The sequence below is a fragment of the Nothobranchius furzeri genome, chromosome 6 (assembly GCF_043380555.1).
Source record: "Nothobranchius furzeri strain GRZ-AD chromosome 6, NfurGRZ-RIMD1, whole genome shotgun sequence".
Taxonomy (NCBI): Eukaryota; Metazoa; Chordata; class Actinopteri; order Cyprinodontiformes; family Nothobranchiidae; genus Nothobranchius; species Nothobranchius furzeri.
Window position 1 is genome coordinate 80,758,286 of NC_091746.1, and position 72,089 is coordinate 80,830,374.

Here is a 72,089-nt window from a genome sequence, read left to right on the forward strand (position 1 = left end):
TCAAGCTGGCTTTTGTATGACCTTCTTCATCCACTCTCTCTTTATTCTGCTCTCCCCACCTATCCCACCTTCCTCAGGATCCTCTGATTTCCCTCTTTCCTATTCACTCTCTCTCTTTCTTAACTTTTTTAATCACAATTGTCTATTTTTTGCTCATTGCGCCTCGTGATTTTTATTTTGAGAGGCGCTATAGAAATGATTTCTTCTTCTTCTTCTTCTTCTTCTTCTTCTTCTTCTTCTTCTTCTTCAGTGATGTGCTTGCCGTTTTGCTGGAGGTTGCACTCCCAGGGATTCTTTACTCTAATGGTCATCTGTTAACGAGGTCTTATTCGAACACAAAAATACAGCTTGCTTGCAATGATTTAGATATGTACTGCCCCCTATTGAAAATACACAGTCACTTTAAATATGACAGAAAAAGCAAAAACAAAATAAATCCTTGAGTGGGCAAATACTTTTTACAGCTCCGTCTGATAAAATGTTTACTGTCTCATCACCTCAATCATGATTCCATTAATTTTTTTAAATAAAATATTCATTCATTCATTCATTCATTCATTCATTCATTCATTCATTCATTTCCTAATTAGGACACTATATGCTCAATTACCCTTCTGCTCTCTCACATGTGAAGGATCAGCTTGAGTCTAGATTTTTAACCACTGTCTGATCTTGGGGAATGCATCAACTATCCACTAGAGGGCACTGTGACCAATCCTTTGAGACTGATGTCACAGGTTTGATGAGGGTGACAATCCACACAAAGAGAAAAGATAAAGAGTCAGTTACGCCGTGTGCAGACTGACGGAGTAAAGTACCACCAGATCTGATTATTACCTTCACACTTGGCCAAAACAAGACAGACATTTTTTTATTTCCACCTGTTACCTGAAACAGACCTGTAGGTAGGATCTTTGTCACTTGTTTGTCATCTATTTTGCTACGTTTTCCAATTATCTTGAGCTACAAAAGCAAAAATCTAATTCAGCTCCACACTGTAAGCTACGTGGCAAATTAAATATTCACAAGGCTTCCACGTTAAGAGGTGATGCCATTAACAAGTACATTTTATTTCTTTTTCAACAAAGAAGAAGCTGTCTGCCTCCATGTAGGATGCTTTCCCCTTTTCTCTCCCTCTGTCCCTTTCATTCCCCCCCCCCTTCTGCTAGCCCCTACCCCCTCCATGGGGGATCATGGGAATTGTGCGAGTAGTGTGGCGTTCCATGCTCAGCCCGCGGCGCTCCAGGAGGAGGCGTGCAGTAATGACCTGCTCCTCAGCTTGCTCGCCACCATCGCCCTCACAATTAATTCCCGCCTCGGCGTTCCTCCTCGGTGGCGGGGGAGTGGGGGTGAGAGTGTGAGCTCCCTCATTAGAGCTCCTTGTAATGTGTCTGGCAGCAGTTCCCATCCTGCCACTTCTGCACTTCCACTGCTGCCGCCGTGTTTGTATTATGGATGCCTTCCTCCATGCCTTCCTGCCTCACAGAATGACTGACACGGAGCGTCAACGCATGCCTGGTCTGTGTTTTCATCTGTCAGGGGCTCCAGGAAATATGCACACTTCGCCCAACACACGCAGAACGTGGAGGTTTAGATCGGGTTCTTCATCTGGCTGAGATTAGACCCTTCTCCAAGACGTCGTCACATTAATGAGCCCAGAAACAGGCTCTGGCTTTTGGAATGACTGGTGACAACAAAGTAGGGCTGAAATTTTCATCAGTCTGACCTGGATTTCAACTATGACCATTGGGATATGTCACAGTCTCATCTTATCGAGCTCTGCTTCCCACGAGTGGTCAGAGACCCTTGAGATAAACCGTTTAAAATCACATCAGCAGAGTAAAAATAAGCCTATCATCCTAAACTACCTTCTGTATTGGAGATATTAACATGTAAAGATGAAATGTTCGGGTTTTTTTCAAGGAATCATGATTTTTCAAAGCCTGGCAAGCCACCCTTTCCATGTAGGTATATAATCTGTCCACGATCCATGGGTGCAATCTACGGTTGGCTTTCAAACTGTCTTCGCACGCAATTGGACAACGCTACGACCAATGGGAGCAACGAACATGATGTACTAATTTCTATCAAAATTCATCCTTTCTCAAAATAAAAGACTCAGCTACCTTGATCTGCCCATTTCTCAAAGAAAGGCCTGAGTCTAAACTTTATTTCACACTGGAAGCATCAAGCGGCGTGGATCGGTAGCAGAACACTTTACTCGCGAGCTTCAATGTGGTCCATTACACATCGGTAGCGTCTTGGCAGCAGAACGGCTTCTTCGCTGTGCTCCTCGCTTGACTTGCGAGATCACAAGATCCCTCGAGACTTCAAAGGTCACGGTTTGTTTAGGGAATCCGCCACTAATCCAAAAAGAAGGAAATCAAGGTTGACATCACTGTTTGATGTCATATGTGATGATGTTCCTCTCCACTGCCAGGATAGGAGCCATGAAAAGCACACCGCTGCACCTCTGGCACGGTACCTGGAGTAATTAAGCCATTGGGTCACACGTAAGCTTCATATATACTAAATTACATCCATAGCGGTGAGTACGTCACGTTGTTTGTTATCCCATAGCAACTGTAGATCCCGCCTCACGACCGAGAGCTGTGAATGGATTGTGGCCAGACTACATACTCACATAATAAGTAGGACGGCTTGCCAGGCTACTGTTTTGCAATTTTGAATCAAATCTTTATATTTGATCAAAAGGAACTAAATGTAAGTGACCAATGGACTTTAATTATGTAGAAATGAATCATCGAGTCCAACATGAACTCTGATTTGTTCGATTACATCATTACAGGAACGTTTGCTTGAACAGACGTGAATTAATCTCCACACACTTAAATCAAAACACCAAACTGACATCCAAAAATACCAGCCGATCCTTGTCCGGATGCAGAGCTGCAAAACTCGGTTTCTGTCTTTGTGCTAATAAACTTTAAAATAATAAAAATGGCAGCTTAAGACGTTTCAGGAAGTTACTATAAAAGATTGTTCCATCTGAAGTCAGGGGATTGGAGGAGTTTGGCAGAAAAGCTCCCGTCAAGCTGAAAAGTGGAGTTTCAGACACTTTTTAAAGTGTGCTTACTCAGAAATATTGTTTTTGCTTTCAGCTTCTATTTTGGCAGGTTTTCACATGAAAACTGTGTGCTTTAGATTGGGTGATACATATATTTCTTTGGGGTTAACCTTTAAAAAGCTTATGTGTTGAAAACAATCCTCATGTCCCCTTAAATGCATTCATTTGAGTATTTACAATGTCAGAAAGTGGAAGAACAGAACAAAACCAGCAGCAGTGGTATCCTTCTGCACGTATACGTACCAGCACTGGCGTTCCCTGATTATGTTCTGTTTTGCCGAGACTAGCCTAGCGATGTATAAAGGCTGGGAACTCGAACACAAATAAATGTGAGGTGATTGTTTTAAAATTCAGGAATTGTTTTTTTATTGGTTTTGCTAGAGGAAGTTTAATCATAGGAACACGTTAGTTTGTAGAGAAAGCTGAACATTTACCACTCGAGTGAGGCGGATCCCATACGTGTGCTGTGACAGGATGGACTTTAAAGGTAACACCAATACCCACCATATCATGGAAGGCTTTATAATATATATATATATATATATAAACTAAACAAATAAATACCTTCAACAAAGTCAAGAAAAGGGTCGCTTTGGATTTTTTCCTCTGCTAGATGATGTCTCAGTTTTTATTTCCGTTTTAAATAAATCCAATAAAAGACAAATGCCAGGAAATCTTAGAACCTTTTCTGCTATGAATCTTTTATGACTAATGTTTTTTTCTAATCCCTAAATTTAATGATGTTTACCCTGATAATGTTTCATTGAAATCAGGGGTCTCACTTATCAAACATTGCGTAATCCTTACTAAAACCGTACTTAAGCTCAGCAAAAATAATGTACTTACGCCAAGTAGGTTTGTGATCTATCAAACATGGAGTACGCACAGCTGCACGCAATCTATGCTTTATAAATCAGAGACTAACGAGAATGTTTCTCAGCTGCTTTTTAGTCACATCCCGCCCTCACCACGCCCACTTACTGCCATAAATAGTAATGCAGTGTGCCTTGTGGACCTCATGCAAATACATAAGCCGGCTGTTGCAGCGCTCCACCAATGACGATGGCGACCGTAGATCAATGCAGATCAAGGAAGCGCAATTTCACAGAAGCAGAAATTGAGGTACCTGTGGGTGAGGTGGAGAAATGAAAGGAAATACTTTTGCAAAACAAATAAGAGAAAATCCACGGAGTGGCACAGCGTTGCTGAAGCCGTCAATGTTGTGAATTCTTCAGAGAGATCTGTGGCGGATATAAAAAAAAAAAGGTCAGATCGGAATTCAATCCTAAGACTCTCAGGTGAATGTCACACGCGCTAATGAGTCAGCCAAACAAAGATCTCCCTTGTCCAAGCAGCATGATCAATCGGGTCACAGTGACAGGACACACACACTGTCACAGACGCATGACATTCTGTCTCAATCTGCCCCCCTGCCGATATTCTGCATTCCGTATTCTGTGCTTCAGGCTGTGTGTGTGTGAGTGTGCGCGTGTGTGTGTGTGCGCGCATGTGTGTGTGCGCGCGCGTGTGTGCGTGTGGGGGGTCTTGTTCTGTGTGAAAATGAAGCAGTACAAGTGATAATGCTGCAAGATTTCATAATTGTATCCTTCTCAGCAGCAGCACTGCAGGTGCTCTCCATGTCCAAAATGTGCGTAAGCCAGGTCCTTAGTCAGCTTAACGTTTTTCCGCCAAGTTTTCTTTCATGAATCTCAAAGTTTGCGTGGAAAGTTGCTTACACAGTTTTCCGACCTCGTTTTGTGCGTAAGCAAGCTTGATAACTGAGGCCCCAGGTCTTTAACTCAGGACTAAAAGACGGTTAAAGATGGACAATGATGAAGATATTTATGCCATTCTGTGTGTAAGCAAAAGCTGTAAATAGGTGTCACACTGTAATCCTTTACAGATACCTTACCTAAAGGCGTGGGAAACTTGTTTATTTAATACATTTTCAGTGGTCTATAGTAGGGATCAATGCCTCTGTTGTTTCCTGGATGTTAAAATAGCAACATCGTTCCCCGTCGTGAGTCAAGATGGCTGAGTCCATGAATGCTAATTCACAGTGATGTAGATCTGTGAGGATTTTCAAATCCTAGATTTTTATCTCCTATTTTCTCTAAAACGCCAATGCAGGAGATTGTTGTAGGAGACTATTTTCATGTTCAGCCTGCATGAAAAACCCAGTGACCAGTTATAATAAAACAAATGTTTCTTCAGAGTTCCACACGTTTAAAACAGAAATCTTGAGTTTTATAGTGTACGTACACACACACACACACACACACACACACACACACACACACACACACACACACACACACACACACGCGCACACACACACGCACACACAACAAGTTACTTGGTATCACACAAGCAAATGGCAACCTTGATGAAGCCGCAAGGAAAGGAGCCACAGCCAAATGCCTACAGCGAGTAAGGCAAGTCCTAAGCTAGCTAAGTTAGCTCAATGGCAACAACAAGCCACAATAAACAGCTATGCCCTGCTAGTAATCAGATATTCTGCAGGAATAATAAACTGGCAACAGGAAGATAACATAGCCCCCTACACCTTGGGTCTTGTCTGGAGTGGTAGATCTCGGCCTCTGTTGCTCTGGTGTTCAGGGCCTGTTCCTGTGCAGCCATGATAAGTGCCTCTGTGCTGTCCTTCAGACCAACTCTTTCTAACTACTTACTAACTTACTAGTCCATAATGAATGTCACCAGCTCTTCATCAGCCTATTGCAGACGTGATTGACATCTGATTGCAAGCGGATGTCTAACGGTATTACACGGGGCTCTACAGGACAGGGAGGCGGACTTGGAAAGAAATTATTCACATGTTGCTTGCATGATATCACAGTACAGGGTCAGGCTGTCACCTGCATGTAACAACATTTAATAATAATGTTTAATAATGTTTATGTGCTTAGCAGACACTTTTACCCAAAGCGACTTACAATTTATTTATTTATTTTTTTTTTTTAAACCTATAGGGCATGTTGTGATCTGTGGGGGAAACCGGAGTACCCGGAGAAAACCCACGCATGCATGGGGAGAACACGCAGCTCCACTCAGAAAGGCCGCAGCCAGGTTTCGAACCTGCGACATTAGTGTTGCGAGGCAACAGTGCTAACCACTGCACCACCATGCAGCCATACCAACATTTGTTGGTAAGTCAAGGATGCATATCGTATCTTCCCCCAGATTTGATGCATCTGAGGAACTTGCCATCCACCGATTAGTGTGTGAGATGATTAACCCTCCCACTGTCCTAATGGGTGTGACCCCGCGAGGAAAGTTGACCATTGAGCAGGGTTGGTGGTTTATCCCTTGAGGTCCACGTGGCAGGGGTGAGGAGTGAGCACCACCTCACCCCTGCCACGTGGACCTCAAGGGATAAACCATCAATCCTGCTCAATGGTCAACTTTCCTCGCGGGGTCACCCAGGCTCGTCACAGGTATAAAAAAAGTTAAGAAGAGTAATAAAAACATGCCAAAGACTGAAAATGGTCTCAGTCAGTGTTCTGTAAACCTGTTTGAAGCCTCACAGGTTGAATCCTGCATTTATAACAGACAAAGAGCCAAAAATAACTGCTGCCATGGCCCAGACAGAGGCAGGAAGAAGACAAGCGGCACCTGGGGACACCTAAAGACACTGGCCTGTTGGATGGGGCTGTCCACAGTCCATGCCTCAGCTGGGAATAAAAATAAATGGAAGAAAATTACATTATAGGGATAAAAAACGTTAAGAATATGTTCATATTCTGAACGCGGTTCTGTAAAACGGTCCAAGACAACGACTCGTTGTTCTTACATTACAGAGCTCTTTCACTATCATGGCCGTCCACCACTGGCTGGCTCTATCATACTGATTTTTGTGAACGACAGATTCATCATCTGCCTTTGAGGGGTTTGTCAAGTTTCACCTCAGAGGTCGAGTCAAAAAGCAGATAAATAGGGTCTATCTGTGTTTAATGTGGCTTTATATTAATTGCATAATGGCAATCATGAGTGGGGCTGTGCGCGCGTGTGTGTGTGTGTGTGTGTGTGTGTGTTTCTGACTGTGTAATTTTCCATGTGCGGGTCCAAAACCGCTGTAAGCACTCTAACGCCATAACGTACACGATGAATTCAAGAATTACAAAATCTTGTTCTTTCTTTTAGTTTTTTATTTTAATGCTAATAAACACTGTTTCTTGTTTCTTCTGGTAGCCGTATTAGTCTGTTAAATTCACATCAGTGACACAAATGCGAGCAAAGAGACGTGCAGACTGTCCTTCGTGAAGCTTGGACAACAAGCATCTCTGAACTTAAACAAAAGAAGACCAACAAGATGGGCACATCAATCTGAAGACGTTTTGAAAGCAGGAACAACTCGGAGTTTGACTTTTTTTTCCATCCACAGGTTACTTTAGGATTGGTGTGGAAGTCTCTGCATCTACATGCCGACAGACCGCGCCAGGGGTTGGCTGTCTCTTAGCAAAGTTACTAACATGATAATTAAGGGTGCCCTGTACACTCCAATTAGCAGGCAATGGGGGGGATCACTCAACGAATCCGAGGCTACCAGAGTAAAACTGGGTGATACACATCAAATCACAGCAAAAGGCTAATGCGTGCAAGGTGAAGGCGTCAGAGATTACAGGCAGCAAGAGGAAATTAGAACGTTTTTCAACGAAGCACTTCCATGGCTGCTTCTAGAAGGTGTTGCATCACTGCCAAACCCATAATCATGTGGTGTTTATTTTATCGAGCTCTCTCTCCCTGTCCCTCCTCACCCTTTATCGTGTGTTTTTATCCTCCAGCTTTAAAAGCTGCGTGTTCCACCGAAAATGTCTCCAGACAAGACAGTAAAGTGCCTCCCAAGTCCCGGTAAGAATTTCTTTTCTAAATGTCTCCAGCATCCTGAAAGTTCATCCAAAATAGGTGTACTAAGTCAACACAGTAAACAATATTTATATCCCCCGGCTTGTGTTTTCATCCATATTCCCGTCTTATCTCCTCACAGACGTGAACACACGGCTCCCATCAAACTGAGACAGCCGAGGCAACGGATTCACACGATTAGCCTTTAGACATGCGTGTCTTATGACGCCACTCCTCTCTGATTCTGGTACAAAACGCAGCCCGCATTTAAAGCGCGAGCTGTTGTTATTAATTACTCCTCCGAGTTTGGCTGAAAGCCTCTGGAGATGAGGTGAATGCTTGAGGAGCGACGCTGGATAAAAACAAAGACCTGCCACAAAGGTTCACTTGGTTCCCGCTGTGAGAAACCCACATGCTGCAGCGGCTTTGCAGACAGAGGTTAGGACCACCTTGGCAGATTTCCCTCAGGCGCTATTAACGCCTAGAAGATAAAATGATTTCCACAAAGAGGAGCTTCCACAGAGATGCAGAAGGGCTGAGAACGGTGGAGGAAACAAAGCTTTAAGACTTCTATTTCTCATGTCCTTTAGGTTTGTTGTTCTGTGTGATCGTTATTTCATGCAAATGTTTGTGTGCTTGTTGGCTGGGAAACTGTTGGTGAAGAAATTCAACAAAAGTGACACTTTTGTGTACATGGATGCAAAATGAAAATCTTTATTGTCTGAAGGATAGATTAAAAAACAAGAACAACTGTTCAACAGGCATTTTGTTTCTTTGCGCTTAACATGACGTCATATAGTAGCAGAGGAAAAAACACACTAAGAAAACGTCTTTTCTGACAAATAAACCGGCTGACCACTCAAAGCTTCAGAGCTTACATCTCATAAAATAACAGATTTTAAAAGGGTCATAATAAAAACACAATCTTTGATTAAATTTAGCCTTGAGCTATCATCCACAGATGGTGCCTGGGCCACATCCAACGCACGAGCTCATGGTCTAACACAGGAATCATGTAGGATTTAAAATCTGTCGAACTTTGAAAGGGTTAAAAACAAGAACGTCTCTGCCAATCAGAGTAATCGATCAGAACGTGAGACGAAGTTTGTGAATTGCCTGATTTTGTTACGGGTTAAGCTGCTTTTTATTGGGTAAAGACTGACCAGTTCACACATCGAAACCAACACGTTCTCACTCCCAGCGCGTCAAAAACAAACGCTTGGTCAGCCACCCTCCACGTCAGACCCCAGACGCCAAAAGTGCCCTTTTTCGTTACTTACTTATGTTCCCTTATTTGACTGCAGATCCCAATGCAGTGTAAAACTGAAGCGATGGGATGTCCGCTACCGTTGCATCCCAATGCAGCGTTACACTGGCACCAAACAAGCTCATTGTACCTCACCTTAACCTTATCCTCTTATTCAACCTTCCCCTCACCCCCATCCTAACCTTAACCATCTTGCCAGCGAACACGTTGGTGATGTGTCGATCGCTCTAAAAGCCGGCTCTAGGAAGTGAACGGCGGGAGCCGCCTCGTGATTGGTCGAGTTTGGACCGAGCCAACGCAAGGGGGAGGTTTCAACTACCAAGGGGGAGGTTAAAAGTAGAGGGTATGTGTAACCTCCCCCTCGCCAGATGGTATGTTCTAACGTTCCCCTTGGGCGGCAAATACGAAAATTCACAGTCAGACTCTGACTGTCAGAGTCAGAATGCATGGGAAACAAACGCTTGATCGCAGTGAGAGTAACGTTTTAGGTAGCAAGAGGGTTAAGGTTAGGATGAGGGAGAGGGGAAGGTTATAAATAGCGAAACGTTAAGGTTTAGGTGCGGTTAAACGAGGTGGTTCGGTGCCGCATCGGTTAAATGAGCTGGTTCGGTGCCACATTTAAGGTCTAGGTGCGGTTAAACGAGCTGGTTCGGTGCTGCATCGGTTAAATGAGGGTTAAGGTTAGGATGAGGGAGAGGGGAAGGTTATAAATAGTGAAACGTTAAGGTCTAGGTGCGGTTAAATGAGCTGGTTCGGTGCCGCATCGGTTAAATGAGCTGGTTCGGTGCCGCATTTAAGGTCTAGGTGCGGTTAAACGAGCTGGTTCGGTGCTGCATCGGTTAAATGAGGGTTAAGGTTAGGATGAGGGAGAGGGGAAGGTTATAAATAGTGAAACGTTAAGGTCTAGGTGCGGTTAAACGAGCTGGTTCGGTGCTGCATCGGTTAAATGAGGGTTAAGGTTAGGATGAGAGTGAGGGGAAGGTTATAAATAGTGAAACGTTAAGGTTTAAGTGCGGTTAAATGAGCTGGTTCTGTGCCGCATCAGCGGATATCTAATCACGTCAGTTTTACCCTGCATTGGGATCTGCAGTTACAAAAGGGAAAAACCCCTTTTCGCACATAAATAACGAAAATGGGCACTTTTGGCGTCTGGGGTCTGACGTGGAGGGTGGCTGACCAAGCGTTTGTTTCCGACGCTTAGGGTGTGAGAATGTGTGGTCGAAACACACACCTCTGTTTATAATAATTATAATGATATAAAGTTCTCATTTGATCAACTTTGTGACGGCTTTCAAAAACAAAAGAGTAATCCCATCTGTTTACACAGCATTTTACTTAATTATGGCAAGCCAAAAACAACAGACAAGTAAAATATGAAGGTGCATTAAGTGACAGTGAAATAATCACAAAACAGTCTAATGTCTCAATCACGTTGGAAGGAAGGTTACATTGAAACAGTTTTTGTGCTCAGAGGACTTGGACGTTGTTAGTTTTTCTCCTTTTAAAAAGACTGAAGAGAAACTTCGTCTTTGTTTGCAATCTATCCTGCCTCCATATTTCCTGGTTCAAGAGCCAATCGTGTGCAAGGCCGCAAAGTTGCCAAGTCGTCAATGCAAACACTGTGCTGGCATTTGTAGTTCAACACCAGCTGACAAAAAGCAGCAGCATTGTGAATAGGGTGTTTCAAGTAAAAGGAGCGACCCAGAAGTGGTTTCTTGTAACCGATGCTTGTAACCCTACGAAGCCACAGCATTCTTTGGTTTGACTCTAATGGGCTTGACACACGGGAGGCGACAAATGGCAGTGGCGTGCTCTGTTCCAGGGCGAATAATAAATCTTCCATTGTTTTGATTGGCCGTCAAATTGGAGGAATATTTGGGTTATTGAAGCACTTCAGATTTGAAAAAGCGGTAGATATTCCATGCTGTAGTTCTTTTCTAAAACACAGACCAGTTTTGTTTACCTGTTTTCCCGCTACGTCTCGTTTGCGGCTGCAAACGCACCGCGTCAGCCTGAGGAAGCTTGCAGCCGCAAACGAAACGTAGCGGGAAAACAGGTAAACAAAACTGCTCTGTGTTTTAATAAAGAACTACAGCACGGAATTAGAGATACAACACAGAAAGAACACGCCTAAGATGTTCAAAGAGGTAGATATGAAGTCTCACAAGGTTTTGCTAGAGTTAAGTGAAGTCTTACTTCTGAATATTTTATATATATAATATTACATGAATGGGTTCATCCCAAATTACAAACAGAAAATAAAACTGTGATTACGAGACCACACCAGCACCTAACAATTTCCCGTGCCGGTGCCTTTCTGTGAAGATCTTTATATTCTTTTGTAGAAATATTGTAAAAACTGGGAAATCTGACAAGGAAACAGATTGTTTTAACTTTTCCTTCATGTTTGGCCGGAGATGTACTGAGAAGCATCCTGTCTGCTCATTGGTTAGTCAATGAAACCTCCACTGATTGGTCCTTGTTCGAGCGACAGTGATGCAAAGTTGAAATCTTCTGGGCTCGACACACTGGAGGCGACATCGCCTCTCCTCCAATCATTTTCAATGAGACATCACAAAATTTCACATGCACGTTTTTGCGTTTCGCCTAGTAGGAGGGAGACCCGCGATTATCGCTTTGTCGCACATGTCTCGTTGAAAATGAATGGAAGTGAGGCGATGTCGCCTCCCGTGTGTCGACAGGAGGCGACAAACGACTGCGATCAGCGAAATTCGTTGCTGTCGCCTTTATTACCTGACACACGGGAGGCGATCCGCGGCAGCGGCCAGCGGCAAAGCCGTCTACGCGTTCTGTTCCATGGCGAAATCGAGTCTTCCGTTGTTTTGATTGGCTGTGTCAGGTTGGAGGGAATTAAGGTTATTTAAGCGGTTCAGAGTTAATAAAGTGGTAGATATGATGTTTCACAAGGTGCTGCTTGAGTTATGTGAAATCTTACTTCTGATTTTACTTTATAAAACATAATAATAATCAACTTCTCCTCCATGTTTGCTCGGAGATGTACGGAGCATCCTGCCCGCTCATTGGTCAGTGAATGAAACTTCCGTTGATTGGTTGGTCCTCGTCCGAGCGACGGCGACGTGCATGACACATCACATGCATGTTTTTTGCTTGTCGCTTAGTAGCAGGGAGACCCGCGATTATCGCTTAGTCGCTCATGTGTCAGCCTCTCGTGTGTCGATGAACAGAAAACTTGCACAGCTGTCCCTGTGAATGTGAAGACGAGCAGAAAGAGCAGCAGATGACTAAAGTCTCACAAGTTGAAAATATTTAAACTTTCTGGGATCGCGTCGCTGGGTCGCCTGTGCACGACACGCGCACTAGCGCAAAATTTCACACGCACGTGTTTCGCTTAGTAGGAGGGAGACCCGCGATTATCGCTTTGTCGCGCATGTCTCATTGAAAATGATTGGAAGAGAGGCGACAAACGACCGCGATCAGCGAAATTTGTCGCCTTCGCTTTTATTACCTGACACACGGGAGGCGATCCGCGGCAGCGGCAAAGCCGTCTACGCGTTCTGTTCCATGGCGAAATCAAAACTTCCGTTGTTTTGATTGGCTGTGTCAGGTTGGAGGGAATTAAGGTTATTTAAGCGGTTCAGAGTTAATAAAGCGGTAGATATGATGTTTCACAAGGTGCTGCTAGAGTTATGTGAAATCTTACTTCTGATTTTACTATAAAACATAATAATAATCAACTTCTCCTCCATGTTTGCTCGGAGGTGTACGGAGCATCCTGTCCGCTCATTGGTCAGTGAATGAAACCTCCGTTGATTGGTCCTCGTCCGAGCGACAGCGATGAAAAGTTGAAAATGTTTCAACTTTCTGGGATCGCGTCGCTGGGTCGCCTGTGCACGACACGTGCACTAGCGCAAAATTTCACACGCACGTTTTTCGCGTTTCGTTTGGTAGGAGGGAGACCTGCGATTATCGCTTTGTCGCTCATGTGTCAGCCTCTCGTGTGTCGATGAACAGAAAACTTGCACAGCTGTCCCTGTGAATGTGAAGACGAGCAGAAAGAGCAGCAGATGACTAAAGCCTCACAAGGAGGTGCCACAACTTCCCTATTTCCCCCACTGTAACATACAGAATACACCAAATTGACCCTTTTTTCATGTTTTGGGTGAAAATATCAAATCTTCTACCTTTCATGATATCTGCCCATTAGTTTACAACATTTACTGTAGAAGTATTTTCTTCCTTTTGGTCCCATCTTCTCACAGCTCTAAATACGTTCATCAAAGCGTAGCCGTTAGCAGCCTATAGGCCTGTGTCACACAGCTTACCTGGAAGGGCCGTATGATTTAGAAATGTGTCATATAGCTGTCAGTTTGTTTACTCAAACAAAGCCTGTTATAAAGGAAACGTTGTGCAGGAACTGATGATTCCCCTACAACGTGATATTTTCTCTGATTTCACTTACAGAGCTAAAATGATCAAATGTCTGTCTATTCAAGTGCAGTAAAATTCATTTGCAACAGTTCAGATAGGAAGTTTAATCTGTGTGTACACAAAAGCACAACGGATCACTGGATTCAGGTTTTTGTTTGGTGGATTTCTGCAGCTTAATACGTGTTGTAGCAACAATGTTTTATTTTAAATGGAAAAAACAAAACTTTGTTGTAGGTTTTAATATTAATATAGTTGAGTTTTCCTGACTGAATCACAAAGAAAGATAAATTAACAAAGAATGGTTCCAAGAAAGTGGAACACTGACATAACCACCACACAGTTACACGGTGTTTGAATCAGATGGAGTAGCTCATAAAAGCCACTGCTCTGGGCCGATTTATCATATTTAAACCCTGGTGTTGAATCAGACCTACTTGTTTTATTAAATCCCACAAAAAGTATTGGACCAGGGACATTTGAACTGAAAGGAACACAACTGCAGGCTACATGTACAAAGTTTTCAGATTAAGTCTGGAATAAAAAAAATAATTCCTCCAAGCACATAACATGTTGTAACATCAGAAAAAGCAAATGTGATTTCTTTGAATTTTTTCATTAGAATTCTATGAGTTTTTGCAGACAGATTCATATTTTTCAGCCTGTCAGCAGCACTAAGTATTTGTTGACTTGGAGAACAAACCTAACAATTTATTTAACATACAGATGAAACTTCTACATAAACAAACATAATTTAAAGAATTTGCTCCTAACTGGTTCATTAATTCAACAAACGCGGCAGCACGATGTAGGCTTTGGGGGAATAGTTTAGATGTGCTGAAGCGTGTTTCTATCATCAAATAAATGGTTAATGCCTTACGTTTAGAAAGCTTCTGAATGTCCTCAGTTTTAGTGTACAGCGCCTTGTTTGGTTGTAATGCCTTGTGAATGCGCTTTATAAATAAAATTGGATTGGATTGGATAGAAAGCTTGGATTAGTTTCTAACTGGTAGTCTAGGTAACAGCTTTTATGAACGGAAGCAGTTTTAGAGTGTCTGCTATGTTAAAGCAACACTTAAAAGTTTGTAACACTTTAAGTTATTGCTTTCAAACTGATTTCAGTGCTTCTTCAGCCAGAAAATCAAGCAACTTCAAATGGGACAGTCGGGCTGGGTTGGTACCAGTTAGCTTTAAAAGCTAGCAGTTAGCTTTTTCAGTTTGCAGAAGAAGAGGAAGAAGAATCAAAAGTAAGGGAGTATTGTCTTAGGAGGTGAAGCAAAGAGCTACAACCAGAATGAACATCAGCATGGCCTACACATGCTGGAGGGAAATAAAGGAGACTTCAAAATCTCAAACTGATGGTGACCTGGCTTTGTTGTTATGGGACTTGTAAGTAATATTTATTTTCGTCCAACCGTGTGGATTTTTTTTATTTATTGGTTCATTTAGTATCAGTTGGCTCATGCTGGTGTTAGAGCTAGCTACAGCAGGGTTGTTTACGACAGTTGTAATTCCGCTTTCTACCAGTAGGAGGGAGAAACTGGAAATGTATTTAGTGTCAGTTTAAAGACAGCCCTAATCCTACACTCCCCAACAGCTGAAGATGTTTTTTTTTATTTTATGCATTTTACACATCACAGGACAATGCTGTGGTTAATTGCAGTAGAACTTGATTTAATTGCACTACAGTTTTGCTGGACTAACCATAAGTACTGACAGTGCATGACAAGGGGAGGGTTATTAACAGCATTTGCATGTATCAAACTTTTTGAGATTAGAGTTGTTTTAAGACACTAAAGCAGGCTTCATTGTGAGCATTTTTAGACTCATCACTGCTACTAATCTGCTTCTCTAAGCTGAAGCAGTTGCAAGAGCTATCTAAAGTAAAACATTAATTTTTCATAAACTTTTCTCAGAAACCAACTTCAAAAGAAATAGCTTTTTTTGTAGGTTTGGTGTTGCAAGACCCATAATGACCAACGCGATCAACAACTAATCCAAAAGTAATGAGGACAATTTAAAAAGGATTCAGATATTACATGTCTTACCAACGCCACTGTTTAAACAGCCTCAGTTGAGAGAAATGCAGGTTAGTTCATACAAGAGCTAATGGCTAGTCACAATATAGAGAGCAGACTACTGCTCTTTTAAAAAATAACTACAATGTAAAAAATGTCACAGCAGGTCATGCACACAGTGTGAACCTTTCCTCTGGATTATGAGGTAATTCCATCAGAAATATTTTGAAATTATCTTAAACTCTTTAGCTAATTTCTTGATAGCAGCATTGTCTGTAGATGCCACTATCACACCATTTGTAGTACAAAGATTGTTTGCATGGTGGTTTTTAGATTAAAGTAATTTGCAGATGGTACTAATCCAGATTAAAACTAATTAAAATATGACTTTCTTTTATCTTGATAATCTGGTCAATACTTCTCCTAATGTGTCACCAAGAGCTATAACCGTTACTCTACTTCCCCTCCAAGGTTAGAATACATAATTGTCAGTCTAAGATGATTTTATTATCTGCTTGCATTTTTATTTTCTAAATCAAAAATAGAAGCTTTTGACACAAGATCTGAGCTACAATGACGAAAATAAATTAAGAGAAATATACAGAATAAAGTTAAAAAGTCATTTTGCTTTGGTCTGTCTAGATTTACAGTATAGGCTGTAGACCTTTGGCAACGTCTTCAATCCTTCACAATAAGAGACTTAATTCAAAACATCTGGAACTGATACATCTTTTTTTTTAACCAATGCACAATATTGGTAAACACGTTTACACGATTCAGGTATCTGAGACTCTTGTGAAGGATTACTGCACTTTATTTTTATTCTTTCAGCTTCATTCTGGGAATAAAACATTTAATCAGGACGTATGTTTTGGTTTTCTTATACGTCTTGGTGCAAAGGTCATTATTATTATTATTGTTAACAATTTTTTCTTTGTATTTGTTTTATTTTATTTTGCCAATCACTCCACAGCCTATGATAAACGCTGAGTTTGGTGAAAACCTGGGACATTAGAGGGGAGTCATAATTTTAACTGGAGCTAATAAACATCAACATGAAGAAAGCAGCGTAGCCTCAGAGGGGATCGGAGGAATAAATGTCGTCAGTTGGAGCTGAAGGCGTTGGGCTGGCCGGCAGGCGGGATTGATAACACGATGCGTCCCGGAGGTCTCGGTAATTATGGCTGTCGTTGGACCGGGGGGGGGGGGGGGGGGGGGGGGGGGGCAAGTGAGGCATTTTATCTTCATCACAGCTTCGCTCCATTCTAATTAATTTGACAACTTTCCCCCAAACCTTATTAAAAGCGCTCCTCCTCCTTTCTCCCCACTAAATGTCCCGTCCTGAAACAGAAATGTTAAAAACACTGCGCGGGGGGGGGGGGGGGGGGGGGTGTCACGCAGCGAGACGCAGATGCTTCCCGGAGATGTTTCTCTCTCGGGGCTCTGAGCCATCCTTACCCCACCCCCTCCCGACAGTGTCTCTGTAGTAATTTCCAGCCAATGATCAGTAGGTGTCCACATCCCTGCTTCCTCACCTCAGCACCAATCAGCCACACACAGCGACAGCCAGGAGACGCGGACCAGGCGCACAGCACAGCCCCAGGATCAGGACAGGAAGCTTCTTCTCCGCCTTTTCACTCCGATTTCCTCGATTGCTCCATATTCATCCTTATTTTTCTTCTGCACCTTTTGGCTCATTCGTGCACTTCTCAGCCCTTGTCTGGTAGCTCGAAGGGAAAGTCGGTCAGAATGCTTCTTTTGTTGTGAAGGCTGAGCGCGCGCGCACTGACACGGTGCGTCTTCTCGCATCTTTTGCGTTATTTCCCCTCCACGCTTCGCCTCGCCGTGATGTTCCGTCCCTGGTAGCGCCTCTTGGAGCTCTTCTCACCTGGTAGGTGACGCTCTTTCTCTCTTCTATTTATCCCTCCATCCCATTCCCCCCTCTCCTCTCATCTCTTCTTCACATCACCATTCCCATTTTTTGTTCATCCACTCTCTCCCTTTTCTGTCCCGATCCCAGCTGCACTTAAATGGGCTCCTATTGGCCCTGTTGCAGCCCACATCTACGCTTGACCTTTGATCTGAACGTGCACCACAGAACAGAGCACACTAAGTGTAATTAATGGCACCATTGCGCAGCATCGGCGCGATGGTTCTTCTTTTCTTCCACTTTTTCGTCTCGTTTTCACTCTCTAAACCTCCCCCTGTCTCTCTTCCTGTCTGTCTCCCTCCAGCTCCGAGTATTGAACATTTCTGTCTCTTGAAACTTTGTTTACAGGCGGAAAATCAATGTCCGTGACTTGATTGCCTTTGGGCTGCGTATTCCGCTCCAGGGGTGAATTGATTAAGTAATAATGACCCCGAGGAGGGTCGATCATTAAGCCAAGGAGGTTTTGTTTACGGGTGGCTGCTGCTTGTTTTGGATATCACATCGACACGAAACGTCCAGATTCAAAAGGGTGGCAGGTTGCACATGGAGACATATGTGCATAAAAACAGGGTCTTAGGCTTTGGTTGCTTATTTGGGCATTAAAAAAAGACCCACAAACAAAGGACATCCATGCAGTATGTGTGCACTTTTAAAATGTATTTTTCCCCCACCGTCATCAGCTTTGGCAATTAAAAAAGAAAGTACCCCACAAAAAAAAAAGGTAATGGGAGTAGGGAGAGATGTGTCTAATGGGCTTTTATCTGTGGAAACCAAATCCAGAGACAGAAGAGAGACAGGGGAAGGAAACACACACACACACACACACACACACACACACACACACACACACACACACACACACACACACCCTATCCTTTAGGCTGCTGACACCATGGTCGGTCTGGTCCATGATCTGGTTGTAAATTCACCGGTAGCCGTCACTGAGGGCTGTCGCTGTAATAGAGGCCATGAATGAGAGACAGGGGGACAGGTTGGACAACCTCTGCTATTGCTGAGACACCAGAAACACAGAATCACAACATTCAAACTCACGTCTAAATCTTTTCTGCTGTCACGTTTTTTGGACATTTGATGAGATTTTTTTTTAAAACTTTCAAAAATGTTAACGCTATTAGATGGCTGTGTCTTTATTTTGAACGCACCCCTGTCTATAATTACTGAGGGTGTGAAAAAGCTTGTTAAAGCTGACAAGAGAGCAAAAAACAATCTTAAAAGTGTGAAAAAAATATTCAGATGAATTTTTATTGTGACAATGCCATGTTGGTCCGCCTTTATGATAAAACGTGTTCTTCACGTGTTTATCTGTTACCGTCTCAGAAAGTTGATGTAAAAAATACATTTACACGTTTTTCTTTCCTGACTTTTTCATGTGTGACAGTTATTTCCTGTTTTCCTCTTTTAGCACCAACGACGACCAACCAGGATGGTGACACATTGTTCGTAACCAGCTCCAGTTTGACCAAGGCCCCTGCAACCTTCACTCTCTCCTGCTAAAACGCCGACAGACGCCCCTCAGTCATGTCTAACATAAACAATGCGCTTTGCATTGAAAATGGACAGAATGCAGATGTGTCCCTCTTACAAAAGGATAATCTTCAGGATGGTGGATTAAGCCAGCTTTTGGATTATAACGCAGAAATGGAAAGGTACAGGTCTTTTGCAAACTTTTATAAAACCAATGGGGCGTTTCCACAGACTGCTAAAATCGCCCGCATCACAACGCCCATTTTTCCCAGTGCCAGAATTGGTATGTCCCCTTGGAACTGTGATACCGCCATGCTCTGGGGAAGGAAATCAGCGGCAATAAACCCTAATAGGACCAGCATGCATAGAAATGACTCCCAGAGGCCGGGGAAGCCTGGCGTGCCGCCAGAGACGCTGCAAATGGCAAATAATAATTTCCTCTCTGCCTTATCCCCCGAACACTGCAGACCTTTAGCAGGAGAATGCATGAACAAGCTGAAATGCGGCGCTGCTGAAGCAGAGATAATGAATCTCCCGGAACGCGTTGGAACTTTTTCCGCTATTCCGGCTTTAGGGGGCATCTCATTACCTCCCGGGGTCATCGTCATGACAGCCCTTCACTCCCCCGCAGCCTCAGCAGCCGTTACAGACAGTGCGTTTCAAATTGCCAATCTGGCAGACTGCCCACAGAATAATTCCTCAGCATCCAGTGGAAACCCAGCGAAGAAGAAAAGGAAAAGGTGCGGGGTGTGTGCACCCTGCAGGCGGCTAATCAACTGTGGTGTTTGCAGCAGTTGTCGGAACCGCAAAACGGGCCACCAGATCTGCAAATTTAGGAAATGTGAGGAGCTGAAGAAGAAGCCAGGCTCATCGCTGGAGGTGAGAACCGGAGCTCTGCTTCCCCTTCTTTTGTCATTATCCCCTTGCACTCTAAAGCATTAACCTTTTCATCCAGTCACGTTCTAAGCTCTTGAAAATTGTTTCCATGCCCACCCATGCCTGAACATCCCCCTGCTTTCTCAAATCTGCCTACCCGCCTAGCCTAATTGGCAGTAATTAGGGGTGTTTGTGCGGAGCACAAGCTGAGCTTGGCTCAGACACCCCTAATTGCTGCCAGTCAGGCTGTGGCTGGAACGCATCCGAACAAGCCCGGGCTTGGCTTTGCTCCAAGCAGGGCTGGGAAATGGTGTTCAGCAGAGAGCCATCTCTCTCTGCACCCGGTCATTTTAACCAATTATGGAAACCGTCTCTGGATGGGGAGAATCAATATCCCACAAAGCCTCAGCTGCTGACCACCAAGAGATGGCGAGAGTGATGGCAGAGCCGCTGATGGCAAGTCTCAAAACAGCCCCCAAGGTTTCTGTGTGTGCACCCGCATGCACGTGTTTACACATGCATTGATCTTTTTCCACATTTGGTTTGAACTGATTGTTCATAGGCAGTGTGTGTGTGTGTGTGTGTGTGTGTCGCGCTGGAGTTTAATGCATCTCAATCTCACGAGGGATACGAATGCAAACAGGTTCATTCCAATTGATTTGTTTAGCTGCCGACATCTGGTTTTAAAGGGCAAAGGCCGAGTGTGATCGTTCGGCTGGAAACGTACTTCTCCTCTCTGTGGCCTGCAGGAGTCTGGGTGGATGTGTTTCCAACAAATCCAACCTGAGGACCGGATCATTTGCTCATTAATTAAGCGATTACACAGAGGAAAACCGGGTTAATTATAAACTATTACCTAATCTTTGACTGGAGGGGGAAACATGCATCACTTCTCCTTAAATATGAACTCAAGATGTCATTTTGTTAGATTATTGTCTTAATCTGTTCTAATTTTTTTATCTGAGCGTTAACTTATACGTGTCGTCTTGTTAATCAGGATGAATTGTGAGAATTGCATCTAAAAGCAGAAGGAGAAACGTTTCATGCGTGCTTAATGTAGTTTTTAGGAAGACTTTGTGACATTTTAAGGAATTTTCATCCTTTTTGCTCCTAAAATCAACTTTCAAATGTTGTATAGAGGAATTTTTGTCATTTCTGTTCTAATGCAACGCCGTGTCATTCATATCTAATATCCCTGATGAAAGTTTGAGAAGGTTTTAATGATTTTTGTCTGAGATCAAAGGAATAAGAGCTTTCCACATTTTTCAAAGATAACTTAAAGCAGATTTTGGATCGAGACGCCTAACATTAGCAGTAGACAAAGCTTTAAGTTTTGTTATCAAAACCCACAAATTTTTATTTTTAATTCTGGTCAAGGTGAATGTCTCACATTATCAGAATGAATCACCTTTTCATGTTTTACAGGACACTTCTCATTCAGAATAATGGGACACTCTGCAACTTTTAAATCATTTTCTTGAGTCAGTGTGTGCTAAAATGATCCTTTAGAGCAGGAGGGCAGGTATCCAGTAGGGGTTTATCTGCCCCAACACCTGTGCAGCAGCTCATCAGGCTCTGCAGAAGCCTGGCAATTACCTGCTGACTGAAATCAGGTGTGTTGAAGCAGAGTTAAAACAAAAGCGTGCTGGATGCCGGCCCTCCTCCTGCTTTAGAGGGGTAATGAAAGGCCACCCAGCCCCTGTCATGCCCTGTGGCCAGAATATTCCACTTGCAGCTCCAGACTGGCGGGTCGCTCTCTTGGGACTGAAGTTTTAGTCTGCTTCCTGCAAGTTTTAGATCATGAACACAGATGATTTGTTTAATTTAGTGATGAATCACTCCTGTAAACACTAAAGAAGGCTGAGGAGACATTTCAGCTGTTAGATTAAGGTGTTAAAAAGACAAACGCACAGCAAGGAGACAGGTTTTTGCTTTTGGTTGTACAAACGTACACTAGGGGGTGCTATAAGCAAGCCAAAACTGCCTAGTTCCACTTTTAAGTAGTGAACACTTTCCTGATTGATTCAAACCTGTCTTTTTTGTAAAACAAAGAAATCAAATAAGAAAACATAATAACAATCTAAAAATGTCCCATGTCCAAGGAAAATTCTTATAAACAAAAAAAGACAATTTCTGCATTCAAATGAAACAGTGCAGACTTGCTGCTTCTTAAACTGAGTTTGAAACAGCGTGCAGGTGATATTTTGACATTTACTGACTTGTTCAGGGTAGTTTGGTCCTGGACTGAAAGTGGAGGCTGCAGACAAACAAACAGGTGCAGAAGAAGCTAAACTCACATTTATAACCTGCAGGTAGACTAACGTTTAGAAAACATCCATTTACAAAGAAAGGTAGAATTACCAAGGGTGTGAAGCCCCCAAACAAATCCACACTTGCTTTTAAAAAGCTCCTTCTCTGACTTCAGTGAACCATAATAAGAACTTTTCCAGCTGTAATTGTTGTTTTTAGGCTCCTCGTTTGTAATTACAGGCGAACCTTCTGCTGCAGAGGTTAAAGGTGATGTATGACATCTACAAACAGGAAGTTACATATGGGAAGGTTGCCCATTTGAACTTCTATAGGTTTTAGTTGTGACGTGTGAAAATCTAGTGCTTCTGCAGCCTCAGAGGGAGAATTTACGACAGACGTGCACACGAGTCTAACACCTCCTCTCCATCACACATAAACGGCCACAAACAGCTGCACACACCAAACCTTTCTCCTTGCAAGAGACGATAAGCTACTGGCAGCTGGTTAGATTTGGCTGTCAGTGCTTTCCACATGGGAATCACCCTGAACTAATTATATCTTAAGCAGCGGTGGAAAATGCAAATCAGAATTTTACTCACACCCCTGAAATCGGAGAGCCAATTTCATCTAATACCCCCTTTAATTTAGCGCGCTAATGCGAGGCCCTGGAGAATTGCCCCGTGTCACCGCTGTGCTGTTCTGCTGCAGATTCTGCTCTGCGTCTCTGCTGCTCTCAGGCTCCAGGATGGATTAGTCTGGCAGATGAATCTCATCTAACCTAACATTTCCCGAGCAGTTACCTTTGCATTAGCGCCAGCTCAGAAGACTCAAAAGGGTTTCACGTTAGCGTTCAAACGCAGCGCTGGCAGGAGGGCGACATGTGCCTTTTCCTTTGTTTACTTTAACCATTTAACTCAAAATCAGCGTTTATGCCATAGAGATGACTTCTGATGATGATTCCTTAGGATGTAAATATGTTTGGTAACTTGTGTCGTTTGTTAAATAGTAAAAATGAACTTGCTTTAAAAGTATGGAACACTGAAAAACAGTTTTTTTAATCTTATTTCTGATTATAATTGGTCACTGCGTTTTTCATGCAGGCTGAACATAAATGCCGTCTCCTATACGCCCATCATCTGCATTAGCTTCTGATTTCTATCAGAAGATAGACGGTGAAACTCTAGGATTAGAAAATCCTAACAGATCTACGTCACCCTGTCACTCAGCATTCACGGCCTCACCTATCTTGACTAACGAAGAGGAAGGTTGGTGTCGGTGGAGCATCCAGGAAACAGCAGAGAACGTCTCGACCAGTAGAAGTAGTTAGCATTAGCAACTCCACCACACAGCAGAACTCCTGCAGGCTTGAGTTATTTGTGGAGATAAAACATCAACGTTGCAGGTCAGTAGTAGAGTTGCGTTGCTGTTGACCAATCAGAGAAGAGATGTCCAAATATCAGTAAAAAGACTCCAAAACTCATACATGAATATGTACAGATGCCCTATTGGGCGCTGGAGAGCGTAACAGCTCGCCGCCATATTGGATGTTTCCTCACTCTGCAAACCCAGTTAGAGTCAACACAGGGTGAGCAGCTATGCCCACTGTTTTGTACAGCCTTTGGTTGCAACCACCATTGCGTTCCAATTCCGGAACTGCGCTGCTCTGGGTGGCTGCATGTTGGAATAGCTCTGTTGAATTGAATTGAGTTGTACTGTTTTCTTAGGACTTCATAGCCTACCTGTTAGGATTTTATATTTTAATTTTATTTATTTTATTTTATTACACTTATATTTCAACTCATGCCATACCATATGTCTGAATTTGTGAAGAAGCATAATAAAATGTATTTTTTAGTTGGGTAAACACCTCCTTAGAAGAATTAAACGCACTGGGGTGAATGGAGACCCATCCAAGATGGCAGCCAGCCACTACAGCTGCTCCAATAGGCAGTACCAGCTCACGGATCCTACGTACACGATGTCTGTGCCAAAACCCCGACTTCTGAAGCTCAGTTGTGACTGACTCACAGATAGGGTTGTGACACCAAAGAGCTGGTTTAAACACAAACAGCAAAATCAGGTTCACTATGTTTCAGTCTCTGATTATGGGTCAATCTGAGTTTAATTGAATATTTAATTTAAATTTTATATGTTAAAATACAACAATACAACTTTACTTGCCTGAAGAAACATGGTTGCTCACAAACAAAACTTGTTTTAAAATGATTAAACAGACCAGACGCAATCATCCAACAATGTACAAAAATTAGAATTAGTGCAAAATGATTTTCTATATAAATACTAAAAAATTAAGTTTTATTAGCAATGGAACAAGAACATGTTTGTTACTGTTTACACCGGTACTGCTGCAGCTAACTGACAGGAATGGTAACAGAAGAAGAGTCTATGTGAGGTACATTTTTCATGCACAAATGCAACTTTTCCTCTTTTTGTGATTTACCTTGTTAAAGTGGTTCCCTGAATAAACAAACTTGCTTTTCATCCAGATCTTGTTTTAATTTTTAAAAGCCACAAAGAACAAATGCGTCTGCACTGGTGCAGGAATACTCTACCAGTCAAATCACAATACACAAACACATCAGTCTGATGATCTTCAAACCCCCCAGTTTTACCTCGAAAACTAACTAATTATACACTTTGATGTGAGAATGGCCTCCTCGTAATGCCGAGTGAGAGTTCACACAAGTGCTGACATCATCGATAGCAACATAGTGTTGTGTTCACACTCATAATGCAACAAAACACATAAAATAACACCCCGATAAGTCACATGTCTCCATTTGCATACAGCGGTGGAGAAAAGGGCAAAGCCAAATCCAGATGAGCAGATTAATCTGTCAATTAATAGATGTCAAAGGCCAGCATCAAGTCGTGTGTAGGAAATCAGCAGCATCCCAGCATACAGGCAGGGACGGACGTTCTCTCTCCCTGTGGTCTGTGTGCGGGGTTGATGTATATGAAATGGTGGAGATGAAGGCGGCGGCGCGGCTGTCTGGAAACCTTTGCTACAGTGATAAAAGACAAGGCCCAAAAAACGGCAGAGGCAGGACCTTGAGGTGAATCGCCTGGATTCAGCTTGCTTAATGAGAGCGGCGCAGCCAAATAGGCAACAGCAGCCAGGTCTAATTTGTTTTAGGTGTGCTCAGAATAGATAAGGGCAAATCGGTGGCCTTCACCCCCATCCCCCAACCTTTGCCTCCCTGGAGATAACACTGAAATGCTCCAAGTCAATCTCCACGAGCTGAGGGAAGAGGAGTTTTAAAAAAAGGGAGCAAAGGAATAACCTCACGGACAAGCGGCCTTTACATCTCTAACTTACTGGATTCATTCAAGCTTAAAAATTAGAAAGTAATTTGGTCCAAGAGGTCTAAAAGCGTGGGGGTGCATGGAGGAAAAAAGAGAAGCGAGGGCGTACGCGGCCCTGCATCTCAACCTAAAGGGCAACGGTAAGCTCCTGTCAAGACAATGGGATTTTGCCATCTGAACCTTCATGCAGACCGCTTAATTATACACGTCTTCCCTGCAAGCAACCCTCAACTACTTAAGAGCACAGGCCCCTTTAGTCACTGTCGTGCCCCTTTTTCTCTCCGACTCGTCGTGCCGTGTGGATTTTCTGTCAGGTCCCATTTGCCCTGAGCAGCTGTCCTCCGTGGGCCGGTGCCGTGCTCGGAAAGGCACAGACGCACGCGGCTGTTAAAGAATTCATCATCTTCCTCACCGCCGCCGCCAATTAAGGCCAAAGCGTAATTGGAGGCGTCTGGACGATGCCCCTTACATTTCATGGTCTGTCGCCTCCACTGCCTCTATTTGATTTAACGTGCGTGGTTCGGTGGCGAAAGAGAACTCGTTTTCATCGTCTTCGTTATGGCAGGGGGAAGACGAGGGTTGAGAGGAAGAGAGATGGGGATGGGGATGGGGGGTGGATGGTAAATAGCAGCCCACAGAGGGTGGACGGCGTGAAAGCGCAGGTGTGGCAGGACGTTAATGCGTGGCACTTTAAATTTTTAACAGATCGGCATAAATTATTGATGCCGACTCAGGATGAGAAGTTAAAAGGTATCTCGTCATTACCGAGAGGCTGGAGAAGTGTGAGAGAAAAATTCTTCAGTAATGGTGCGTAGAATATTGCAGCAAGCTATCGTTAGGATGCCGAATTCTTGACTTCCAAGTTTCTGCTTAAAACACAAAGTAAAACGGGCTTTATTAAAAAGTGCAGAGATAAAATACTGCTTGAATTCGTAAAGTTGACGATCAGTTTCATGTGAATTTTTGATAATTAGTTCATGCGTCTCGGGATTCTGTGACCAGAGGAGGAACTTTTTGTTTTATATCGCTTTTGAAAATTGTTTCCCTGCCAAATGGTTCCACCCAACGTTGTCACGTGACTCTTTGTGAAAAGGCTTCAGAAGGCTGTATTTTACACAAAACCACAATCTCTTTTTAATTGCATCAAAGTAGTTTTGGTGGGTTTGCCAAACCAAACTGTGAGCTGGAGCAAAAAAAAAGTAAAAAGAAAGAAAAGTAAACAAGGGTTTGTGTCAGGACTCATTGCTGGAGCTCTGCCATTCTAGTTTAAGAGTGGAAGATGCTACACGGGGCCAAATCTGAATCTTTGCACTGAAATGATATTTCTAGTTTTTAGATATCTAAGATAACAACATCTGATCTGTCAAAACAAGAAAATGTTTATTGACACTTTAAGGTTTTTTTTTGCTGTCTGATTTTTAAATGCAGCAAACAAACAGCTGAGATCTTAAGTGAGTTTCTGAGGAAAGCTAATGAACAGTTAGCGTCTAACCTGAAGATAGATCTTTGACATCAATTTGGGAAAATAGAGTTCAGTGGATTGACGCGCTAATGGCTAGTCAAATTAAGGCCATTTTCAAAGTAGATTATTACATTTAAGAAAAATCCTGAAATCTCTAAAAATGTCACTGTGGTTTTTGACATTTCATAGACTTTTATGCAGTCGTACATGGTTATTCACACAGAATAATTATTTACAGCAAAATAAGTGGAAGATCCGTACCTCTTCTTGTGGGGATTTCATATTTCTGCCTGCAATAATCATGTAATGTGTTACTGAAGACAGTCTCAAGGTTTAGAATAATGTAAAATAGATTACACACAAGGCCCGTTTCCACTGCTGGAATTTCTGGTTATTTACCAGACCTTCGTGGCATACAAATGTCTCCATTCCACTGGGATGGTCCATTTTCTCGCTCATTTTAGGAACCAGCAGAGTACCTGAACTGGGGTGTGTGTGGGGGTTAGCAATAGCTCAACAGGTAGAGCGGGTTGTCCAGTAATCGGAAGGTTGCAGGTTCGATCCTGGCTCTGGACAGAGAGTTCTGCTGTTGTTCTTGCTGTCCTTGGGCAAGACACCTAACCCACCTTGCCTGCTGGTGGTGGTCGGAGGGACAGGTGGCGCCTGTGCTCGGCAGCCCCGCCTCTGTCAGGGCAGCTGTGGCTACATCGTAGCTCATCACCATCAGTGTGTGAATGGATGAATGATACACTCTAGTGTAAAGCGCTTTGGAGTCTGAGAGGCGCTATACAAGTGCAGGTCATTTATCATTTATTACTGACTCAGTAAAAAATTGCATCTGCAGATGTCGCCAAACAACTGGCATTTGTAAAATTGAAAGGTGTCATTTTAAAATCGCCATTTCAAACTCCCAACACCAAGAAATGCATCTGAAACCCTCCGCGACAACATAATTCATTACAGAGCGCCTTAAAAAACGATTCTTCTTCTGGGTGTTGAATGCTGCTTTGTACGTCATACAGCTGCGCTCCTCGTCTCCCGAATGGTTTAAATTACTGCGTACTTCTGCAGAATAAAACCTTTAATGTTATTAAAGAGCAAGTAACCCCCTATAAGAAACTTACTCCACTCCCATGTCATGTTTGAAAAATGCAACAAATGCTGTTGCCTGACAGACCGAGAAGGCGGAGCCACTAACAAATACACACAGACAGGCTCACAACAGCATTGTGACATCATGATGTACCATTTAACGTCATTGTGCACCTCTTAGCTAATAGTGGTGGCAGATTTAAATTCAAATGTAGTGAAGGGTTTTTACCTGACCACGGCACAACACTGACAGTTTTAGGCAGAATGTTAAAATTTTACTCATTTTGAAATGAGTTTTCCCTGCAGAGTGTCCGGGCTCTCCCTTAGAGACATGGTGAGAAGCTCAGCCATCTGGGAGGGGCTCGGAGTCAGTTCGTTGCTCCTTCACATCGAGAGGAGCCAGTTGAGGTGACTCGGGCATCTGATCAGGATGCCTCCTGGACGCCTCCCTGATGAGGTTTTCCGGGTACGTCCAACCGGGAGGAGGCCTAAAGGGAGACCCAGGACACATTGGAGGGACTGTGTCTCTCACCTGGCCAGGGAATGCCTTGGGATTCCCCCGGAAGAGCTGACCCAAGTGGCTGGGGAGAGGGAAGTCTGGTCCTCTCAACTTAGGCTACTGCCCCCGCAACCCGACTCCGGATAAGCGGAAGAAAATGGATGGATTGATGGACATTAAAATTTTAACTAAGATGCACTGAAGTGCTAATTTATTGACTCCACATGTCTACAGCACAATTAGACACTCATTTATGTAGTTCATCAGCAAATAGAAGTAGATTTGGGGGTGACTTGCTCTTTAATGTTTGTGGACGCCCTTTGGCACTGAATTAGTGGCGATATGCTGACATCTTAGCAAAGATGTTTTTTTTTTATGAAGACACAACAACTGAGAGGACTGAGCCATCGTATCTCCTGGTCACTTTTCTCCCTCCCAGAAATTTTCCAGAATATGTAGTGGAATGCCACTATAATCGGTGACTGCTCCACTAGGATTGACAGCTTCTAGTTTGGTCAGAAGTAGTCTATGCTTCTCTGAACTGAGGTTTTTGATGGAGTTGATATTCACCATAGCTAACATGTTAATTTACTAGATCTTAAAATAAACAATTTTATCCTTTCCAATGAAACCCACTTTCAATTATTACAAGATAACCCTTGAATGTAGTAGTATAGCCCAAATCTCCCCCCTTAGAAGCGCCTCTAGTTTAACCTATGCTTCTATGAGCAGGGGTTTGAAAAGTTGCAGCACTGATAAGTTGGGTGAAAAGTTGGTTCAGTCTTCTGTTGAGCCATTGATGAGTTAGTAGAGGACCAAAATGAAGACACAGGACAGTCAAAGCATTAACAGGAAAGGATGAAGAGGGAATGAATTAGACAGAGCAGGCAGTAAGGCAACAAAAGTAGGTGTTTTTTTGAGCCATGTCCACACAAAAAGAGAGATACCGTTACCCACAGTGTGTTGGTCATCTGTATCATGGTCCACTACAATCACTTTGTTAATGTAAAAAATATTCTTGAAATAACCCAGAATAAACTCTTGCTTTACAAAAATTGCACACATTTGCACACAAAAGGAAATTGATCACCAGAAAGCTCAAAGTTTCCCCCAAACAATGATTACATGGAAATATAACTACATTCTCCAAGTGTTTGGCCACATTACACTCATGTTTAGAGCTTTACTTGGCATGTATTTTTCTAACAAGCTGCTGATGACACCAACCACCCACAGAGCAATTTAAAACCAGCTGTGCCACTTTCATGTATCAGGCATTGTGTCCCAGAAAAGTAGAGCATCAGGATATATGTGTCTTCTCCTCCGATTTTCCTGCCACCTGCATTTAGGTTGTCCTGCAAAATAACCTATTAACCCTTACCCTACTTCAACAAAAAAGGCAGATGCACATACCACACACACCATCATTGTCTAAAGTTAAGGTTACGGTTAAAGAAACCATGTTTTACTCATCTTTTTTAAATAAATATGATCAGTAACTCAGAATTTGTCGTGCAGGCTGAACATGAAAAAAGTGTTCTGCATTAGTTTCTGATATAAAATAGAAAAGCCTGACAGATCGACATCACTTAACATTCATGGACTCACCCATCTTAACTTGCAATGAAAAATGGCCTGTATTTGATATAGCGCCTTCTAGAGTCCTGGAACCCCCCAAGGCGCTTTACAACACAATCAGTCATTCACCCATTCACACACACATTCACACACTGGTGGGGATGAGCTACAATGTAGCCACAGCTGCCCTGGGGCGCACTGACAGAGGCGAGGCTGCCGAGCACTGGCGCCACCGGTCCCTCCGACCACCACCAGCAGGCAACGTGGGTTAAGTGTCTTGCCCAAGGACACAACGACAGCGACAGACTGAGCGGGTCTCGAACCTGCGACCTTCCGATTGCGAGGCGAGCACTTAACTCCTGTGCCACCGTCGCCCCATAAAAAAAGGCTGTTGTTGGTTTAGCGTCCAGGAAACAGCAGCAGCTGTCAGCATTAGCAACTCCACAGCACAGCAGAACTCCTCCAGACGTGTTATTTGCGGAGATAGAACATCCACGTCGCAGAGCAGACATAGTCAGTGGTAGAGTCATGTTGCTGTTAGCCAGTCAGACGTGAGAGGTCAGAATATCAGGAAACAATACTCCAAATCCTGCCGTCTTCTGCTACTTATGTTTATGTTTATTCATTTAGCAGACGCTTTTATCCAAAGCGACTTACAATTTATAACCTATAGGGCGTGTTGTGATCTGCGGGGGAAGCCGGAGTACCCGGAGGAAACCCACGCATGCATGGGGAGAACACGCAACTCCACGCAGAAAGGCCGCAGCTGAGTTTCGAACCTGCAACCTTCGTGCTGCGAGGCAACAGTGCTAACCACTGTGCCACCATGCAGCCCAGTTCAATTCTAAGTCCTCAAACAGGTGCACCTGAGTTTTTTCCCCCCACAGAACGACTTACAGGCATTCATTCCTACTAGAAACGACTGCAGCTGTATTAAAATATGAGTGAACTTGCTCTTTGATGTAAAATCTGCAAGTGGTTTTGTCATCTGCTAATTTTGATTTAGTTTAATTTGTTTTAGCTCAAGTTGTTTTAACCACGTTTCAGAGATATTAATACAATCAAAGGTTTATAGTTATGAATGTGTGTGTGTGTGTGTGTCACTCATCCTGGAAAGAGCGGTGTGAAAGTAAATATGTGAATGGCACTTTGTGATCAGAGAAGCTGTTCGGTTTGGTCTAAGCACCTCCGTTTCTGCAAGTCAAATCCTAGCATGCTGCCACCCCCTCTATTGTGGCTCTGGCCGTCTCAGGTTATGAATATTTCATGATGAGCATCTGACACCGTGCCCAGAGAGAGATTTCAATATTTTTTTCTGTTACAAACCCCGGGGTTAGAATGTGTCAAAGGTGTGAATTCACCCTGTGGTCTGCCAGAAAACGGAAGGATTTATAACGCCCCAGTCAGGAGGATTTAGATTTTTTTGCTCCTGACTCCTGAGCAGAGAGCTCTTTTGTCCTCCTCTGACTTCCTCTCCCTCCTCCGTCCTCAGCAGATAGACCGTTGAGCTGTTCACAGTTTGTTGACACTTTAAATGATCTGTCTGTGGCGTTCTGTTGAGGGGAGAAAAGATTCCAGTCTGCTCAGAGAGCAAGCTGTGTTTTTACAAACTACGACCTGTTTGTCTGATCAGAGCCGAGATGGAACAACAGGAGGGGAGTCTTGCTGGATTTGTCCGGTCTTAAACCCTGCCTTTAGCATGTTACCTTGGAAGTCAATAATATCTCCCTTGTTTCCATCTTGGTGATCCCTAATCTTCCAATTTAACTTCTGCCACTTTGTAACTCCTGTAATTGCTTCAGGTAGAACACCGGTCTTTTGATTGAAATCAGATTACTTAATTTCATGTCTTCTTTCTCAGGGAGGGACATTTTGCTGCGGGATAGAAATAGACTAAATAGACTGAAGTTGTTATTTTAAATGACATGTTAGTCTTGCTGAAGATGAACTGGTTCCATCAGGCTGAAGCACAGATAATGCAATAGGTACCTGACTGCATAAACGGCTCCGCTGAGCTGATGCCAGTAACTACCGGAAGTGATGAGACTGCGGAGGCGGTCCTCTGATAGCATCATTGCCACAAACATGTGTCGCACCATCAACCAGTATAGTACCAAAAAAGCTGTGCTGCAGCGTTGTTGCTGTCCATTCCTTCATTGTGCGTGTCCTGTTTTAACCTTGTCTGCTTGACTACCGCCCGTGTTTGTTTTCTATTTGTGTTGCTATAAGCTAACCGGAAGAATGCCGACCTGAAAGGGCGCATGTTGCCACCTCCTGTACCGGAGTGCAATGAACTTCATTTGAGAGTTCAGTTTTCTAATGTAAGCTAGGATAAAGGCTCCCATTTTTATTTTTATTTTTGCTTTAGATCGATTTAGATGCACAGGTAAACACACTGAGTGTGTGTACATGCAGTAAGGGAAAACCCAGTTATTGCCTTAGTCCGACTTTTTACAAACATGTAAACGCCTTAGTGCGACTGAAGTTCAAGCAAACAGGACAAGTAATTACTGAGCTAAGATACCCAGATCACGCAGTTTTAAAACCCTAAAACATCTCATCCCAGCTCAGCTGAGCTATGAAAGAACGTGATGTCTGCATAAATCTGTCATGCGACACCATCAAACAGTGGACTACAACCAGATAAGCTGTGCTGCAGCGTTGTCGTTCATTCCTTCGGCCAATGTGCACATCCTGCTAATTATCTTTCTGCTTCACTCCCACCAGCGTTTATGTACTATTTGTGTGCTGCCATAGGCTAACCAGAAGTATGCTGACACTAACAGGAGCATGTCGCCACCTACTGTGGCAGAGTATGCACATCATTCAATCATTTGATTTTCTAATGGACATGTAAACTTGGATAAAGGCTTCCACTCTGGTTAAGGTATTAGCTCGACTTAGATGTGCATGCAACCATGAATGCCCTAAGATCTGCACATAGCAGTAGAGCTTAAGCCAGTGTGTCACTGGGAATAGGCGTGTCACATTGCTAACAATGTTCACACGGGAGTTCCCAAAATGTACTTGCAAGGGTTGTGGTCCGATGTAAAAGTTGTAAAGACCAGTTTAGTGCGATTCTAATGATTATTTGCAAATGTAAGATTTTTGTTTCCAACTTGTTGCCAGCCGTTGCAGCCCAGTAAGATACTGGCTTTGGTTGCCATCAACATGAAGCTTTTTACCTAGGCCACAAACCCACCATGCATTGCAATGGTGTTAGCAAGGTTTCCTCCATGTAGCTGCATCTAAATGCGATCCGAGAACCGTGCCAGGATGGGGCTCCTGGGTATTTGTAGAAGTGTCATGACTGGTGGAAGGCGTCTAACCCAAGACATGCAGAATCAGCACAGAGTCAGAAGGTAAGAAATAAAAGTCTTTTATTACAAACGAGAACTAAAGGAGCACTGGAAAATCAGTGAGTGATGCCGTGGGCGAAAGTCCAAAGTTCTAGCTCAGCGAGCTGTGGGGGTAGTGGGGAGCCGGGGTGGATGAGTGTGGAGACCCAGCCGGGCGGGAGGTGAGGCAGCAGAGAGGGGAGATCAGGAGCTGAGGAGGAGGATGGGACGTGGAATGAAGATCCGTAGTTCTTTAGCTGAATAGTGAAGGTGTGGTGAAAATCCTAGGAGGGCAGACAGAACAGGGTTTCAGGAGCAAGTTCAAAATCGTAATCCAAAAACTGTCCAAGGTCAAAAATCCAAACAAGCAAGAGCAAAACTACTAGGAGCAAAACGAATACGAGTGGCAGGCGTTACCATAACTGAAGTAATCATCCAGCTTCAAGCGGTGTCTCCATCCTCCTTTTAAACCCAACTCTAAATGATTAACTCGGCACAGCTGGTGCCCCTCCGCTCCTCACCTGTGGAACACAGAACCCCAAAGATGGTTAGTTGAGAGGGAGCACTCACCTCGACCCGAGAACGATGACAAGAAGGTTCAATATGAAAATGCTCTGCTGACATGTGATGAGGAAGCTGGAGAGCAGTTCAGGGACGATGGAAAATAGCAGAAATAAACTTTTCTTTTTAATGTAAGGAGGAAGGCAGCCTTCACTCTGAAGGCGAATTTCCAAATTTGCGATGAGCAAACAAAGTTTCAAAAGGTCGTGAAGGTCATGAGGTCCTAGCTCAGGGGTGTCCAGAGGTTTTTTGTTTGTGAATATCCAATATTATATCATGTAAATCCGTCAAAAGCAACGTCCTCGGAATGAACCACCTCACTTTATCTATTTATCTTTTATCCAGGCTTTTATGAACATTTCTATACATGCAACAGCGTTCTGTTTAAAAAGGGGTGAACATGTTACAAATCCATGTATATTTAGCCACTTTTGTCTATTTCACAACTGCAGCACTTGTGCTAAAATGAAGCAGAAAACTGTTGTGAGAAAAAAAAGGCTTTACATTGTTTGGTTTCACACAGAAACATCTGACCCCCATCACTGTGGTTTTCTGCTGGTGGCAGAAAGCGACCGTCATGACAGCCTGATGAGGTTGTTAACGTTACGTGTCTCGTGTCTGAGGAGGCCTTCTCATTCACACCTGAGTCAGCGGCTGAAAAGATCATTCCTAATGAATGGCTCTTGATTAGTGGAGAGAGTCTGTGATGCTTTAATTCAGATTTTTTTTTTTGGTCTAATTTGAGCCCGGTACTCATATCGAGGAAGAGCAAAAGCGCGCTTGTGTCGATTCTCTTTTTTAACTCAAACCAGGAGCAGATCGGAAGGTCTTCTGCTTTCTCTGTAATGTTACTTTATTTCTCACTATCACAGAATCTCTTTCAGTGAGACTTGAGCAACAACTTTCCTTTAATAATTCTCTTTTATTGCCAGAAATATTTTGACCCAGAGCCCTCACACCTGCACAAAATAAAGTGATATCCTAACAGCAGTGACACGCTCAGCTGAACCTGCTGAGCCCGTCTGAAGCCCTCTGACAGGAAGGGACATGGGCAGCAGCACCAGACTTTATTTACGGCTGCAGACACTAAAACATCATCACAACAAAGCCAGGTCACCATCACTGTGATTTTGTGGCCTCCTTTAGCTCCCTCAAACATGTGTAGGTTGTGCAGATCACAGACATCATATCTGTAGATGCCCCGTGGACTGTCAATGCCTAGAGGAGCTGCCATCTTGGATGGGTCTCTATTTGCCCCAAGTGCATTTATTTCTATTGAGGAAGGAGCTTAAACCAACTAAAAACACGTTTTGTCAAGCTTTTTCACAAAATCAGACACATGTTATGGCATGATATCCAACCATCTATCCATCCATTCTCTTCCGCTTTTCCGTAGTCGGGTCGCGGGGGCAACAGCCTAAATCGAGAGGCACAGACTTCCCTCTCCTCAGCCACTTGGGCCAGCTCTTCTGGGAGAACCCCAAGGTGTTCCCTGGCCAGGCAAGAGACATAGGCCCTCCGGTGTGTTCTGGGTCTCACTTTAGGTCTCCTCCCAGTTGGACATGCCCGGAAAACCTCACCAGGGAGGCGTCCAGAAGGCCGTGGACTGGCAATGCCTAGAGGAGCTGCCATCTGAACTGGCTCCTCTCGATGTGGAGGAGCAGCGGATCTACTCTGAGCTCCTCCCTAATGACCGAGCTTCTCACTCTATCTCTTAAGGGAGAGCCCAGCCACCCTGTGGAGAAAACACATTTCGGCCGCTTGTATCCGCAATCTTGTTCTTTCGGTCTCTACCCAAAGCTCATGACCGTAGGTGAGTGTAGGAACGTAGATCGACCGGTGAACCGAAAGCTTTGCCTTCTGGCTCAGCTCTCTCTTTACAATGACAGACCGGCACAACAGGCGCATCACTGCAGTCGCAGCACCAATCCGCCTATCGATCTCACGCTCCAGCTTTCCCTGACTCGTAAACAAGACCACGACATACTTAAACTCCTCCACTTGGGGCAGGACCTCATCCCTGACCTGGAGAAGGCATTATACCCTTTTCCGACTTAAGACCTTAGTCTCGGACTTAGAGGAGCTGAGTCTCATCCCAGCTGCTTTTCACTCTGCTGCAAACTGCTCCAGCGAAAGCCGGAGATCACGTTCTGATGAAGCAAACAGGACCACATCATCTGCAAAAAGCAGAGAACCAATCCTGCGGTTGAAGTATGGCATAATAATTAAAATACAAATATAATTAATCAACATAAGCGATTAGCGCTGTTGCCTTGTAGCAAGATGATTCTGGGTTCACATCTCGGCCTGGGGTCTTTCTGCAAGGAGTTTGCATGTTCTCCCTGCGTATGCATGGGTTCTCTCCGGGTTTCTCCAGCTTCTTCCCACAGTCCAAAAACATAACTGTCAGGTTATATGGTCTGTCTAAATTGTCCTTAGGTGTTTGTGTGTGTGTGTATGTGGGTCTCTGTGTTGCCCTGTGGTGGACTGGCAATCTGTCCAGGGTGTACCCCGCCTGTTTGCCTGTTGGCTGCTGGAGATAGGCACCAGCCAACCTCGCAACCCTGCAAGGACAAGCGGGTTCAGATAATGGATGGATGGATGGAAATTTAAATACATTAAAATACAACATCCCATCAGGTAGATAGTAATCCCACATGATTTTGTTTTCAATAGTATGGGCATAGGTACTCACTATGTGTTGACTTTGGAGAATGAGGAGACCCATCCAATATGGCGTCGACACAGTTACCCTTTTTCCAGAGCCCAATGGGGTGTCTGTGTCTTCATGTTTATGGTGCCGATGTTCACTCTGGTTTTAGCTCTTTGCTTCACCTTTTACTCACTTACTTTTACTTCCGGTCTCCACCATGATGCCAATAAAAAAAAATAATCAACCTTCTACTTCTTCTTCTACAGCTATTTCCATAAAGCAGGTAGAGATCCCCCACTAGTGTTCCTAAATGTCCCACTAACTATTAAGGGCAGTTTCTGGTCAGCAGAAGGCTACAGAGTACTGTCAAATGTGAAGTTTCTCAAGTTTCCAGCTCAAGAACCACTGAAACCAATTTGAAAGCAATAACTTTAAGTGTTCAAAACTAGTGCTGCGTTAACTTAAAATCTGTGAAACAAGCAATTTTCCATAGACTCATGTTTTTTTTTAAAGATCAGATTAAAAAACACATCTACTTCACCAAGTCATTCACAGAAGTACCGGTAAAGCATTTTTAAATTCACAGAGCAGATTGCGTTGACTCTCATTTACCTGAGTGAAGCCAAACTCAGCTGTGGGTATTTTCTAATCCTAATCTAAACACGGAGCTGATTTATTCTAAACATGCAGAGATTTGTGTGTGGACCTTCCACGTTGAATGGCTGCTACACAGATGCTGAGAAATCTGCTCGAAAACAAGAAGGCCCGCTCCGTGTACTTTGCATTTCAATTTAACATTTCAGAGAACTGGCAGCATGGTGCCTCGCTCGGCCCTCGCTTCGTTACATCCACATGGTTTCTCGTTGAGCTCTCTGATGCCTCTTCGCTACTCAAAGCGCTGCGACTTGGCTGGGAAATTGGGGATTTCCATGCCAGGTCCCTCAGGTATCCAAACACCCGCACGGATCCTCCCTGCTCCTCACCTGTTCTCCATCGTTTTATGCCTCTCTTCCTGCTCACTGCCCGGAGATCCTCTCTCAGAGCTTTATTGCACTCTTTCCCTAATTTCCCAGAAATCCCTGCTGCACCTTAAAACCACACACCTTTTTTTTGGTCACAAACATGTGATGAGTGTGGTGTCATCTCACTTTTAACGTCAACACTTCTCTCATCACACACGCGTATTACTAGTAGTTTGTTGGGTGAGAAGATGAGACAGAAACAAATAAATAAAAACAGCATGTTACTGTTGATCAAAGCTTCCACCAGTTCCTAACTTGATGATGCTGATTCTTAGAAACTGGTTTAAATTTATCTTTCACTTAAAGTCTGCTTCATGATTTATGGCTACTTTTTCCACAGGAAATGTAAAAAAAAAACTTGATTTTTGTGTAAATCCGCAAATAGTTACGTAAACAATAACATAGATATGTTAATTTGTTTTAATAATTAAGTAATTAAGTCAGGATCTGTGACTGAACACATTACTCACGTCTAGTACAACTGCGTTTCACACATATTCAGCTGAAAGTTGCATTCGCCAGCGTCAGCAGAGCAGAAGAAGAACTTCTATCTACTTTGTTAAGACCAGAGAGAGGCTGAGGTTTCTGCTGAAAACCCAAAGTCAAACACAGCCCATCTGTTGTGGTGCTGAAGACTGACAGGAGCAGGTTTTCTAAAATAAACAACTGAAATATGGTAAAAGTGAGGATTTTTGAAAAATGTACCACATTTTCTGCACGGGCATTAAACATCTTGTTGGTGTCTCAAACAGGTCTTCAAAGCAAATATGTGTCATTGTCATTTTTAGGAGATCACCGGTTATAATAAATAATTTATATTAAATCTGGCCATTTTAAAAGGCATTTAGAAAGCGTCCTGGCCAGCCTTTGTTTGAAGAAATAAAGTTGACATCCGGTAGGATTGATGAGCTAATGGCTAGTTTGGGGACAGCCAGGGCTAAACTGTCTTTATGCCAACTTAAAGTTATTCAGATCTCCTAAATTTTAATTCAAACGTTTTTTTAAAAACAATATTAAATGTGCTACGCAAGCTAACATCCTGGTTTCTGGTTGTAATTCAAATAGGATGACCTACAAATTTATTTATTTAATTTTTATTTTCACACATTTTCATGTCACGCGCACTAAACAAAGCATCGCCTTTTAAATCTGCAATGAAATACAGTTGCAGTGAGAAGTTTTCAACTTGATCAAATTGACTGAAACTTAAAAGACGAGATTAAAATTATTCCTTGATGGAGAGACTGCGGAAGCTGTAAATGACTCAGACTTTATTCCACTTCCTGCTTTGAACCTCCTCTTCAGTGTTTTCTGTCATTCAAAAAAGATGACAAGCGTACAATCAAATTTCAATGACAAGGTCAAAGTTGTCAAGAACTTGTTCAACTCGTACTTTTCCACTCCGTAGATACGCCCCCCTTAGTGATGTCACCCACTCACCAGGTGTTGCCTTTTGCCGGCCAATGAGAAAACACCTGCTGTAATGCAGAGTGAAGATCTGCAGCTTTTATCCTGCTCAGGATTCACTGTAGATTCCTTTTTCTAGCGCGTGTCTTCATTTCCATCATGACTATCTCGTAAGAAGACATATTGCTGTTCAGCCTCGGGAATATTGCGCTCATTCTATTTCACTGTCCACTTAATGCAGAGCCACTCCTACGGAGGGCTCGTGAAATATGCGTCCTGCAGGAATAGAGCGCTGTAATTACATTCTCCCATTACCATACAGAGGCTTGGAGTCACACTGAACTCAGCCTCCAGCAGCACGTCGCCATATGGTCTGCCTCCGTTTCTCCGGCAATATTTGGCAAGACTCTTACTAAAAGGTCAGATATCGAGTCAGACGGCTGAGCCAAAATTGCATCTATGCTAATTGCTCTCTTTTTCTTCGCTCTCTCCTTCATCTGCGTGTTCCTCCTCTCCCTCTCCTTCCATCCATATTTTCTTCCTCTGCCACTGAAGTAAGTAATCTGCTTTAGGATGTTTCAGAGATGGAGATGGATTTGGTTTCCCTTCGCTGCCCCTCAAGCCTAATCTCCCCCGTGACCAACCCGCCTTTCCCCAGTGGGGCTCTTAAGCACACCATCATAGTCCACCACCACCACCACTGCTCATGCATGCATAGTCAGCAAAAAAAAAGAAAAAAAAATTCCAAATTCCTCATTACTTACAAACATCCATAGTACACTTAGCTTGATTTGCTCACAAAGATGGCTGCACGTGCAACTGAAGCAGCTGAAGCTGAACCTTCAGAGGGTTCCTGCTGTAGGCTTGTCCTTCCAGGAGGCATTCATGAATGTGTCTGATACTACGATATGATAACTGAACACACCCAGATTTTACATTTCTGTTATTTATTCAGATTGTGAATTCAGCACCCCCTAAATACATGCTTTCTCTGCTTTGGCACCATAATACGGTGGCTTTTGTCTATTACATGTTGTGTTTTGTTTTATTATGACAAATGCCTGTTACATTGAAGTTCACCAATCAAGGTGGCTTTTTCGGTAGCAGGCCCAAAATTATGGAATGATCTTCCATTATCTGTGCGGCTCTCCATGTCAGTAGAGGTTTTTAAGAAGGCGCTGAAGACCCATTATTATAATCTGGCCTTTAAATCTGTGTGTTGACTGATGTTTTGTATTTTGCTGTTTTTAATTTTTTTATTGGGTTCCTATATATTCTTTGTTTTTATCTTTTTAGTTTAGTCTTGTGCAGCACCTTGGTGACATGATATATGTTATAAATAAAGGTGATGATGATGATGATGAAGGTGCTATAAATAAATTCACTTAAGTGTCGACTTCATGCTACTAAACGACTTTCCACCAAGGTCACTCACAACCCATTTGATCCTGACGTTTCGGTGGCGAACACAAACGCTCTTGGAGACGGTTCTTTGAAGTAACGATCAGAGCCGGCACCTGAATTTTTATTTATTTATTTCTACCCCTTATTTTTTTAATTGAGTAACACATGATTGGTCACTACAGGAAGTGTAGCTGGGCTTGTGTGTCCACACTGAGCAGGTGGGGAGGACATGGCGAGCTAAAGAGGCTAAAGATATTTGTTTTTCTACTTTGAGTCTAGTTTCAACTTTGCTCTCTGTTCCAGTTTGGGTAAAATAATGCAACAGGCATTTGACATCATTTATGTTTTGTACATAAGGACATAAACTTTACTTTAATCAACTTTCAGCTGCAAGAATCCAAAGGAACAAGGAACTTTCTGAAAGAGCCAAGAACGTGTTGAGTGTGCTGCTGGCAGCTTGGTGTTCTGTGTGCTGCAGCGCCTGTGGATGAGCGTTCAGTGACTGTAGTAACACACTGGGGTCACTTAAGGTCTTTCATCACCCACAAGCTCCGCCCACAAAACCAGTTTTTGTTTCAAACAAAAATGGAGATGCACATTTTTGAGAATAAAATACTTTTTTCACTCAAAGAAAATGTCTAGTATTAAACACACACACACACTGGTGTGTGGCTGGTGAATAGTTTTTTTTTTGGTGGGGCGCATTTTAACAGGTGTTGTGCCGAAATAGACATGCCTACCGGGATTTGCATGCCCTGTTGTGGGACGGTGTAAGGAAACAGCATTTTTGCACCAACATGTATATTACCCAATTGCTTCCTTACACAATGATGGTTCATGGGCAGATAAATAAAAGAAATGATGATTTATTTGAAAAAAAAATAATAAATCTTGAAAATGTTTGTAAGTTTGAATCACATTCCTGCTTTTTAAATCAACAGCAAAATAGTTCAAGCAAGCAGAAAAAACATAAAAATACTCACTAAAGCCTCAAACGTGTTTAAATAAACTGTGTGAAAAACGTAAATTACTTCGTCATTAGTTCATCAGATGTCTAGTCAAAAACTAAAGGATTAGACACGTGTTCACATTATAAATAAACTCCGTTTGTTTGCCTAGACCGATGCAGAATTGTCAACATTTCTTCTGAACAAATGTTTTAGCTTTGCTGGCTGGCCAGAGGTGCACATTCAAGCAGAACAACCAGGACACTAGGAAGCGATGGATGATGGATGGGTTCTGATCCAATCATTTACAAGAGGGACAAGCACATGATCAGATAAGGTTGCTTCAGAAATGTACATTTCAGGGGCAAATTTAGCAAATTCTTTTTTATTTTTTACATTTTTTAGAAAGAGAGAGGGCCAGGGTGTTAAACAACAATCACCAGAACATTAGAATCAAATGAATTTAAAATGGATTTAACTATGTGCAGCATGACGGGGCTGCATGGTGGTGTGGTGGATGGTACTGGAGTCACAGCAGTATGGTCACATTTCAGTCTCTGTCATCTGAGTAAGGGCTCAGAGAAGCTTTGGATGTGGCTTAATTCCAGACTGGGAATCTGTTCAGGTTAAACGTAGCATGGGTTCGGCTCCACAAGGGACCTCTGCCTTAAACATTACGGTAAAAAAAAGTTCATAGTTAAATATGTGGTTCACTGAAAACCCTTTTTTTATGATTATTTCTGATAATCAGTCACTCTGACTTTTCATGCAGACTGAACATGAAATAGTCTCCTACACCCATCTCCTGCAGTAGCTTCTGATAGGAAATAGACGGCGAAAATCTAGGATTTGAAAATCCTGACGGATCTACGTCAACCTGTCACTTACCATTCATGGTGTCACCCATCTTGACTCATGACGGGGAAAGCTGTTGTTGGTTTAGCGTTCAGGAAACAGCAGAGAACGTCCCGATGTGATGAAGCTAACCATTAGCATTGGAAACTTCACCACCCTGCAGAAGCTCCTCCACACTTGTGATACTTGTGGAGATCAAACATCAACTTTGCAAGTCAGTGGTAGAGTCACGTTGATGTTATCCAAATATCTCCAGAACCTGTCGTCGGAAGCTCAGCTGTGATGTGGCTCACTGCTAGTTCCTAGAAACGATGCAACAGTACCCCACCCACCCCACTGAGAGACCACTGCAAATGTATTGAATAAACAAGTGAACCATACCTTTTGGCTAATCTACAAAACAGAGAAGGCAGACTATTCCCAGCAGAACCATTAATGTTTGACTTTATCATAGCCATATTTAGTGTAGTGCAGCGTTGTGGGCCGTGATGTGCAGATGCTTACACAAACTCATTCCCGAAACCCGACATCTGGAGGACAGAGTGTCTGTCACAAGCTCCAAAATGAGATTCCGACCCCCACCAAATCAGCGCGGGTAGCAGGTGATGGACGGTAATACCCTTCGTGTTCGAGCTTGGCAACGCCCCAATATTTTTGCAGCATAAAGTAACAGGCAATAAATAACGCATCAGTTAAGGCTGACTGCACCCCGAAACCCAGCTACGACAGGAACACCTCCACCCCTGCTGGAAACCTGCCCGAGAGATTGGTTCGACCATCAAAGTCCTCCCGCCTCAGCTCGGATCAGACAAATTAATTCTTGTCTTTTTCTCATTTCCTGCAAGTTGGAAACAATCAAGAGCCTGTTAGTAAGGTGAAAAGATCACAGGCGGAACTTTAGTGTGGACGGTGTAGACGTGGGGTTTAGTGTGTGTTTGCGTGTGTGACAGCAGTAATTATTTGTATTTTGGTTGCCACCTGTCACACTTATATCCTGTGGACTGTCGTCACCAAAAGTGCTGCTTCCCAGTGTGCTACCTAATAAATAATGGCCATTGTCACAGTAATTGTATGTGCTGTGTGTTATAATGAGCATTTGGAAACCACATTGGCACTCTCCTACAGGCTGTTCAACCTGCTTAATGTTCTCTCTCTCTCTCTCTCTCCTCTCTCTCTCTCTCTCTCTCTCTCTCTCTCTCTCTCTCTCTCTCTCTCTCTCTCTCTCTCTCTCTCTCTCTCTCTCTCTCTCTCTCTCTCTCTCTCTCTCTCTCTCTCTCTCTCTCTCTCTCTCTCTCTCTCTCTCTCTCTCTCTCTCTCTCTCTCTCTCTCTCTCTCTCTCTCTCTCTCTCTCTCTCTCTCTCTCTCTCTCTCTCTCTCTCTCTCTCTCTCTCTCTCTCTCTCTCTCTCTCTCTCTCTCTCTCTCTCTCTCTCTCTCTCTCTCTCTCTCTCTCTCTCTCTCTCTCTCTCTCTCTCTCTCTCTCTCTCTCTCTCTCTCTCTCTCTCTCTCTCTCTCTCTCTCTCTCTCTCTCTCTCTCTCTCTCTCTCTCTCTCTCTCTCTCTCTCTCTCTCTCTCTCTCTGCGATTTCCCGAATCCTTACTTTGCTTTTTTCCGACCAGTTTATTGAGAGTTCCTAGAAAGAAAGATCTAGCCTGTTGAATTTAAAAAAATCTAATTGTGGCAGCTCTTTTGGTAGATGATGCCGTTTCGTGATGCTGCGTATGCCTGTGTGTGAGCCTTGTGGGTGTTGTAGGTGGAAGAGGGGGATGGAGGGAGGGGAGGGAGTGAAGGGGCCTTTGTGACAAGGCTGGCTGAGGGTTAGAGCCAGACATGTCTCAAGAGAAACCGGGGCACATTTGCAATCACCCCGAGTTCAAAAGGGTAATTTATTCACAGTCTGTGGTTAAAGCGGAGCTGCTCGAAATGCCAGTGGGATTGTGCTGGGAAGCAGAGCAGTGGAGACAGATTATTTTCCTCTTTTCCGCTCTCCCCCTTTCTTCCTTTCCTCTCCCACCCCTCATCACCCTCTCCATCTCTCGCCGTTGTTTCTGTGCAAGCCCAGTGTGGCGTCTTTTAACACACGCCGGCGAACATATTTCACTTTTACACTCATCCGCATTGATGTCCAGGCGCTGATTGAATTTTGAGGCGCTGCGGCGTCTGCCATTATCATCCTCGTCGTCTTGAGTGGTTTATCTCTGGCCCCAGCTCAGAGTGATGCAAAGGCTGCAGGGGGTAGGAGGAGCGGGGTGGCAATGGTGCTTTGGGGGTGGTGATGACTTTTTTTTATCATTTGTGTAAGAAAAAATCTGAAAGGGGGACTGGACTTAACCTGCATCTGTAAGATTGTGGCAGGAGGTTTAACAAGCCAGGGCGTGCCTGGTGGTCCTGCAGCGGTGAGACGAGCTTTTAGCCCTTTGACTTTTTCTCTGATTAACCCCCCCCACCCGCTTTGGCCAACAACGTCTCTCCGGCACCTCTCCTCAATCAGCTGACAACATGGCTTCAACATTAATGGCACATGCCAGGTTCGGTTAGGATCACATGTCCTGGCAGCAGAGACCTCACACTGCTTCGTCGGATTCAGCTGAGAATTATTCCACCACATGTCAGATTTGCTGTGGCGTTATCACCGAAAGCCACCAGCAGACACGTAGAATGCCCCATCCTCTGTGGTGAAGCGGTGGGGTTAATTTGAGGTTTAGAGGATTTCCTTCCTCCTCATCCCCGAGTCGGTTCAGGAATTTGTTGTGTGCGAGGAAATTGCCTCGTGCGTGTCGTCGCCGCCAGGTTGTTATGTATGCTTTGCTGCAGAGGCGTCGTCGTTAACGCGAGGATGAGCTGCTGCTAGAGTCTTGATTTGAGGCAAAACCTTGGTATTACTCTCTCATCCCAGCTCTTCCTTTCTCCACACCCTCTCCATTTCTCCCTCCTCTTTATCCATCTTTTCCCCTCCCCTCCTCCTGCCTGCTGATGGAGTGATATTGAAGGTGCACACAGGAGGTGGTGGTGGTGGTGGTAGGGGGGAGCAGACGACGCAGAGCTGGTGCTAATTGAGCCTTCTTTGTGCCTGGTCACTGCTGCGTGCCGAGGCAAAATGGCCCAGGAGTGAATCCAAGCAGCACTCGAGAGCCCCACTGGATCGATAACGTGGGAACTTAACAAAACAGAGACATGCCGAGTCTCCGGATCAGGGTCATTATTGTCTCCGGTGAGCCGCTTTTCCACCAGGGACTGATCAATGTGAGAATATGGATCAAGATAAACATTCTGAACTTGTTTCGCTCTCCTGTTTGCTCCAACTCCCCGAGCGCTACGTTGTTGTCAGGCACAGCTGGGTTCAGGCCTTAACGTTCCCCTGTGGATCCCACGTTCCAGGTGCAGGTGTGCATCCACAACATTAGTCAAAAAAATCACGCTTCGCTCTCTTCAGAGTAACCTTAGTGGGAAAAAAATAGTTACACCAATGAAGCATTGAGATTTATTTATGGGACAGATCTTTTTATGTGATTGAGATTATTTGTGTGCGGATTTCTAAAGGACTTGCACATGCTACACAGCTCAGTAACATCATGATAATAGCCTGGATCACATCTATGAAATAAGATTGAATTAGTGCCAAACTATGACTTCCTGCCAGAGCAGAATCGTGGCTCAAACATTTGACAGAAAAATCAGTCCAAATATTTAGAAAATGTTCCTAGAGTTGGACTCTAAAAGGAAGGGGAAGAAGATGAGGAAGAAAGAGATGTGGGTGGGCTCATGCTGGGGTGAAAAGATATTGGTTGCAGCAACACTCCATAATATTTCTTTTAAAAATTTTGACAAATTTCTTTGAAATGTTTTATAAAATGTTTGATTGCAAGAAAGGCGAATCGGTTGTCCCCTTTAAAAGTGAAAAAGAACAGACCGCCTTGTCAAGCTGATAAAACAAAGATTTACTAAAAAAGCTGAAAAATCACACATTTAGGTGGTAAACTATATTCTTCTAATTGCTGTACGGTAAATTATGCATGGAATAGATTGCGATGAAAGTCTTAGGAAGTAATGTTTATGCAATTGATTAAACTTTGGTGTCAACTTTATGCAAGATGGCCGCCACAGTTAACTAAGCATGATGAAGATGGCTACACTTGATGTGGTAGAAGTTATTGATAATACAACTCCCGATCACTAACAGGTTTACCAGATCATACATGATGGTATTTTCAGGATTTCACAAAAACAGGTAAAATAATCTCAGTTTATAAAAAGCATAAAATCTGTGAATTCTTTTAAAGTGAAAGTCCCATTAGTAATCATCGCTCACTGGTGAAATTCAATCAATCAATCAATCAATCAATCATCAATCAATCAAACATACTTTATTAATCCCAGAGGGAAATTAGAGTTTCAGTACACACAATTCAGAGACATACATGGGCAAGACACATGACAAGAATTGGTGACTGTGGTCATTCACAACCATGAGTCACGCTACCTTAATAGAGATAAGAGGGGTTTATATGAGGGTTGGTTCATTTGGAGGGGAAAAAAGGGCACTTCAGAGCTACCCTCCACCGGGAGGGCAGCTTTGCTCTGCAAAAAAAAAAAAAAAAAACACCTCAAAGAGATATGCAACAGACTTCAGACAACACAACATAAGTGTCCACTAGGTGGGGTGGTGGGTTTGGGACTATCGCCACTTCAGTTCCTGCAGCCACGATAAGCAGCGCATGTCACCTCAGTGTGGATAAAGGGGAGGAGCATTGAGGGTTGGAGGTTTGCAGTGACCCTGGAACGTTTCAGCGGCCTTCCCGCAGTCCGGCTCAGGCTGGGATAGGAGACAGTGTTGAGTTGCCATAGCAACGGCACATTCCACATATCTTCTGAGGGGGGAGTTTTGATGGAGCCTTGTAGGCTCAAGGGCGCCAAATTCCAATTAGAAATTGTTTGGGGGCCAGACAGAGATAAGTTTTTTGGTCCTCAACCTCTCAAAATCCCAATAATGGACATTAATCTATCCCAATCCGTGCTGATTCGTCCACTCTCTCCTTGAAGGCAGCCATCTTTTGTGCCAATAATGAATCTCGGCCAAAGTCCCAAGCTTACGATTCATCTCGACAATTATGTGAGTCTGTGAATTCACAGCGCGGTGCTAACAAGCTCTGAGCTCCGGGATCAGGCCAATATTCCTCGACAGCTCGTTAATTTTCCGGTAAGCCAGGTAGCCTCCAAGGCCAATGAGCAGGAAACCTTTCACCAACACCACGAATATCCACACGTCTTCAGAGTCCTCCACAGACAGCTGAGATAAACAAATCAGGTTCCACTGTTTCCAGAAGTCCATGATGTGTCCAACTGGGTCTGTCGCGGAGGGGCATCCGGGAGCCCCTTCTCCCGTTCTCATTGTTGAAAATATTTTATCAACCGCGTTGAGAGACCAACTGACGAGATCCATTTTAGTGAATTTCAGTTTCCAGAAAAAATGCAGAAGCAGCCGTGCACCCAGCACACACAGACAGACAAAGGGCCTTGAGGATAACATATGGAGGAGAGGAAGAAAAAAGCGTCTGCACCCAAGAGCCAGAAGAAATTCATCTCCAGCTGCAGCTGTGGCCATGCTTGTGAACTGTTTGGTGGTTTAACCCCCTATCCATCCCCTTAAAGCTTTAGGGAGACATTGGGTCCCGTTTTTTTGACCGGGATTTGAACCCCGATCACCCTGTACCAGGGTGGACACTCTACTAGGTCACTGAGAAGGTGTGAGGAGGGCTAGGCCTTTAAAGACCAAGTTCATTCGTTTTTACGACACAGCTGTGGCTACAGTACAGCTCAGTATAACTCACGACGAGTGTGTGAAAGTGTGTGTGTAAGCAAATGACTGGTTGTAAAGAGCCTTGGGGGGTTGTAGAACCTTAGAAGGTGCTGTATCAAATGCAGCCCATTGACCATGTTTCAGGTTCACACTTTTACTCATCACACATCCTGTAGCGCCACCGTGGGAAATTATTTATTTATTTATGTACACATTGATTTATCTTATTTTATTTTATAGTTTTCAGTCCAAAACTGAAAGATAATTTGAATGTTGTTGTTTAGATTAATAAATTATGTAATAATGAAATAAAGATCAGGCTAAGTTCGGTATTAGCTAACATTAATCCCGTTGACTGCTCGATAGCTACCTGTTGTAAGCTGATTGTGTTTTAATGACTTTGAACTGACAAAATAAATTGATATTCAACTTAAGACACATTAAAGTGGAGTCAGCAATGACTGAGCCGTTTTAAATGTATCACGTAAAGCATGATTTTGTGTTTGTTGTCGGTGACTGGGTAAAAATGAATCATTTAAATAGCTGATCACTACCTGATGACCACATTAAAACCCGCTACATCACATTTGACCTGCTGTAACACTTCATCCAAGTTTTTAATTTCTCATTACCGACCCAACCTGTTTTTCATTTCTGTCTAACGCAAGAAAAATATCATAAAAATATATTAATATGAACTCAAACTGAACAGGAGAAGATCAAAATTAATGGAGCTGCACTGACATACAGTAATAATCTGCTCATTATCATTAGGTAAAAAAATAAAAAAATACATTCAATGTGTGAGAACATCTTGACCCTTCAAACCATGATAGTGTTTCATTTCATCCATGGATTTAAATTGGTGATGATGGAATCCTGCTGTTCTGAGCTCCTCCATTACGCACTCAGAAGGATAATGGTTATTGCTTAATGTGGTGTGAATATATGGTAAATGGTTGCTACAGACATAAAAGGACTTTATCCATCCAAAATGTGTGATGAACCTAAGCTGGTGTTTGGTTCAGTTTCAAACGTGTCCTGGGAGAATTCACTTCAGAAACAGAAGTCCTGCGTTAGTGGCTGCCAGCTCCACAAATGCAGCAACTTGGGGTTGATTCAGAGAGTTTGGTTGGAGGTAATCACTTAATGTCATCAGCCAGCCGGGTTATTAATCACATCAAATGAGATGTTTGCAGACCATGTCACGGTTTCAGGTTAGTTACCTGTGATATGAATGACTCAAATGTTCTCAAGTTCAAGTGTGTGTGTGTGTGTGTGTGTGCGTACGCGTGTGTGTGTGTGTGTGATTATAACTGATATGTGTTTCATTTAGATTAGCTGTCAGAACTAGCCAAGTGAACTAGACATAATTCTTGCTTTTCAAAGTTTGGTCTGAACGCTCCATTGGAACCTTCGCTGCACGAGCAGCATTCTGGCGAGCCAACCAGCTCTCTGTCGGGGTTTCAAAAGAGCAAAGCGCTGTGATTGATCCACAATGGAGGGCCAATCACAGTGCTCTATTGGTTTTGTAGGCCAATCAAGGTGCTCTATTAGTTTGGTCGGCGGGATGATGCGACGGAGTGGAACAAGATGGCGACAGCTGGTTTAAAATGACTTTTACATTAATTTTGGACTATTTGGACTTGGGTTTTATTAGAATCAGGAGCAAATAGATGTATTTAAGTCCTTCATTTAGAAAAAGGACTGTTGTTGTGTCCTTGGGCAAGACACTTAGCCCACCCTGCCTGTTGGTGGTGTTCGGAGGGACCGGTGGCGCCTGCGTGTGGCAGACTCCTCTGTTAGTGTGCCCCAGGGCAGCTGTGGCTACAATGTAGCTCATCACCACCAGAGTATGGATGTGTGTGTGAATGGGTGAATGACTGATTGTGCTGTTAAGCACCTTCGGGGGTTCCTGGACTCTAAAAGGTGCTATATCAAATACAGGCCATTCACCATTTTTGCCTTCTTCAACAGCGGCCTGCTTTGTTGATCAACATCCGTTGCGGTGACTACAGTAATGACCCGATGTCTTGTTTTTACGGTTACGTCATTTCCGATGACGACAAAGAAGACACCATCTGATGTCTGCAGCCAGAAGCTTGTGTTGAAAGTTGAATGTTCCCCAAAAGCACCAAACTAAAAATCCAATATGGCTGCCTTGTGCACTTTAGCGAATCCCACTGATTGGCTGATTATCATGCTGGAACCTGGCAAAGTTCAATCAGTTACCAGACTAAACAAATATATTATTTAATCTGGGGCTCCATTGACGACTCTCGGTCCTGGGACGGGTTCTATCGTTGTCTTTCAAACGATCTCCGCATGCTACTGGACAACAAACAATGTAACATACATTAGCTTCGCCAGAAGTCATTACCTTTGTAGGAAGTAGTTTGGATTTGATGAGAAAAACCATACCGTGTCATTTTTCTCTTAGATATGTATATAAACATATGCATAACTAAGAGAAAAATGATACGATGGGTCATTACCTAACCAGAAGTCATTACTTTCACAGGAAGTAGTTTTTTTAACTAAACGTACCGGAAAAAGCTTTTTTTTATTTCGAATTTTTTTTCTCTTCAAATTTGGACAGGCGAACTTTTAAATAACGTTGTTACCTATGTTGCATGAAAATGGAATAGTAAATCCCTTTGTCCTTCAGACAGGGAATTTTTATGACAGTAGCACATATATATAATAATTACAACAATAAAAGGCTGTAAAGTGAATAAAAAACATATATGGAAAAAATGAGAACACATTAAACTGAGACTTTTCAAGATGTGCAAACAAAATAGTACCTGCTAAATATTCAGTTTTATTGTTAAGCTCAAGATGAACTTTTGGCCTACACCAATTGCTAAAGTACAGGACTCCCAGAAGCAGCGAAAAACAGTTCAGCAAATCTCTCTCTCACCAGCAACAATTTTTTTTTTTTACAAAATATCCATAACACTGTCCTTTATGTCTTCTTTGAACATCTTTGGTGTGTTCTTGCTGTGTTTTGTTTCAAATTCCATCTTTCAGTTCTTTTTAACTGTCCTATATGTGTATCATAGCAGCTCATTGCAACAGAATTTAACTACTACAGCTAATAACTATTCAGATAGTTAGTATTTCTGTATTATTTTGAGTGAAAGACAATAAAACTAAAGAAACACTTAATTTCACAACCATTTTATTTTGGGTAGAAATGAATTCACTGAAGCATGGCTTTCTCAGCTGCATATCGATTCATCCCCTCCCATTTTTAAAAAAACACTTTGATTGTCACCTGATATACATGCACACAAGGATTAATTCATACACTGTCAAATGTTTTCGAAAGCTGTACATATTCAAAAACCCATACAAGGTTGTAATACATGTTGAGTTTCATTTCTGCTATTTCAGAATGTTTGTTCATGGACCGTTATATTTTCTATTCATACATTTCTGAAGCAAAATCAATTCATTTTTTGTTTTTATTTGTTATTACACACTTTTTTCAGTCATTTAAACACAATAACTTAAAAATATTCAGAGATATTGAAAGCTAAGTTTGTCCAGAAAAAAATAAATTTTTGGGTGCACAGGACCAGTTCCAGTGTGTGCCAGAAGCTGAAAAATAAATGCTTAAATCTGTCGTTTTTGAAGTTTCACAAATTAGAGAAAGGTTTCAAAAATCACAAACTATGTTTTATGCATTCTGCTAAGAGCCTAGAATAATCTAGAACAGGTTTGAAGAGTGTATGTGTTGTAGTTTTCGAGCTAGAGCAGATAAAAAAAATGGTCAGAGTAGAGAAAAATTGGGGTGTATTAGCCCTTTAGCCATTTCCCGAATCGGAAGCTAACTTCAGCCTCGTATGAAAACTAGTGACTGAAACCACTTGCAAATTTTTAAAAATCTTAGCTTTTTAAGAAAAAAGGGGTATTAATAACGTTTCAGTCAAGTCAGTATTAGAAATTGTGGTCTTTATATCATATCTCAATTATATATAGAGTTAATATTATTACTTTAACTGTTTCAACAAACAGGGAGACCAAAAAAATAATAATCAAACAGCTAAGTTAAAGCTAAGCTACAATTGCTGATTGCTTTATTGATGTTGCTTTAGGGTTAGCCTGTGAACTCCCTGCATTAGTTTGAAGACTGCGTGTTAATATTGATACAGTGAGCTATGAAACACGGTTCCTTTGAAACAATTCTCTGGTAAAGCTTTAAATGCTACAGTGCCTACATTTAAGAACTTAGAACGGTTACGAACATTAGTTAATTCCATCCTTACCTTTCCTCTTTGAAACCCGCCGAGTATGGTTGGAACAAAAACACAAAAACAATGTAGCGGTCGCCAAAAAAGACCAACTTCCGGCCGAGGTCTTTCGCTCGTCAATTTTTCGGTAAAATTAATGACATGGCATCTTGTTCTCACATGAAAGTTCTTTCCAGTGACACGCCAGCTGATGTCTGCAGCCAGGTCCTACACTCAAGTTCCAAGTTGCAATTTCAATTTCAGGAAGAGCTATTGTTCATTTTTCCTGCTTTTAAGCATAAACAGAACACCTCATAAAGAACCTAGATGTCAAAACAACACAAACATCATTTTTGTTTGGCAAACACCAGGGATGCTCAATATTGGCTTTTTAACCCGTATCTGATATACCAATATTTTTTACTCTTAATTAATCGATACCGTTTGAACCCGATACCAATATTTGCCGTGTCTCTCGTAAAAAAAAGAAAAACTAAAACATTTTAGGTTATTTACATTACATACGCATATGCTGTCATGCATGCTTATATTTTAAACGTTTTCTGTGTTAAATGTCAACAACGTCAGTTTAAGTTTGTAATGGGCTCGACACACGGGAGGCGACATCGCCTCTCCTCCATTCATTTTCAATGAGACATGCGCGACAAAGCCATAATCGCAGGTCTCCCTCCTACCAAGCGAAACGCGAAAAACGTGCGTGTGAAATTTTGCGCTCGTGCACGTGTCGTGCACAGGCAACCCAGCGACGCGATCCCAGAAAGTTGAAATATTTTCAACTTTTCATTGCCGTCGCTGGGACGAGGACCAATCAACGGAGGTTTCATTCGCTGACCAATGAGCGGACAGGATGCTCCGTACATCTCCGAGCAAACATGGAGGAGAAGTTGATTATTATTATGTTTTATATAGAGCTCCGGGAGTTGACGTCACTTCTCCCGGCATGCAACAGTTCAAATCGAAACGGCGCCATATTGGCATGCAGAAGCCGGCAGCTGGACTATTTGTTATTGTCAGAAAACTCAATCAAACGGGAAATATGGTAGATTCCTGTTGTGCCCCATGATGCAGAACAGACGCGGACGACATAAGGAATGAGCCATCTACAGGATTCCCCAAGATCCGGAGCGCCGCAAACGTTGGATCATTGTAATAAAACGCGCTAGTGACCGGGCGAAAATGAAACTGTGGGATCCCGAGAGTAAAGGTTTTCGCTTATGCAGCGACCGCTTCATATCAGGTACTTAAACCAATGTTTCCTCAACTGTGTGTGGTATTTATTTTAAATGCTTTTATTACGATTCTTAGTGGGCTTCCTAAACTTATTTTGGCGTGGCTTTTTCTGTCTTATTACTCATAGCAGCAAGTAAACGTCACGTAAAACGTTGCCTCGTGAGTTCTGCGTGCTGCCGTTTCCGTGTTTTATGATCACAGCAATTAACCGGCTAAGCTGTATTTAATTTTTAAGCAATGGTTGATCAATTGTCAGATCACACACCGAGACTACTTACGTGTAAATCTGTTATTTGTCCGTCCATCCATCCATTTTCATCCGCGTATCCGAAGTCGGGTTGCGGGGGCAGTAGCGTGACATCCCTCTCCCCAGCCGCCGGTGCCAGCTCCTCCGGGTAAATCCCAAGGAGTTCCCCGGTCAGGTCCGGTGTTGTGCCGGTAAGAAGCCCGCTCCGACAGCTTCTGGCGTCGGAGCGGGCAGTGGAGTCGAGAGTCCCAGACCTTCTCCCCAGCTCCTCCGGCCGGGGGAACCCCTTGGGATTCCCCCGGCCAGGTCCGGTGTTGTGCCGGTAAGAAGCCCGCTCCGACAGCTTCTGGCGTCGGAGCGGGCAGTGGAGTCGAGAGTCCCAGACCTTCTCCCCAGCTCCTCCGGCCGGGGGAATCCCAAGGGGTTCCCCCGGCCAGGTCCGGTGTTGTGCCGGTAAGAAGTCCGCTCAGACATCTTCTGGCGTTTTTAAAAAGTATCCCAGGGGCACGGTAAGGGTCGGAGATGTTTAGTCTATTTAATTTCTGACTATATAAAACGATTTCTTCTGTTTTAAAGTGTGAAGTAAACTCCGACGAAGTAAAATCCAAGCGGATCCCGTTCATGTTCATGGTTACATCCGTGTTTGTTTACCTTTTTTGCATGTCAAAATGGCGTCCACTAACTGAGAGTCACGTGGGGTCCGGAGCTCTATAGTAAAATCAGAAGTAAGATTTCACATAACTCTAGCAGCATCTTGTGAAACATCATATCTACCACTTTATTAACTCTGAACCGCTTAAATAACCTTAATTCCCTCCAACCTGACACAGCCAAACAAAACAATGGAAGTTTTGATTTTGCCATGGAACAGAACGCGTAGACGGCTTTGCCGCTGACCGCTGCCGCGGATCGCCTTCCGTGTGTCAGGTAATAAAAGTGATAGCGACAAATTTAGCTGATCGCGGTTGTTTGTCGCCTCCCGTGTGTCGAGCCCAAAATAAGAAAAGTGTCACCGTTAGCAGCTGAATCTCATTCTCCCTCAGCTTGACGTGTGTATTAGTTTCTAATGTATGTTTTTCTTTTTCTGTAAATTGCAGCAATGACAGTAAAACATTTATAAAGACCTTGGATGAAGATTCTTGATTTTGTCTTAGTTGTTTGTTAGCTCTCTAGCTACACATAGCTACATGCTGTGATGACTTTGTCACTACACAAGACGATTTTCTACTTTACAATTTGTGCCAAATAAACTGTCTCAAAATCTCCACCTCAGATCTGTCACATTTTGATATTTTGAGAGAGAGGAGAAGTATCTGAAGTTTGATGTTTTATGTTTGATGTATAATATGTGTATGGTGTGTAAAGGTTGTGTCATTAAAGGCTGAATATGGAACACGGACACTCAGGCGAACTCTGGTGTTCAAAGGTGGTATTGCAACAACATGGCTAATTTTCCAGGCTTTGGGATGTTGGTTCACTGCTGACATGTTCCAGCACCATGTTCAGAGACTAATCGCACAGGATACGGACTAATTTCTACTAATACGCTTACTTACAATAATATTTTCTGTTAGAACATCTTCTGGGCTCAGAATCAGCTGCTTGACTCGTCAAGTCTGCCATTTAACACAGTCCCAGATTCGCCTTGCTGACCGGCCCTTTTAGCGCAGCAGTGCCCTCTAGTGGCTGGTAGATGTAAACACAAACCCAGCGTCGTGCCCGACAAAATAAAATTTTGATTTTTTTAAATATAGCTTTTAGAGGAGAAACTGTACATTCATTCTGCACACCTCTAAACGCCGCATGGAGGTACATTTTTTAAATATAGCTTCTTATTAAAATGTTCTATATTCTAACTTTAAAAGATGGAAAACCAACACCGGTAGTTTCCAATATTTCTGATATTTTCCTATTTTAATACAGATATAAATGTTGGACCGATAATATCGAAAATCCCTACCAAACATCACTCAGCAGGAGCAACACGTGTTATGGTTAAGCTAAACACTGCATTTCATTATTTAAAGAAAAAATTAACCAAACGCAGCAACATTCATTTATTTTTTGTTTTGTTTCATAGGAAAAATGCGAAACCTTTTTGATTGATGTCACAATAAATTGTTTCAGGTTTTTTAGGTGAAACACAAGCAGTAAAATAAAAGCTCCAGGATAAGAGTCACCAATAGCATCTTCAGGTAAATACAAACTTAAGGAACCTGTCAAATATCATCTTTCCTTTAAGGAGACACCATTGACCATTGGTATCAAAATATCAAATTGCACCCCACTCAAGCTAAAGTGATTTCCATTGTGATTATGCACCATTTCCTCTCTGTCAACAGCCAAAAAAATGTGCTAATTGGTCATGGGGATTGGTGGGAGACTCTGGTATTTCATGTCTCTGACTTCTAAATGAGTTTCAGAGGCTGAGGCTGTCACTGGCATGGAGGTTTTTGGGGGAGGAGGGGGCAACTGATGGTTCAGACTCAAATTGAAACGATGCTCTGTTCCCCCTCACTGCAGCTCAAGCTCACAGTAATTAAATGCCTCATTGTTGCTTCATGGGAATTTGTATTGAATATTTCATCCAGTGTAATGATCATTTGGGTGTGGGTGAGACGTGCGTGTAATCACCCTGGCTGGCTTCTAAATGAAATGCCATGTTTGGTGGTTGTTCATCACAGCCGGTTTAGGTGTCCTTCCAGAATTTTATTTTTATCCCTGCTCTTCCGAATGGTTTTATTATTAAAAACCTGCTTCTAATTACATCCGAAATTCCAAAATGTCTGAGTCTTTTTAATCATTTCTTTGAGAGAGTCCACTAAAGTGGAATGATGTGACCTCAAAACCTGCAAATGAACGCATGTCCTTCACATTTTGTCTCCTACAGAGAACGCCGGTCAACAGCGGTGAAGCGTTCCGGTGGTTCTTTTAAAGAGGAGAGCCGTGCATCCCCATTCCCTCATCCAGCAGCAGGAAGGCTAAACAGGACTCTTGACTTTCAGCCAGGAGAGCCTTCATGGGGACCGTGAACCCAACGCACCTGATACGTTTTTACAGGAGGCAAGAAGAAAACGTGGACAGACAAAAAGATGAAAACATAAATGGTGTTGTTTTAACTCTGTAATTTCCTTTTCTGTGTAATTATTGTACCTTTTGACAGTACCATTATGTATATTTTTGGTGTCTATGAATGTGTTTCCAGTGTCGTGGCTGTAGGTTTACAGCCAATCCGATGTAAAGAACTCCCAACAGACAATCATACAATCACAATGAATCCGTCCAACAGAAGAGGCCACAAGAAATTGGGTTTATCCAGCAAATGCAGCAAATGTTACTCTGGAGCAATAAGTTATTTTTATTTAAAATCTGAAAACCACCAGCTAGTGTTAAATATATATTTTGGGCCTTTTTGAAATGTGTTCTATGTAAAAGTTATAATTCTTATCTTTCATGTTGTGGGTAGCTTCCTGAAAGGCCTCCGTTTAAAGAAATGGTGTTTACATCCTGCAGGACTGATGAGCTAACGACTAGTATCTGCCCACCTGAGGATAAAGTGTTTAGCTATTGTCTTAATGGCGTGGAACACTGAAAACCCATTTTTTATGATTATTTCTGATTATAATCAGTGACTAAGTGTTCATGTAGGATAAATATGAACTAGTCTCCTACACCTATCTCCTGCACTAGCTTTTGATAGAAGATAAATGGTGAAACTTTAGTACAAGCCTGATAGATCTATGTCACACTGTCACTTAACATTAATGGACTCACCCATCTTGACTCACAGCAGCGAAGGATATTGTTTTAACTTCCAGGAATCAGCAGAGATTGTCCCGACTATTATAAGCTAACCGTTAGCATTAGCACCACACAGCAAAGCTCCTTTAGGTTTGTGTTATTTGTGGAGATAAAACATCAATGTTGCAAGTCAGTGGTAGAGTCGCGTTGCTGTTATGCTATCTGAGGTGAGATGTCCAAATATCAGGAAATAAGACTCCAAAATCTGCTGTTTGAAGCTCAGGGGTAATGTGGCACACTGCTAGTTTCTGGAAATGGTGCACCAGTATATTTGTTACCCCCGAGAATGACTTCCGAGGCATTGATTCCTACTAGAGACAACTATAAATGTATTGATTAAATGAGTTAACCACACATTTAAAGCAACTCCAATGTTATTTTTTTATTTTTATAAACCTTTACACCATTATTGGTGTTGATCATTCACATCGAATTCAGAAAATGTTATAACTTCTGATGAATTCAGGGGTCGAATCCCGCTGGAATTTTAAAAAATTTCTCTTCAATTTTCCATGTATTCAAATTCGAAGGTGTTGTAGAGGTTTCTGAAGTAACATTGCATGAAGCGCAGCAAAACAAGCACTCTGCTGTGGAATACTGGACATTTGGAGAAAACATCTTTTAGCTAGTGAACAGGGTCGGATTCCAAAATTGATCGCTGAAATCATAAAAAATGCTCCAATGTCCTAAATTTTGTTGCGGTTCATGCAAAACTGTACTATAGACTGTTTACAGCACTTTTTATTTAAAATCACTGTTATTTTGGTAGAAATGTTGAGAAACGTTTGACTGAACTTGACCTCTGGATTCCCCAGAAATGCTACAAGCGGCATCTGCACTTGTTAGCTAGCATAGATGTCAATGTAAATAACTGTTTAGCGCAAAAGAATAAAGCTTTATTTAATAATGTTTTATAAATTGCCATGAATTTGGTGTATTTAAGGGGTTTCAAGAGAGACCGCAACACACTTTGATTTTGGATGAGCTCAGACTAGCCGTTAGCTCATCAATCATGTAGGGTGTAAACATTATTTCTCCAGAGGATGCTCTGGGAGATTATTATAAAGGGAAAGACTGTCATTATTTATAACTTTTACTCAGAAACACATGTCCAAGTCCCTTAAAGAGCATTTCTGGTGATATGCAGGATGACAGCGGTGCGTCTGTTACAGACTCACTCATGCGTTTCCTCACTGCAGAGCAGGGCACATTGTCTTGCGTGGTGAGCTGCACTGCTAATTGGTTATCATTTGATTGTGTCAGCACCAGATGTGTATCTGCTGACTGGAGGCCATGATCTCCAGGTACATATTCTTAACAAAACTACATGAGTGAGTATTATTATTTTATTTATTTTTTCATATTGGGATCCTTGAAGGTTGTTTTTTAAGGGCAGAAAGAATCGTAAACTATTCTGTTGGAATCAGACCCAGTCGGCGTGTCGGATACCAGTCCTGTTTGCTGCGAAGTAGCATAAAGACATTCCAAAAAGCAAAAACGATTCAATAAGTTCCTCATCGTCTTAAACCCTATTGTTGCATGTGTAAATGTGTTTTGGTTTTAAAGATTACTAAGAATTTGTATGTTGTTGTTGTGATGCTTTTATGTGATAAAATAATAAAAAAGATTAAGTAAAACATCTCTGGAAAATAATTAAACTGAGGATCACCTGATGGCTACCACTTTTAAAATATGTTTCTGGTCCCTTTTTTTTCTGCTGGAAAGCATCAACGGGAATAACAACTGAGAGGAGACTGCAGAAATATAACAGCATCGGTTGCCTCCCCAGTCACGTATTCCCTCGAATACTAAAACGTTGAGGAAGAGTGGTTCCCAGAGGCAGCAGACTTTAAAGGACTTGTGAAATCCCGTGTGGTTTGTCATGCTGGAATGCACTTGGGGGGTGGGGTGGGAGGGGGGAGTAGGAGGGATGTCGGAAAGCTAAAGGGAGGAGGGTGGATGGTGAGGGTGCGAGGGTGAAGCAAGACAGGCTCCTGAGATAACGTGAGCGACTGAGTGATGGCTGGGTGTTTGGGTATCAGGGGATGGGGGGTGGTGTAATAATGCTAAGGGGGAGGGAATGGGAGGACAGAGGCGCATTTGGACGATAGTTGAGGTAGGGAGGCAGAGCTGTGGGGGACTGGTGGTGGTGGTGGTGTGTGTGTGTGTGTGTGGGGGGGGGGGGGTTCAGCACCGAAGAGAGCGAGCAGAGAAGGAGGAAATCATCCGGGGCCAACTTCTCCCCTGACTGAGCACGCTTGCCATCAGCCAAATTGAGCTGCTGACTGGTTAGAGCCAGCCAGGGAGACGGCTTCGAGTGCTGTGCAGCGGCGCTGTTTGCAGCGGTGTAAGCATCTGAGGCATCCAATCTTCCTCGCTGGTCATCAGAGGTTGATAATGTGCATCGGGAGTGCACTACAGGCTGGCTCGCTCCCTGGCCGCTGAGATTAAATAAAATCAGAGACAGCTCCTCTCTAATCCTTCCATCCACCTCCCACTCCTCGCTCTGAAACTGGGATTTTAAAAGTCCTCCGGCCTCTGTGGTAATGCTCATTTTCCTGCTCTGTCAGGGAGAGGCAGATCCAGCAGGTAGTGGGAGGATGTTAGGAAACTGGCAGGAGAATTCATGACAAGCCTTCAGTCTTCAGTACGGCTCAGGAAACAAGTTAGCAGATTACAAAGATCACACGTTCCCTTAAAATGCTGCAAAAGCTGTTAGAGAAATATTTAAAATAATTCAAAATGAGATAAAGCCACTGAGCTGGGACTGGTCTGAACGGCTTTGATGAGGCCGTTTCCAGTTAAATATTCCCAAGTGCTCCAAACTTTGTCACGTTAGCTGCAGCTTTTTGAACATCTCAGAGACAAAGACACATTTTCTCTAGTCTCAGAGTCATTACATTCATCTCAGACTCTTCTCAATGTAGCTTCTGCAGATCAGAAGAGCATAAAATGTGAGACAACTTCAGGACAAGTTGGTGATGAGTTGGGATAAGAAATTTGGATCATTTGTGAAAAAATAGAAACATCGGAGATAAGAACTTTCACACTTATTTAATCAGCCTCAAAAGGTTCATTGACCAGTTCAGCGAGGCCTAGTCCACACGTAGCCGGGTTTTTTAAAAACGAATATCCGCCCCTCCAAAAACTTGCATCCACACCACCGCGTTTAAAAAAAAAAACTCTGTCCACACGTACCCGGATAAATACGTTGTTAAGGACATGCCAGACCTGTAGGCGGCAGTACTTCCCTGTTCTTAACCTTGTCCTTCGTCTGTGGTCTTCCGCAAGGAGCAGTAATCCCGCTTGCAAAAACAAACGAGCAGAAAGCGCTTGGACAATTGATAAAGCGAGCGCAGCTCTGAGGGCATCCATGCTGTCAGCTAGTGTAAACACAGGTCACACACGTGATGTCAGCATTTTTTGTCGCGGAAAGTGACGTTGCGGACCTTAAAACTCCGGTTTTGTCTGTCCACACGCAGACACCCAAAACGGAGAAAACGCAGATCTTCACTTTGGCCGGAGTTTTTAAAAAGATCCGTTTTTGTGTGGATGACAGGCCAAAACGTGGAAAAATATCTACGTTTTGGCAGATCCCCGGCTACGTGTGGACAGGGCCTCAGACTTTAGCTGAAATCTTTTGTATTTTTCAGTTTTGTGTGAGGCTGCATGTCTGAGGTGTTTCAGACATGCAGCCCTGGCTCTCACTGGAGAGAGCTTACCTCCCAGACTCGGGTTGCGTTTGGAGCAGATAGGTGAGAAGAAGATCCAGGGACCCATCACGCTTATAGGCTCTAAAGATAATCTAATCTGATAATCCTACCTTGTGTGGTGTGATATGAGTGCTCTAGTTTGCTCAGAACCACTCTGATCAATAATCCGGGTTTTCAAACATGTTGTATTGTCTTGGTCTGACTCTGGGACTAACGAACAGGCTGGCTGTTGATGTGACATTTAACCAATCAGAAAGTTAGGTGAAGGAAGCGCTCTGCATGCTCCGCCCCCTGCGTTTTTGTTCATTTCAAAGTCTTGTGAGATTTCTTATCTTAGGGTCCCAGGTAATGAATAGATGGATGGACAGGTTGGAGTTTGTTTAAACTGGGATTAATCACTGAAGACCACAACATTTTTAAATGAACTTTGATTTTATAAATCCCTGAAACAGGGCTGCGCAGTGGCGCAGTGGTTAGAGCTGTTGCCTTGCAGCGAGAAGGTCCTGGATTCGCTTCCCAGCCTGGGATCCTTCTGCATGCAGTTTGCATGTTCCTGTGCATGCATGGGTTCTCCCCCCACATGACCCCACGTGGACAAGCGGGTTCAGAAAATGGATGGAAGGATGAAAATTTTGAAAAATAAGAAGAAATCTTTTAAAAGACCCAATGCAAAAATGTATATTGACATCAAAATCAGCTAAATTAGTATTGGTCGACCCTAAATTAAATAAATCTTTCTCATGTGTTCAAAAGCAAGTGCAAATTTGGAGTGTAGTGTAGATAGAAACAAGGAGGATTCACTTTATTATTAATACATTTGAAGAGCAGCTTTTCGTCTCAAGGACGGCTGGCAGGAAACACAATCAGTCAGACGACCACACAGATGGTGAAAGGCTAATTGTTCTGTGAGATTACCGTGTTGTTAGGTGGCAAAACCAAAATGTCAGACGTAATCCTCCGTCCCAAAGCAAAACCATGTTCATGATAAGCTTTAGTAAGCAGAGTAGGTCAGGCATGAAGGAGTGAAGCTTCCTAAACTGGGAGGAAAGTTTCAGGAACATCTCATTATGTCACCTTCTCATGTGTTTGGCCTCGTCTCACATATTTTACATTGTTCTTTGTAACAAATGAGAACTTTTAAAAGTCATGAAATTTTATTGAATTTTTCTCCTCGCGGTGCGTTAGTCCTTGGAACACCTTAATCTAACAGCTGAAATGTCTCCTCAGCCTTCATTAGTGTCCACAGGAGTGATCAATCATTAAATCAAACAGATCAGCTGTGATCATGATCTAAAACATGCAGGAAATGTACTGGATGCACACTGCAGTGCCAGGCATGTCAGCTCAGCAGGTGGAGGTCTGTCAGTCTGAAGATGCAAGTGCAGTATTCTGGTGACTGGGGGTGGTGAGGGTCTGAGTGACTTTTCATTAAACCTGTAACGGGTCATTTTAGCGCATACTGGCTCAAGAAAATTATTTTAAAATATGAAAAAGTTGCAAACCTCCATCTGCTCTTGACTCAAAGAAAATCCAAAGCCTAAATAGTCCAAAGTTGATGCCAAAGCCATTTGAAATGAGTAGGCACCATCTTACTTGTTCCGTTCTGTCGCATCATCCCAAACCTAACTGATAGAGCGCTGTGATTGGCCCACCAAATCGATAGAGCGTTGTGATTGGCCCACCAAATCGATAGAGCGTTGTGATTGGCCCACCAAATCGATAGAGCGTTGTGATTGGCCCACCAAACCGATAGAGCGCTGTGATTGGCCCACCAAATCGATAGAGCGTTGTGATTGGCCCACCAAACCGATAGAGCGCTGTGATTGGCCCACCAAACCGATAGAGCGTTGTGATTGGCCCACCAAATCGATAGAGCGCTGTGATTGGCCCACCAAACCGGTAGAGTGCTGTGATTGGTCCACCAAATCGATAGAGCACTGTGATTGGTCCACCAAATCGATAGAGCGCTGTGACTGCCAAGGCACAAAACTGTTCAGGCCAATAGACCTGCAGAGCAAACTCATTTGGCTTCAGCTACTGTCTGTCTAGATTTCTAGGCTAGCATAATGCAGCACAAAACTGTTAAAGACAGATCAGATCAGATCAGACAGATCAGAGTGGCACTAACTACTAAATGAATGAACTAAACTTAAAAAGAATTAATACGAATAAAAATGAAAAAAAATGGTGTGACCTTGATATTTCAGATATTTCATCGATACTCTAATTCCATGCTGTAGTTCTTTTTTAAGACACGATGCGTCAGCCTTAGGAAGTTTGCAGCCGCAAACGAAACGTAGCGGGAAAACAGGTAAACAAAACTGCTCTGTGTTTGAAAAAAGAACTACAGCATGGAAATGCAGGAAATGTACTGGATGCACACTGCAGTGCCAGGCATGTCAGCTCAGCAGGTGGAGGTCTGTCAGTCTGAAGATGCAAGTGCAGTATTCTGGTGACTGTTAAAGACAGTTGACACTACTATCAGGAAAGCTCGCCAGCGGCTTTACTTCCTGAGGAGGCTGAGGAAGTTTGGCGTGAGCGCCTGCTTCATCTCAAATTTCTACAGGTGTGCAATTGAGAGCTTGCTGACGAGCTGCATCACAGTGTGGTACGGAAGCTGCTCTGCCAGCAGCCGTAAATCACTACAGAGGGTGGTGAAAGCAGCAGAGCACATCACTGGCATGAGGCTTCCTGCCATTCAGGACATTTATCTCCAACGATGCCTCCGGAAAGCACACAGCATCATCAAGGACCACAGCCACCCGGCACATCAGCTGTTCTCCTTGTTACCATCTGGCAGACGTTACAGGAGTCTGTCTGCTCGGACTACAAGACTTAAAAACAGTTTCTATCATCAAGCCATACGACACCTCAACCACAACACCTAAACACACACAACACAGGACTCAGAAGCTACCCTGCAGCTTCACAAGTACTATATTTAATCCGTACTGGTCACTTCACTTTATTGTTATTGTAATTTATATCCAAAGTGCAACACTGTAATCTATATCCTGCATAATTTATATCCTGCAATACTGTAATTTATATCTAAAGTGCAATACTGTAATTTTCTGCAGCTCATTCCTGTGCAATATCCCATCTGCCCTCCCGTCATATTTCTTTTCAGGATTTTCTTTATTGACACATATATATTTAGTCATCTTTTCCCTTTTACCATGTCTCTCTAATATTTTGCTCCTTACTATATTTTTTTGCTTTATTTTATTATATTTTTATTATATTTTATTATATTTTCTCCTGTATCATGTTGCTGAGAGACCGCTGCTCGTCATACACGTTTCATTGCAATGTTGACCCTGTGCTAACTTGCATATGACAAATAAACTAAAACTGAACTGAAACTGAATTAGAGATACGACACAGCAAGAACACACCAAAGATGTTCATCGATACTCAGTGGTTATTTTTATAAGATTAAATGTTGTAGTAAGATTAGATAAGTAAATGAGTTTTGAATGAAGACTTTTTTTCTACTAGACAACCTAAACATAGTGTAAATAAAGTGGGCATACACTCATCTTTCAATGCATTTGCAATGGGCTCTAAATGAATACCTTGTGAGTCAATCTCTGTGGGAAAAAATCTCCCACGCTCCTGTTGTAGGAAGTAGAAGTTAGTCGGAGGAGTGTAGGGGCGGAAAACGGCAGGATTTGGAGTCATACCAATTAATATTCAGGATATGCAAACATCTAGCCTCTGACTGGCTAACAGCGTCACAACTCTTCCACTGCTTCAGTTTGCTCTGCAGCGTTGATGTTTTATTTTCACAAATAACACTAGCCTGAAGGAGTTCTGCCATGTGGTGGCGTTGTTAATGCGGTTAGCTTCTACGATCCGAGACATTCTCTGCTGTTTCCTGGATGCTAAATGAACTAAAACCTTCCCCGTCACGAGTGAAAATGGGTGAGACCGTGAATACAAATCTACAGTGCGACGTAGATCTGAGTGGGATTTTCTGACCTGAGCGTTTCCCCATCTATCTTCATTCAGCGGCTGGAATTAGGACCATTTTCATGTTTAGCCTGCATGTTTAATCAACATGAGTGAGCATATTTAGTAAAGAATACTATGCATTTCTCAGTGAAACTCCTGTTTAAAACCAAGTTCATTGAGAAACAGTTTTTAACCTATTTTAGAAACATGATTGGTCACTGAGTTTAACATGCAGGCTAAACACGAAAAAAGTCGTATACCCCCATTTCTTGTCTCTGCCAAGGGCGCCCCCAAGGGGTGACCAGGGGTGAAATTTTCTGGATGCACCCCTGGTCTCTGCTAGTAAAAGCTAACCGTTAGCTTTAGCAACTCCTCATCAAGGCACAACTCCTCCAGGCTTGTGTTATTTGTGGAGAGAAGGCATTAGCGTTGCAGAGAAAATGAAGTCAGTGGTAGAATATGAGGCGAGATGTCCAAAAATCAGGAAATAAGACTTCTATTGCGACCGGATTCTGCTCCCCTCTGCTCTGGCTAACTTTTAGTCCCTGAAACAAGAGCACTGGCACTAGGGTAAACTTGGTCTTTAGTGTTTCAAGAGCATCAATGGCATGAAAGTAAATGACTTTTTATAATGGGAACAATACGCAGATTATTTTTCACCCCACAAGAAATGGATGAGATTGTAACACCAGTCCTGTGAGGATCATAAAAAGAGGTTGAGTGCATCTGTCAAACCGATCTTTACCATTTTTGTTATTTGGGTGAATGCAGGCCCCTCTGATGTCTGTCTTGCCGCTGGGTTCCAGGGGTTAGTAGGTCAATCTGATGTGCTTACCCTCGCCAGGTCTTCCACACAAATGCATCATCTCTGTGATAATCCCTTTAGGGATTTTTACAGAAGAAGCTCGCTCACCTCAAGTGTTGGCACCTTCGTTGTCACAAAGCACGGAGAAAATCCACAGATCTCATGAAGACGAGCAGTTAAAGGGCAGAGGTGGTGCTGAGAAATTAATTCTTCTTACAAATGTTATCATTTCAGTCAAACCCAAATGATGCATCCACGTCTCCTCAAGGTTTGTGCCATTTCCCCAGAATATTTCAGAGGCTTTTTTTTGTTTCCTATAAAATGTTTATTTCCATTTCAGATACGTGCAGCACAAATCCTTACATACAATTACACACGACGCGCTTCTCACGCACACAGAGGACAGAGGAAGAGACGAGAGAGAAAAATGTCACCCCCAACATCCCCTCGTGCCGCCGCCGCCGCCGCTCCTCCTCCTTCCTACCTCTTCTTTCATTATTTATTTACTGTCTGCCTTTTTTTCTCCATCGCACGCATATTGATGCAGAGAAGGCTGGGTGTGAGTGCGTGTCAGAATCATTTCCTGACGAGGGAGACAAGGTGGAAGTAATCAGCAGAGCGCTGATGCAATATGACAGCTCCTAGAACCGCTGGTACACAGTTAAGAGCAGGAGGTAGACGAAAATCTCCTTGACGGAAGGAAGCGGCAAGATTTGCATGGGCAACATTTGGGCGAAAAGTAGATTTATAAAGTTCTGAAAGTTTTGGTGAAGAAAATCAGGCTGTGGGTCTGCTTTGTCAGAGCGCATCTCGGAAACTGATAGAAAGCAGTTCTTGAACCAACCAGTTCTTTCAATGGGTTTAACAAAGATCTCCTCGCTTCCACTTGTTTTTAATTTAATTGATCCAAACACAACAAAGGCTGACTAACGTTTTGGTGTTTTGGGATTAAAAACTTCTTTGATATAACAGCCATGAATTCAAATGGGAATTTAGTCCATTAAAGATTAAATATATTCTCTTTGCATTGAAGAATGGACACGTGCTAAAAGGAAAGCAGAGAAGCAGCCAGAATGACACCTCCCTCTCTCTTCCACCTAATCCCGCCTGACTGTTCATCCCTCCCGTTCTCCGAGGCAGCTACGGATTGATTAGTTATCCCACAGCCATCACTGCGCGCGGCGAGACGGCCGAGAATGCCAGTTTTTCCCCAAGCTTTTCTCTGTGTAGCACACCTGTTCCTATCTCCCTCACACATCTGTACATCTCTATCTCATACGTTTCTATCTCTGTCTCTGTCATCACCTTTCTCTGTTTCTGAATAACACCTTCACCCTGTCTTCCTCACACACACACAACACACACACACACGCACACGCACGCACGCACACACACACACACACGCACACGCACACGCACACACACACACACCCTGCACATCTTGAAGATACAACCTTTCTCTGTGCAGTAATTGATGAATGTGAAAGACGATGCTTTTAGGGTCTCCCTACCTGTCCTCTTTTCACATGTCGTCTTCTGAGACAGACACACACACGCACACATGTGCGCACGAGCGCACACACACGCACACGCATGCACGCACAGATTCAAATACATACAGAGAGATGCTAGAAGACTGACTTGACTGGGACGTTTGGCTTCATGATGGCTTCCGACATTTTTCCACATGGTGTCAACGCCTCTGCAGCCAGAGTCTCAAAGGAATCTCCAAGGAATTCGGTTATCAAGGTTGGAAGGACTTGAATTTAGAGAAGTGTCCAAGAAAAGGTTTAAATACATTTAAATTTAGTGTAGTTTTAATCAAAAACTTGGGCTTAGTCTAAACTTTGGCATTTTATTTTCTGCTGTCAAGACAAACTTCAGGATTTTGGGTGTTGTTTTTGACCAATCGATGTCTCTTGAAGGCTACACAAAAACACTGGTCCAAATTGTGTCCTAACTGCAAAGGTTGGTGTCAAAACATGAACTTGAAATGGTTATCTCCTCCCATCTAAATTACTGTAACACACTTGTCACATGCTTTAAAAAAAAAACCTCGACCGCCTTCAGTTGGTCGAGGACTCTGCAGTGAGGCTCCTAAATGGAGCAAACAGAGGAGCTCACATCACTCCTATTCCAATTTCTCTACACTGGTTACCCGTTAACTTTAGAGTTCATTTTAGAATCCTGATTATAACTTTCAATGCTCTACATGGTCAAGCTCCTCCCTATATTACTGAACTGTTAAAGCCTTAAGATTGGTTTATGCTTGACGCGTCCGCGAGGTTCGCACGGCTCCGCGCGGCGAAACGGCGTCATTTTAACAACCACGCCCCTCCACCGCGCCTCCGCACGGCCCAAAATTTCCACACTGCGCACCTAGGAAATTTTCTAACCACACGGACAGTCGGACGCGGAAAAACATGGCGGACTGGCAAGAACTAGTATGGCAGAGGTTGGTAAATACAGACATTTGTATGATTCAGCTCTCAGAGATCACCGTGATCAACATGTTGTTAATAATTCTTGGAGAGAAATAACTCGCACTGTCGGAAAAGACGAGGACGCTGTTAAAAATGCTGAAATGCCATTTTGTAAACAACAGTAATTTTTACTTCTACTATGGTGTAGTGTTGGATGCATGCCGTACAGCTCCATGCTGCCCCCTACAGTTTGGGAGAATATTGGCTCACCGCAGAGACAAGCCGGATGAACCATTAACGCTGCGAGTTGTGAAGCGCGTTCCATCCTTGAGCCGCATCACCAAGCGGAAAGCTAATGCGTCAAGCATAAACCAAGCTTTAAGCTCCAACCCGAGCCCTCAGGTCCACCCACCAGAACCTTCTAGAAGATCCAAAGACCAGATGTAAAATTCGAGGTGATCGCTCCTTCCAGACTGCTGCACCCCGACTTTGGAATGATCTTCCTTTATCCTTATGTGGCAGTGACAGTCTGGACACTTTTAAAAAACAGCTAAAGACACTTTTATTTTAAGGACCCCAAGCCAGGACACCCACACCCCAACTCCTAGACACATACACACATTAAAAGTGATGGATTAATGTTTATAAAAACATACAGAGTATTACTCTTAGACAGACTTATGATAACACTACTTGGTCTGTTTTTACAAATGTAATTTTTACAATTATAATCTAACCTCACCACCTCACCACTGACTAAAGTGTGGGGACCCTCCTGTTCTAGTGGTGGTTCCTATTTTTTTTTCTTTTTTTCACACATCAACTTCCTGAAAACTAAAAAAAAAACTAAATGTGCTTTCAGAAGAATTTTGTAATAGAGCTGTTTGACGTTGATCTATAAAAGGTTATCAAAACCAACGAAGAAGAATGTCATCAGAATAAAAGGAAATTACTAACATGCCTTATCTCTGAGGAGGCTCTCATTCACTTATCTCTGGTGAATCACTCATCTTTAAATCCATATACCTAACCTGCCATTCATGCATCGCCCCCTCCATTCATCATCTGTTCATCCATCAATCAGCAGCAGCGCCACCTCACCCACGCCTCAACCGGATCCAAGTTCGGCCAGCAGATCAAATAAAGTCTTCTGAGATAACAGAAACAACTATTGACTGCAGTGTGAAATTGTGCTAACACCATAAACATGTCTGCTACCGAGCTTAGTGTTTGGAGGAGCAGCCGGAGCTGCGAGGAGACGGGACAGGGAGGATCCATGTGTCACGTCCCATTGGGGTCAGAGGAGGGTGGCTACATTTACCAAAGCAAACAGCGAAGAAGAGCAGAGTACTTCACCTGTCGCTGTGGATTACCTCATTATCACGTCTACCAGTCTCACGGGGGACACATCCCAGCCACTCTCTATTCAAAATTCATACAACAGGCTAGATACGAGGTGCTATAAAATGTTAAACCGTTAGGAACTTTAATTTTTCATACAAGTGCTGAGTTTGCTGGAAAAGTTAATTATCATGCAGAAAATGTATTTTTGGAGATCTGAGAAACGGCATCAATTGTTTTTATCACCTCAAGTAGTTTTAATAAATACGCTTGCACCAAAAAATTGTCTCAATTAAAATTTTCTGACAGTGTGTGATTGTTTGGATATATAGTCTATAACATAAACTCTGACCACACAGTGAAGCATACTAATCTGATCATTGTTCTAAATGATTGTCTTTAGAAATATTCAAGGATTTATCGTGTTATTTTCAGAGCACATAGGCACAATATATGATTCAATATTACAGGTGGTGGCACTATTGAGATGTCAGTTTTTATGAAACAGAAATTATTTTACCAGAAAAATATGTATATATATATATATATATATTGGGGATGTGTATTGGTGAAATTATGGTGATACAATACGTATCACGATATATTGCGATACATTCAGTCAGACAATATTAGCGATTTTTTAGACTGAATGTATTGTGGGAAAATTCAATGAACCGTCAAAATTGACACTTAGCGTATTTAACATGAGTTATCTGAACCATAACAGAGGGATTTACATTTCAATGGTGGAAACAAAACCCATTGCACACGGCTGCCACCTAGCGGTTGGCGTTTGAATTGCACCAAAAGAAAAGAAGATACACTAATGTTTGCGTGTATACTCTTCCAAAAATTAGATACACAGCTTTTGAATATCAATTTAATATCTCTGGAAAAAATATCACGATATATTGCCATATCGATATTTTCTTACATCCCTAATACATTCAATTCAATTCAAATGTATTTGTATAGCGCCAAATTACTACAAGAGTCGTCGCAAGGCACTTCACACAGTAAACATTGCAACACAGGTCAGTTCATTAAGCCATAATGTATAAATATTAGGGATGTCACGGTTACTGGTGTAGCGGTAAACCCCGGTAAAAATTTTGACAATAATAATTATTGTCTTGTTTTTTTCAAAATATATTATCTTGGTGGATTCCTGTGGTCGCGGTGTAGCCACGGTGACCCTTACCAGCCACCATCTCATCTGCTGAAGTTGCTACCCATGCGCACTTTGTGGTTTACAACGAACACTTTCTTGAAGCTGAAAAGGACATAATGGCCGAAGGGGGAGATGGCAGCACTCAGGACATCCATCAGCCCTCAAAGAAGACAAAGTTGGAACAATGCCGAGGGACAGTTGATGGAAGTTGGCTATCCTGTTTGCAGCACGTGCAGGGAAATGTGTCTGTGAAAGGCAGCAACTCTTTGATTCTCATGACACGTCTGTGTGACCATCACCCACAACTCTACAGCCAATGCAAGGCAAGTTAACGTTAGCGTTTTAGCTAAAATGCATGATGTGAGTACTTTGGGTAGAGAGAGAATGCAAAGAGTGGCCCTATAGTGCAGCCGCAGTGCCCACTGCCAGCATATAGACCGTGTCGCTGACACCCCCATATTGAAATGACGCAATGCATAACGGAAGGACACAAATCGAGGACAATTATCCTGATATACAGGGTTTATTTAGTTGTCCGAACATGTTTCTGGTGTTATTATTAGTACATGTAATACCCTCGAAATGACCAACAGCATCACGAAATAATGAAAATGAATAGGAGATATAGATTTTTATTTTAGTTTGGGCGCCCCCGATCCATAGATGGGGCTGGGTAGAGTGGCCAACAACTGTACTCAAGTAAGAGCAGCGCTTCTTCAACACCTTTTACTCAAGTACAAGTAGCTGTAAATTACTCAGGCAAGGGTAAAAAAGTATTTGATTAGAAGGTTACTTGAGTACTGAGTATCATCTGATCTCATTTTTTAAAAATGAAGACATCAAACAGACAAAAAATAAGTAGTTATGGGCAAATGTAGGCACTTTAAAGACTAAAGGTGAAACATCTAAACAAATAAACTACATAATTACAAATAAGTTTTAGGCTAAATTTGAACACAAACCGAGGAGAATGTTTTCCCGATTTAGTTGTCTCAAATGTAACACGTTAAAAATTATA

General features: G+C 42.9%; 1 protein-coding gene across 1 annotated transcript; it reads left to right on the forward strand.

Annotated features, from left to right (window-relative positions):
- The first annotated feature begins 17,056 nt into the window (after positions 1–17,056).
- Positions 17,057–59,300, forward strand: cxxc4 (CXXC finger 4). The gene is made up of 3 exons (XM_070552838.1): positions 17,057–17,534; positions 18,997–19,937; positions 56,751–59,300. The coding sequence occupies exons 2-3, from the start codon at positions 19,113–19,115 to the stop codon at positions 56,793–56,795; spliced, it is 870 nt and encodes a 289-aa protein (XP_070408939.1). The 5' UTR covers positions 17,057–17,534; positions 18,997–19,112; the 3' UTR covers positions 56,796–59,300.
- The last annotated feature ends 12,789 nt before the right edge of the window (positions 59,301–72,089 follow it).

Coding starts and splice junctions, on each gene's coding strand:
- cxxc4 (XM_070552838.1), top strand. CDS start 19,113: ATGTCTAACATAAACAATGCGCTTTGCATTGAAAATGGACAGAATGCA. Junction 19,938..56,750: donor AGCCAGGCTCATCGCTGGAG/GTGAGAACCGGA, acceptor TGTCTCCTACAG/AGAACGCCGGTCAACAGCGG.